We start from the raw sequence: 71,856 nt of genomic DNA on the forward strand, positions 1-71,856 counted from the left end.
CAAAAAACAACAACAAACAAATGAGGGAGAGGACAGTTAAAAGCAAAGGGCTTCCTCCAAAGTCCAATGTCATCACTCAGAACCGCTTTGCAGTTCTACAGGGAGCTAGCGGTTGCACCATTTGGTGCAATGCCCATTGCACCAAATGAACTGATGCACCAGTCAAGAGCATCACTACTGGTGCCTGCAGGAAAAAGTGGGTAGTCATAGCAATAGGTGACTCTACTTCAAAGGGCACAGAGGCACCCATCTGTCAGCTTGACCTGATCTCAAGGAAGGTGTTGCCTGCCAGGGTCTTCAATCAGGGCTGTTGCAGAAGAGGCTGCCTACTCTACTAAAGTCCTGCTGACTATTACCCACTTCTAGTGGTCCGTGTGGGTGACATAGGCAGCAGTAGGATGGAGAACATTTTAGAAGGGCTACAGAGACCTGTGAAAGGCAGTTAGTTCTGGGGCTCAGATAGGGTTTTCATTGATCCTCCAGGTCAAAGGGGAGGACTTTGAAAAGGCCAGGTGGATTTGGCAGGTTAATGGTTAGAACAGTGATGCTATAGTCAGGGGTTTGGTTATTTAGAACATGGGACTCAGTTTGGGAAGCCAGGTCTGCTGGGGGTTGGTGGAGCTGGTCTAAGGGGAATTTCTGCTTTGGTAGGAGGCTTGCCAGGCTGGTCAAGGCAGCTTTAAACTGGATGTGTTGGAGGAGGGGGGCATCAATCCATGCCAACACTCCCAGTCAGTTGCTGGCACCTGTAATAAATGCTTGGAATGATGCAGAGATTTCAGCTGCTCCAGCCAATGAGTTGGCTTCATTTGGAGCTCAGTTCAGATGCCTCTATACAAATGTCCGTAGTGTGGGGAAGAAACAAGAGGAATTAGAGATGTGTGCACTACTACAGGGATATGATATCATTGGCATCACAGAAACATGGTGGAATGGCTCTTACGACTGGAGTGTTGGAATGGAAGGTTACAGGCTCTTCAGGAAGGACAGGCCAGGCAGACAGGGAGGGGGAGTTGCTATTTATGTCAGGGATAGGATGGAGAGTATGGGGGCAGATGATGAGTCAACAGAGAGCTTGTGGGTCGGGGTCAAAGGGAGAACAGCAATGGGGACATGACTGTGGGGATCTGTTACAGGCCACCTGATCAGGAGGACTCTGTGGATGAAGCACTGTACAGACAGATAGGAGCAGCCTCACGCTTGCAGGCCCTTGTCCTCTTGTGGGACTTCAACCACCCTGATTTCTGTTGGAGGGACAGTACAGCCCGGCACAAGCAATCCAGGAGGTTCATCAGTTGTGTGGAAGACAACTTCCTCTTGCAGGTAATAGAGAAACGGACAAGGAGAGGTGCCGTGCTTGACCTCATGCTCACCAACAGGGAAGGGCTCGTTGGAAATGTGACGCTCCAGGGCAGCCTTGGTTGCAGCAATCATTGGATGGTCGAGTTCGAGATCCTCGGGACAGTGAGAAGAGCATGCAGCAAGCTCACTGCCCTGGACTTCAAGAGAGCACACTTTGGCCTCTTTATAGGAAGGCGCCATGGGATAAAGCCCTAGAGGGCAGGGGTCCCACAACTGTTGGTTGATACTCAAGGATCGTCTCCTCCAAGCTCAGGAGTGTTGCATCCCAGCAAGAAGAAAATGGGGCAAGAAGGCCAGGAGGTCTCCGTGGATGGATAAGGAGCTGCTGAGAAAACTTAGAGGGGAAAAAAGCAGCTTATGTAAGGTGGAAGCGGGGACAGGCGGCCTCAGAAGAATACAGGGACGTTGTCTGGAAGCTAGGGCCCAGAAAGCCAGCCGTATCCTGGGCCACATCAAAAGAAGTGTGACCAGCAGGTCAAAGGAAGTTATCCGGCCCCTCTACTCTGCTTTGGTGAAATCCCACTTGGAGCACTATGTGCAGTTGTGGTGTCCTCAACATAAGAAGGACATGGAGCTGCTGGAACAAGTCCAGAGGAGGGGCTCAAGCACCTCCCATATGAAGACAGGCTGAGAAAGCTGGGGCTGTTCATCCTGGAAAAGAGAAGGCTGCATGGAGACCTCATAGCAGCCTTCCAGTATCTGAAGGGAGCCTACAAGAATGCTGCAGAAAGACTCTTCATTAGGGACTGTAGTAATAGGACAAGGGGTAACGGGTCCAAACTTAAAAAGGGGAAGTTTATGTTACATGTAAGGAAGAAGTTCTTTACTGTGAGGGTGGTGAGGCACTGGAATGGGTTGCCCAAGGAAGTTGTGAATGCTCCATCCCTGGTGGTGTTCAAGGCCAGATTGGACAGAGCCTTGTGTGACATGGTTGAGTGTGAAGCATCCTTGCCCATGGCAGGGGGGTTGGAACTTGATATTCTTAAGGTCCTTTCCAGCCCTAACTATTTGATAATTCTGTTATGTGATTCTAAAATGGGTGATGCTTTCCATGGTGCTTAGCTGCTGCAGATGGTGAGAGCACTGGGCAGGTGCTGGTGTGCTGTGCAAAACTGTGTGTTTTGCCTCCATCCAGACACAGAGGCCCCTGTGGAACCTGGCTGACATCAGGACCAGGGCGTATGGAGTATTGCTCATGCTGCCAATGGAGCAAGGCTGTTGTGAAGCCCTCTTTCTTTGGTTTGGCTGAAGCCCACCAGGTTTGGAAAGTATGGTGTAGGAGATCATGCTTTCCCAGGGCAATCACAATTCAGAAACTCATTGGAAATGAAGCATCAGTTGTCCTGTGTTCACCAAACAGCTTGGTTTTGCATGAGCTTCTTTTCATACTGCAGCCTCCAAGCCTGTCAGGGGGTCAGTGCCTTGTGCCATGATCCCTTGATGTTGCTGACAGTGTGAAGGCAGGACTAGACTTTTGGACTGATCATGCAGTTGCCTTGCCCTGCTGCACTCGGAAGGTGGCCCAGCAGGATTTCCTGACATTTCTTCAGACCTGTCCCAGTTCGGGGCTGGATACCACCATTCTGATCCACTGGGAAACAGGTTTTTTCCAGTCCTCTCCTGCATAGAGGTCCAGAACATTGAAGGAGCTTGTCCTCACCCTCAACTGATGACAGGAAAAACAAGACCTGAAGAGAGAAGGACAATGTGGATTGATTTTGTTTCAGTCTGGGCTGCTCAAACACACTGATGGATCTTTGGAGCAGTCTGAAAACCCCACTTGATTAAAGAATTAAGAACTTAAATTTGATTAAAGAATACAGAAACAGTTAAGCACTTACTGCGCTTTACTTTTGCAGTAGGAGCAATTGATCCTTCTTCCTTCTGGCTTCCACCTGTAACCCTAAGTCCTCGCTCTGCATACAGCTAAGCATAGTTCAGATGGGGGAAACAGGAGAGATTAAGATTCTGGACTTCAGTTAAAAACATAAATCAGCTTTGAAATAGTCACATTTTTTGGCCTAACTAAAGGAAGTCATCTGTACAGATCATGTACAGGCTATGGACACTTTTTTGTTATAACTAGAAAAATGCCAGCTTCCTGGCTGCTGGAAATTTACACTTTTTTTTTTTTTTTTTTCCCCGTGACAGTGGGATCATATAGCTGATAATGTTTGAAGAGAAGTGTAGAGCAGGGTCAAAAAAGAGGAAACAGAAAGGGACTGCTGTGACAGTGGCTGATGGCATGGTCAGGCACAGCATCTCTTGGTGACATCTGAGAAAGAAACTCAGTGAAGGATATTGCACAGGGTCCAAGGCTGTAAATGGAGCATATTGAAAGGAGCCAGGAGGAGCTGTGGGACTCTGTGATGCCACTGCTCCTTTGGGGCATTTATTTTCATGACTTTATTTTTTTATTAATTTTGCCACGCTGTTGGTGACACATTTCACAACACTTCATTGCCGGTGGGATTCCTGGTGCTGATGGCCTCCAAACCCATCCCTCATTAGCTGGCATCTGCATCCCAGCATGTCTTGGGACATTAACTCATGTATTTGGAGCAAAGGAGCAACCTACCACGTCAGCACAACCAGCCCCCATCGTAAGAACTTCCCAGGGGTCCTGGTAGCTTCCAGCATGGAGCTCCCATTCCCAGGGACTGCACAGTTGCTGGCCACAGCTAGCCCAGCATCTTGCCTTGCTTGCCAGCAGACAGTTACTTCACTTGTACAAAAAGTAGACTGTTTGTTTTGCTTGAATGTATATTAATCAGACACAGCTTTTCCCCCTTTGGCTTGCTGTTTCTTCACCCAAATCATTTCACTGACATAGTTTGTGCTACAGCCCAAAAGAGCGATTGTGTTGGCACAGCTGAAGTGGACAGGAGGAATGACCACAGTCTCGGCTGGCAGAAAAAAATTCAGCACCAAGTTTCCATCTCACGCATGACAAAGACCAAGAGAAAGCCAAGAGCAGCCTTTGGGATAATAACTCCTTGTGAAAGGCAGATAGGAGAGAGAGTAGAGGGTGAATGAAGGGAGACAAATAATCTATTTTCTTTTTCCACTTCTATGAAATGAAGTTTTAATTTAAATGTTTCAACACTATAGCAATGGGATGGGAAGTATATTGGGGTATAAAACATATGAAACGTCTCATGGCAAAGAATAGCTGAGAAATGCCCAGCAATAACAGAACTTCAGCTTCACATCTGTTCTTAAATACATAAAACGGCTAAAACTCCACTGGGTGGTTTCCACTGCCAAATCTGAATGCACTGGACCTTATACTAAAACTGTTTTCTCTCTGTAATCAGCTACTGAAGTTTCAAAGCAAAATGTGCTTTTAGTTTGGTTTCACCACTGTCCTTTTGCTGCTCAGTGTCTCACATGGCACTGACAGTAGATGAGCAGCTATTTTACTAAAAGCTTTCCTTAAGAGCATCTCCTGCAAACACAATGCCTATACAGTTTGGTGTCTTTGAAGATGGGAAAATGGCTTCCTTTTTTTTTGAAGCCTGGAGTACAACCGCTTTCCCGCTGGCTATGTCAGTGTGGCTGCCACTGACTGAGACCAAGGCTTTTGTAAACGAAGCCCAAAGACTTCTGGAAACTGCCTTTCTGCTGCCAGCACTGACATTGCCTGTGGTAGATTACCTCAGCCCAAATACCACTGTCCTGATGGCACTGCTTGGACACCTTCGTTCACCTTGCAGCAGCATGTGCCTGGTCTCCAGCCAGCTCTCTGGCAGCAGGCACATGCACAGGCACACCGGTGTGCCCACAGCATCTTAAACAGACCCTTCAGACATGTGCCTGATACTGCAGCTGTTCGCAGGCTTCTATGCTTTAATTGCATTTCTGAATGGTTTGTGAATGGTGTATGATTATGGGTGTGGTAATGATTTGTGCTGTACTTAGATAGTGAAAGGGATTGCACAGATAGAAGATCTGGGAGGGCAGAGCTGGGGGAATGTGAGTTACCCTGAGGCAGTTTGGCTGTGGTGACATTTGGAGGGTGATACGGGTCTGAAGAGAAAGCAATCACAGAGCAAACGCATCATTAGTTGGCTCCTGGTGCAGCCAAGTGAAGTGTCTGCTCTGACCCTTCCTCCACCTCCCCAAAGCAAGCAACCAGTCTGTAACATCTTCTTGGAGAAAGATGAATCAAAACACTAATACATGCATCTATGGATCCACAAAAATATTCTGCTTTTCCAGGCACCTTCCAATGCGATTCTTATTTTCCTTACATTGTAGCAAGGATGTTTCGGGCCAAAAGCCTCCCAGAACCGGACTGCAAGAAGCAGCGCATACTGCCACATCCCTGTCCTTACATCTCGGATATCCACCATGGAAAAGGACAGCAGTTGTGTAACTGTCACTGCTCATCAGTGTCCCAACACCAGGGAGAGCCAAAAGAGCACCGGAATTTACTGTAATTGTCTCTATCCATTGCGTGTGGTTGCAGAAAGTCAGACGTGATCAACCTCAGAGCACAGGGGATTGCTGCGGTGCTTATTGTTCGTCATGTCAGAGGCAAAACAGAGGCTGTATGTGGATCCGGCCCATTCCTCTGAAAGCAGTGCCAGAGAGCATCCTGGCTCACCATGGTAGGGCTTTCCTGCCTACAGGTCTTCAAGGAGCACACACTTGCATAGTCAGTTTGGTTTCCACCTCACCAGTGTCCTCCACAACAGTTTCTGGCACCCCACTGGGCAGTCTGCACAGCGGGGTAGGCCTTGGCAGAGGGATTAACCCACTGGGTTTTGTAGAAATGACTCTTTGATCATAATCAGATTAATAGAGAATGACACCATGTAAGTAATTTTCTGTTACATGCAGAAAAAAACCCCAAAACCTTATGGAATGCATCTCATTTTCTAGCTAAACCTATAGGTAGAACATTCTCTCTCTCCAAGTTAAAACTATGCTCCACAATATGGAATTTAATTTAAATCTTTTAAGAAGGATCTCAGACTGGCAGAGGCATGGGCTAGAAATGAGACAGGCACTGCCTGTTTAGGGGATTCGATATGCCCATCCTGCTGACTGTGTACTTGGCTTTAGACATCCCGTTTATGCCAAATGCAACCTGCTCTGTGCTTGCAAACATGGGCTGGGTGTGTAGGAACAAGGTGGAGACGAAGCCTGGCTCTCTATGCTCTCTGTTAATGGGTCTTCTGGTGGGGGGGTATAAGTAAGTTGCTAAATTTGTTTTTTAGTTGTTTTGTTTGTTTGTTTTTGTTTTTGTTTTTTTTTCTCCTGGAGCAGTGGGTAATGCTTTCTTGGACAGAAAATCTTTTCAGCTAGCAATGTCCAAAATCCAACTGTCACATCATGGCTGAAACTACGGAAGGATCTGGTTTCACTGAAAGAGCTGAGAAGGAAGAAAGTGTCAGCATGGGACAGAGAGACAGCTTTTGGCATCCAGACCAGACAGGAAGATGAGCAGCAGTCTGGGGCCAAGGTGGGTTGCTGGGGTGATGTGAGCACATGCAAAGAGAAATGAGGAAGGGAGCTCATCCCTTCCACCAGCCCAGCTCTGCAGAAGGCCAGGCCAATATTTCTGAAAAAGCTGCGGTGGTGTATTAATGCAGAGACCTTTCTTCTGCTTGAGGAGGCAAACATAAAAGACAGACAAGCACTCTGGAGAAAACCTGTCATTTCAGAGTTTGCCTGCTCTGCGGAAGTGTGAGGACCGGCACGCTTGACAGCAACGGCTGGGAACTCTTCCCAAAGCCTGCTTGAGGCTTGTCAGGAGCATGATCAATGCATGCCAGGCTCGCCGTGGTGGGGCAGGTGAGCTCTCGTGCCGTGCTGTGCCACCCCAAGCATGAGGCTGCCAGGGCAAGGGTCCCCATCCCCAGCGGGGAGCAGCTTGGCAGCCTGTGTGACCTCTGACAGCCCTACGGCTAAAAGCTGCTCTTGCCTGCCATTAGCGCTTTTTAACATCATTAATCTTTCAGGAAAATCCTGCAGGATTCCAAAGCACACCCTGGGTAGCAAGTTAAATTTGTCTGTTTAAGCAGAATCATTTCACCTTTTCAGTGCAAATGTGCAGCAATGGAACCCCTTGCAGGGCGTCTGGGATGAGGTTAATGGAAAACCTTCGCCAGAGCTCTGAAATGAATGAAATGAAGCTGGAATTTTCAAGTAAACACCGCAGGGACTTAAGCGTGCTACTCTTGTGCCCCTCCGAGTGGGAAATGTGAGTCCACAGACCTGCTGCAGAGCCTGTCTCCTCCCGCAGGCACTGAGGAAGGAGGAGGATTTAGAAATAAGGTGCTGGAGGTGAGTGGGAGGAAAAGGGATGGAAGGAGGGTAGAGATATAGAAGTTATAATTACAATGAAACACTGTTGTTGAGCTAAGTTTTTTCTGGAGACTACTGTAGAACTGAATGGAGAAAAAAACGAAATGTGCTGTGAGTACTTCAGAGAATTAACAGAACATTGCGTCTTTGCTAAACAATGCTCTAGACTCCACTGGGACCAGGGCGAAAATCTGGAGCAAGACCTACCCTCAGTGGAAGTAGTCAGGTTAGGGAACATTTAAACAAATTGTACATGTGCAGGCCCATTGCAAGGCCACTCTCTATAATGTTTGAAAGGTCATAGGGATCAGGAGAGATTCCTGAAGACTGGAAGAAAGCAAATGTTCCTTCTTCCTTAGGAAGGGCAATAAAAAAAATGGGGAAACTTTGGCAAAGATCAGTGGTGTCCTGGGCTGCATTAGACAAGGCATTGCCATCAGGTTTAAGGAGGTGATCCTTCTCTTCTACTCAGCACCTGGAGCGCTGTTTCTAGTTCTGAGCTCCCCAGTACAAGAGAAACATGGACTTACTGGAGTGAGTCCAGTGATGGCCTATGAAAATGATTAAGGGACTGGAGCATCTCTTAAAGAGGGGGAAGCTGGGAGTGCTGGGACTGTTCAGCCTGGAAAAGAGAAGACTCAGGGAGGATCTCACCATTATGTATAAATACCTGATAGGAGAGCTTAAGGGAGGTAGAGCCAGTGGTGCCCAGTGGCAAGACAAGAGGAAATGGGCAATGCAGGAAATTCTGTTTAAACAAGAAGAACCTGCTTTACTGAGAGGGTGGTCAAACACTGGAGCAGGTTGTCCAGAGAGGTAGTGAAGGCTTCATCCGTGGAGACATTCAACATAAACTGGCCACAGTTTACCACTGGGCAACCAGGTCTCGCTGGCCATGTTTTGAACAGGAGGTTGGACTGCCTGATCTCCAGATATTCCTGCCAACTTTATCCAGCCTTATCAGTCTGTGATTCCAATATTGCCCCGCTTCAGATTGGTACGATTTTAGTCTCTTCATTCAGTTGCCAATGGAAGGATTTTTTAGTAAATGACAGATAAGTTTTTTGTTTGTAAGAAGCATCTGACATACCGGACTTTATCAGCTCTCATCCCTAACAGAAAAATCTATAGATCTTCACAAGGATTAAACAATGCAGCTACAACATGTACGTAACAGGGCTTGAAAGAATTACTCTGGAATAATGAGAATTTTGCAGGGAAATGCCACGGAACATATGATATCATTATTCTGGTTCATGCTTGTAAGAGTATGGAAAACCTCCTGGGAAGACCCTTTTTCAAATACTATTTTAGAAAAATTGGTGCAGGGATGGGAATGTTTTCCCAGCTCACATGGGACTTGAGCAAGGCCATTTCTAATCAATGGCCTCATGCTCTAGCCTAGGAACAGAAGACCAGGCAGGTTGGTTCAGAGTTTGGAAGGAGTATTTTGGTGCCTTTGACGTGTACCTCTGCAGAAGCAGCTCTTCCATGTTAAAAATACGTATTTTTTACACAGCAGCTTGCAGCCTCACACTGAAAGAAGCTGAGCCGAGGGAGGGAGGGCCGATGCTGCGAGGTCTGTGGCAGGCAGAACGGATGCATAATTTCATGCTGAAAGAAATCACCTCTTTATATAAGCTGCCTCTGTTATCCCTTCCACCACTTTTGGTGGCATTTGTCTTTCTGGAAAGTGAGCCTACCACACAGAAAAAGTAGTTTATCTTCTCCTTTTAGGAGATGTTTTTGCTGGCAGAGCCAGACACCTTTGCTTTTCAGACTCTTCCAAGCACTGTGGTGGAACGTTTCTAAACACCCTTCAGTAAAGCCCATCAGCACAGTCGTTGCTTGGCTGGAAGTGCACACCACGGCAGGGAGATGTGCTTGGCTTCATCAGCAGCTTGCACCTCAGCTGGTGCACTGCCGTGTACTCTGACAGCAGGACAACCTGCACCCCGTGGCACCACATGTAACTTCACGGAGCAGCAATGAGGAGGCTTGGCTGTGGTTCAGCTAAGCAGTAAATGTTTTTTGACAACGAACAGCAGTGTGAAGTTTTAGTCCTCTGCGTTGCACTGAAGTCATCCAAAATTATGATCTGCAGTGTCTTCCCACCGAGTTGCTGCTTCTGGGAGTAGACCACCCAATCTGTCTTTCTCAGCATATTACAGGCTACTGCAAGGCCAAGTCCACATGTTGTCCCTACACACTACAGGATGGAGAGCTTTTAAGCCATCATCAAGGACTGATTATGATTAAAGTCCATGGAGATAAAAGGTTTTTTCTATTAATGCTGGGGATAAACTCAAGGCCATGACAGGAGGTGGCGTTCTGCTGCCTTCTGGCTGTCAGGGTCTGCCCTTCTTCCAGCTGCTGAATGTGCAGAAGATCGAAAATATTTATCCAGGACATGGACGTAATACCAGCAGGGTGTAAGTGATGTAGCAGTCCAGTCTGTCAGGTGAGAGAGAAAATAGACAGAGAGCAGGATTTATCTATATCAATAAAGAACCTACCCAGGGCTTTTCCCAGCACAAGAAGAGAAGACAGGTTCAGAGGAAGGTGTGAGCAGGACAGAGAAGAGGGGGAGGGTACACAGCCCAGACCCTGATTGTGAACTTGTGGCATCATGAAAAGTGTGAAGTAAAAAGCAGAGACATCAGGGTACCTGAGTTCCCAGGAGGTACCTTCTGCTGCACGGCTCAGAGCAGGATGCTCTGCCCCCGACCGCAGAGGAAGCCACAGGTGCATCCAACCATCTGGCACATTCCTACCTCCCTGCCAGGCTCCTGTAAAATGAGCACCGATACACGCACATAGGGCAGAACAGTAAGAGTGGAAAGGGATCAAACTGCTGAGGACCTCAACCCAGAGGGCAGCTGGGCTCTAGCTCATAAAGCACTGGTGTTTCTGATGGGTGATGGATAAATGGACTGTGTTTATCCAGTGTGAAGTTAATAACTTACAAAGATTAAGCTTTATGTTTGCACTCTGCAGTCTCGCAAACTGCCTCTTCAGGTCCCACTAGATCAAAAGAAGAGCCTCTCTGAAAGGCAGAGGGGGGTTCTCTTGCAGCCTTGCAGAGAAGATGGGCAAAGGAGGGAATCAGGCCCTTATTCACTTATTAGACTTTACTCACTTTCCTGGGCCAGAATTTCCATTTGCAGGGAGAAATGGAGCACTTTGCCCAGGGTTTTGGAATTCAAGGAAAATGCAGGAGCATCACAGCAATTAGCATTTCCTCTTTCCCTTACTGGAAAGTTGGGGGTGATTTTCTCTGCCAACAGAAAGCAGAGCAGCCAGCTCCCCCATTCCTAGGGATTTGGATGGTTAGGGGAATGCTGCTGCCCAGGGTGCCCCAGAGTAGGGGCAGTGGGGAAGGATGCTGAGGTGGTCTCTGTGAGAAACAGTATGTACCCTAAAACTTCCTGATAGAGCACAAGACATTTTTAAACTCCCCAAGCAGGGCTGCAGCTTGTTTGTGCATTGAAGCACAATTGCTCCCAGCTCCGAAGTCACACTGGATGAGGACAGAGCTTTCACATTTCCTCTTCTGCAGCTAGAAAAGCGAAAGCCACCGGGTCCATGCTATTGCACAAGGGGGGGGGGGAAACTGCCTTACGCAGGGGGATTTCCCAACAAGGAGCGCAGCTTTCTGCGTCACGGGATGCTGTGTGGGCATCAGGCATGGTACAGCGGTAGTGGGGGCGGTTGCCTTGGGAATAAAGCCCACGTCAGCCTTTTTCCGATTGAAAAGTAAAGAGGACATAAGTTATTAGAAACTGGTCCGGTATTTACTACTGACAGGCTGCAAGAGAACATAAAAGCAAAAGAAAACCGAGCTTGTAGCTTCCTGTGCTCATTAAACTGAGAAAAGAGCAGGGGGACCGCGGGTTTTGGCTGTGGCCCCTCTTCTAGGGGTAATCGCTGCCGGGCTGTGCAATGCCCATGCCCACACAAGAGGGCAATGCCGGAGCAGGAATAAGGGGAGGGCAGCCCCCACTGAAAGGGTGTGCAAATCTCAGCTAAAAGGCATGCAAAGGTGCTGCCTTTGAACGCTACAGCCAGAACTCGCTCCGGATGGCACTGCACAAGTTTCTGTCCAAGGGCACGGGGAAATCTGACAGTCTTCAGTGTTTTGTTGTCTTAACCTGTGCTGAGCACAAACGTATTTTGCTGTTGACAGTTTTCACTAGAGGATGCAGACAGTCACTCCCTGGTATCACTAGAATTGCAGGAGGCTAGACTACAGCAGGATTTAATCCAAATGTTTTTGCGTTTACTGATTATGGGTAAATTCCCCTACTCTACCTTCATTAATTATGTATGCCAAAGAAATTTTCACATAGATATACATAAAATGACTTAGAACTGTGAGGGAGGAATGAGAAAAATTCCACAACCAACCAAGAAAATCAGCCTTGAACTTTTTTCTGGGGGGGGGAAGTTGAGAATCTTCTCAGCTGAATCCTTAGTGTCAATGAGAAAATCAAGGTGAAAACGCATTTATCTTAATTTTCATAGGAATCAGACCAAATACAATGTTTTTTTTTTTAAGTAACTTTGTTTGAATTAGTACATGAAATAGATGCATATAAAACCAGCCTAATCTAACAGTAATTATTACACCATCCAAATATAAATACAGTCTTTAAGCCTGCAATCAAAGTGTGTATGGTAAGTCTTATCAAAAGATGTTTTTTCATCCTATGATGCTACTCCTTATTTTGGCATTACAGTTATTTAAATGGAAGGATTAGAGTGTAGCTCATGATTTCTACTACTTTTTTCCTACTTCTTTTAGCAATAAACAGCAATGGCTTAATATTTTGTTTAATTAAATGTATTACCATTATTTGAACATTTGAAATAATCAGCTATCCTTTTATTACAGCATTGACTGAGCTATTTGTTGGATCAACTGGATCAAGTTTCCAGACAACTTCCCATTCTTCCAGATATACACTGGCTCATTTACAGAAACAAAGACTGGACTGGAACGGATGACTGGCTCACCAGACCTACTGGCCATTCATCTCAGTGTGATGCTTCCACAGAAGACACGCTCAATTCTTCTTCCCAACATAAGCTGCTGTGTAATTGATTTTTCAGTGATTTTTCAAAGATGCCGAAAGGATTTGGGATTCAACACTGAAGCCCTTTGAAAATTCAAGTTTTGTTTACATCAGATGCTTCTCTGTGTCAGAACATGGTGTTCTGCTCTGTTTGCATGCATTTCACGTAACAGTGCAGTAGCAGAAACCAAAGTCCCTTCCATTATTATTATTCATTATGCCTTTATTCATAATCAGGAACAATCAAGATCCTCAGCTCGTGTCTTCTGTTGAAAACCATTAAGCTACAGATATTTACACAAACACTGGCTAGGGCTTTAGCCTTAGTAGACGAAAAATCTGACCTTTGGCCAGGTAGGCAGAATTTTCCCCGTTGGGATTTTTTTGTTTTTTTAATTAAGCACCACCAGCAATAAAAAAAAAAAAAAAAAAATCAATAAAATTCTCATGATGAGGCTGAAATAAACATACCAGAGTTACCACCCACTTCCCTTCTGAACTGTACTGTAACTTAAAATCTTTGGTTGCACATGTTGTTACTTCAGATTTATTATCAGCTAACTTGGTAACTTTCCTGAATGAGACAGATTTTCGTAAAGTAATTAACTGAACCCTGGAGAAAAGAATTGCTATAAATGGTTAGGACTGATAGAGGGAGGAGAACAGTCTCATAAGAGTCCACAATGTGCTAATAAACATGCCAAGAAAAAGTATGATCATTAGACAACATTGTGTCCAGCCATCAGGATTTACCTCCTTCTTTCCAGAGGAAATTAAAAAAAAAGGATACATGATCTGACCTTGGAACACTGCCTCCAGCTGCCTCAAAAATCTTGTCAGCTTTCAAGATATGGGACAAATTTTATTCTTGAACGTGTGTGGTGTGGAAGCTAAAAAAAGTACAGTTTGGGCTGTAATGTTTGCTGTAACATTATGCTGTAAGGCATCACACTTTTCTCCCACTGGTACAGAAGAAACTGACATCAGTATCAAGGAAGTGCATCATTTGGGAAAGAGTTATTCTCGCCAAAATAGGAAAGCACAATGTGTGCCTCTGCTTCTCCCAGCTATAGAGCAGTATTAGCTGTAGTGTTACTGTTTATGTATATAATGGTAATGGAGGACGAGAGGGACAAACCTGGAAACTAGAGCCTGAGGTGCTCACATGGGCACATGCAGAGCCACACCGTGCTCTGAAGAGCACATGGTATCTTCCAAAGCTACCAAACAAAAGCAGTCCCCAGTCCCCCCCTTGGAGCACTCACGTAAGGAAAGAAATAAACTTCATCTTCAATAAGCAGAGGTTTTCCTGGAAAAAACACATAAGGAGAGAGCTGGTAGACTCTCAGAAGAAGACATGTCATCATGATGTGCACTGGGGTGTCCAAAAATATGTTGTAATGCATTAGACAAAATTGTGTTCCCAACAACTTCATCTTATGCCAATCTCAAAGCCCATGTTGACTGAATAGGCAAAACCCAGACTGACTGGTGAACAAGTTTCTAAAGCCCTATTACAGACATTAAAAGACAGGGCTGCAAGAATAGTCCTGAGCTAACCAAGTTACCTGCTGATTTCCCCTAACTCTTAAGTACACTAAATACCTACATGAACATAAATTGCTGTCAGGAACTCATGCTAGCAGATCATGACTGAGTATTTCTAAGGGACTCCTCCTTGACAAAGACCCAGCCTTTATTCACAGAGCTTGACTAAAGAGTAAATGAGTTGTTTAATCTGAAAAATTAAACCTCATATTCAGACAGTGTCCAGCTATGACAGCTAGACAGCAAGTATTTGACAGCAAGCTTGTTCATAGCCTACCTCTGCCAGCAGAACAATTTAAGCAGTATCAGGATAGGGTTTTTCCTGTCATGCTTTCCATTCCCAGACTTCTTTGTAAAGTCTGCAAACAGAGATGCCAACATACCCCATTCTGACCTACATAGCAAACAATCAGACTCGGGTTCCTGCTGTGTTATCACCGAAATGGATCATTGTCGTGCCTCCTTAATGGCTTGGCAAGACAGCTTTCTGCTGGGAAGCATCAGTTGAATCCTGCACCTACTGTTCTCATGACACCAACTGCATATTTTGTGTTTAGTGCAGAAAAGAAAAACACCAGCAGAAAAAGGCTCAGCTTTAAATTTTGTTCTTTGCCAGGACAAACATGGGAGCAAGTGAAGCACAGCTCTGAGAGCTCTAGCTTATCAAACTCGGGGAAGGGGGGGGGGAGATAATTATTTCATCAGCCTTTTTTGAAAAAAGAAATAAAGATGCTAAACAAAAACCCGCTCCCCCCTCCCAACAACATAAATTGCACAAATCTGAGTAATAGAAATGACCATTCTTATAACATCACTGTCCACTCTTCTCGTGTCAGAGAAGAATTTTAGAGTTGTGTCCTGCTGTTATTGCAGGAGAATAAAAACTTGACAGGAATGGGACATGTGGGTGAAAAACAGCTCTTTGACTTCTCAGACTTCAGAAGTCCCTGGGTCAGCTTGGTAACAAAAGGTCCCCCCTGAAACAGAAAGATTAACTCCAGGGAGAGGCATACCTACTGAGAGCGAGCAGCTGGCAGTAGTTAATATTTATAGTCCTCTGCTGCAATGGTGGGAGGGGTCTAAAAAAGTGGAGGAGATTTGGGCTAGGTGTCTTTGAATCAAACCTGCATTAACCTATGTGATCTGAAGCTTCTCTCTTACCAGCATTTGGAGCATAAAATCCTATCACTTATGCCTAACTGCCACATACCTGTAACCCTATACGTGTGGGATAAAATTAAATCAAGACAAACTGAGATGCCCATATTCCCCCTTTATAATTTATAAGGATAAAGGCAAGTTTTTGGCAAGGCAGGGTTCAGAAACTTTAGATATCCTGCTAGAAAATATTTCTTCTCTCCCCATAAAGAGATAGCTTTCAGAGTTTGTCAGACATCCAGAATATTATTTCTGCTCTCTTCATTAGCATCCATGTTTTGTAAGTGAGAGAGACATACTCTTCCGAGACTACCACTGACTTAAACAAATTATTAATCATAAAGGGATGCTGGAATGCAAGAAATGCTACTTCTCCAGCCATGACTCAACAGCATTTGGTCTGACCTTTGTTTGTTTGGAAAATCCCCAAAGTCACAAGCCTCTGTTGGGTGAATTGAAGCTGGCTGACATCAGGTTGGCTTTCTCAGGGTTTGGTTTTCCTTCCTTTTTTTTGGTGATCTCTTTGGACATAGTTCCCTGGACACTGAGAATTCAGAGATCAACAATTCAAAACCATTGCTCTACAAAATCCATCCCCATTTCATTATGCTACAAACCTCTGCCCAGGGAAAATGACAGGTACTCTATTCTTTATCTCGTCAATGACTTCAACAGCACAATGGAACAGTGACTTACTAAACAAATACAGAAGAGGTTTTTTACTTCATTTATCTCCTAGAAGAAATACAAAATTAATCGCTGCAAAAGGTTTCAAAGATTGAAAAAACTGTCTACAGTAAAAAGGGGAACAGAAATCATACAGCCTAAGTGGGAGCAGTGTGAAAGTCTGTTGCTATCTGTAAGCATTTGCATTTTTAGGATAACTGAAAATGATAATATTCCACATTCCTCAGCCAACTGCAATGCAAACCCTCTTAAACATGGATTTTAGTGCAGAACTGTAATAGCAGAGATCTTTAGTGTCTCATCAAAACAGATCATGGGCATTTCAAATGAGACATTACTTTGCAAGTTCAGATATCAAGGCATTATAGCAAACCCTCGTTTGATAGGTGTCCAAAGATAATTTTCAAAAGGAAGAAGTATGAACCACCTAAAGATCCACAGAGCAATTCTCTATATTATATTTTTGGAGTCACAAAATCCCTGAATCTCATTTCATGACAGAGTCACTAAAGCTTCATATTTATTTACTGCAGTGGCTAAACACTCACCCTCCCATGTACTCGATATTGTGATTTCCATTGAGTATGCTCTTCCAAATCCCATCATTTTACAGAATAGTGCACCATTGGGAGGACTACAGAAAATGAGGGGAGGAAAACCATTTCAAAGAGAGACAGTGCAGTGTTCCTTGTTATTGCTGCATTGTTAGATGTATTACTTTCCACTGTATCATTATTTTTTATAAGTAATGTACTAGTAATTACTATTTATCGAATTACTTTAAATATGAAGCTTTTGTGTATGCTTCTAGTACTTTCTTCTCATCTTGAGAAGCTCTAGCAATAGCTCCTAGAGAAGGATTTTAGAAAACCAAACTTCAGATGTAAATACTCAAGAAGAATTTAACTAATCCTGTTTTTCAACCTAACAATCCAACTTCTAACATATGTACCTTTTCTCTGCAGGAAAGCAGATTTTTTGCTGTGTCCAACACGAGAAAAAGCAATACAGAATTATGGGAATTGTTCCATCCTGTGGAATCAGCAACTCAAATAGGAGGCTGTAACTTTGTAATTCATGGGGCTCTTACCTCCCCCGTCAGGCTATGAGGATAATACCTAGAAGACATATCCTGGGAGTTGTTCCATACAAGATTCCTTTACAGGTCTGCAATGTTTACACTGACTACAAATCTGTATGCACAAGAGAGCTCAGCATGGGAACAAAACCCTATCTATCTCTGAAGTCTCTCTGTGAAACAAATTGAACATAGTTTTCACCATAACAACAGGAGAAACAAATTATTTTGAAGGGTAAAGCATCTCAAAAAAATTTCAGGGAACTGCTACTTTCTAGTGCTACAGACTGTGTTAAAGATGTCTCTGATGAACAGACTTCCTAAAGATACATGCTCAGTATAGGTGAGGCCCATCAAGCTGAGCTAATTGATCCCTCTACAAGCCATGGAAAAGGCAGTATGGAGACTCAATCTACACAAGAAATGAAGCAGTTGAAAAAAGTTACATTGCAGTGCGAGAGCCACATTTTTAAAACTACCCATTTCTTGAATGCAGCTGCATTCACTGTTGCTCCACAAAATACTATGGGCTGAATTTTACAGAGCAGATGAGGGATGGTTAAAAGACAATGGGGAGGGGGAAAACCTTTTGCATGAAGGTCGTGCAAAAGAAAGCAAAACAACCCTTTACTTAAAGAAAGTAATAGAAACAGGTCTGCAAAAGCAGTAAATCAAGACTTTCAACTAAGAGGATTTATGGAGAAAGAGATTTTATCTCCAGGCACAGGTTGGCCTTGTATAAATCCTAACCCTTGTTTTAAACAAACTGACCCCAAATTATCTGTGACATGTAAAAGAATTTTCTACTAGAATAGAACCTTGGTGGTAATTTTCCAAAAAGCAAGACAAAGCATGCATTTGGAATAGAGAACTTTCCAGTGCACAGGATGATTTCACTTTGAAAAACTTCCTAATTGTTGTTTCGTTAGATCTCCAAAGCAGCCAAGGCTGGAAATCCTAAACTTGCTTCAGCTGAACTTGGCATGGACCTTTAACTAGTTTGCTGGCAAAATTATTTAAATAAAGGTTTTGTCTAACTTTCTTTTTTTCCAAAGGTACAAATACAAAAAGCAGCCCACATCCCCACAGAGTATAAATGAAATTGAACTTTGAAATAAATCTGCAAGAACAAAGACATGCTGTTGGAAGAACATGTTTCCTTGATGACCACAGACCCAGCACAAGGATGGAGTACAACTACATTGCAGCTGAGAGCCCAACTGCTCTGGACCCAGAAGTAACACAGTACTAGCAACGTGCCAGATCCAAGCTGACACGCTCTGCTAGGTAGCAGAGTCCTGTTCCACACTAGTGCCCTTGGGGTGCAGTGCTGTGTCTCCAGGACCTTGTTGCTTCCACACCTGCACAGGTATCTCTGCATTGTGCTGTGTGCTTCAGCAGAGGATAGCGCAGACGTTTCCACTGTACTCCCCTGCAGTGCCACAAATACATTTCCTGCTGCTTTTCTGCAGTGCCAATCTGGAACTCGCAACCTCGTATTTTCCTTCAGATCCTTTTAGAAATTTTTAGGCCAGATCTGAATGTCATGGGGAATTTGTCAGCTGGGTAAGGGCAGTGGCCATATCAAAGTTTTCAGTTAGGACCAATATGAGAGAACAGTTATAACTCACGGTTAAGTGAGGCAACAGTGGACATTGGTTGAGAGCAAAAGATACAGGTTGATAGAAACAAAAGGTACCTCAAGAACAGTAGAAAAGGATGAACAGGTACCCACCTCAGAGTAATAGACATGAATGTATGGCAGCCTGGAACAAACAGGAGGAACTAGAGCTCTTTCATGCTGTTACCGCAGCACTGTTGGAACAACAGATGTGGTGGGATAGCTCACGTATGGTGGGAGCACTGTGATGGATAGATATAGGCTCCATAGGAGAGACAGGGAAGGAAGACAGGAAGACTTGGGGGTCTCTTCACATTAAGAAGCAGCTTGAACATTTGTGATGGATGGCAGTCTGACTGAGAGTGTGGGTTAGGATCAGAAAAGAAGCCACCAAGAGTGACAAGTATGTGGCAGTGTATAACAGAGCAGCCCATTGGGGTGGTGAGGGCAGCCAAGCACTGGAACAGGTTACCCAAAGAGGCTGTGCAGTCTCTATACGTGGAGATTTTCAAGCATTGAATAGAGAAAGCCCTGAAGAATCTGGTCTAGTCTCGCAGCTGATTCTCTAGAGATCTCTGGACTAAGTCCAAAGGTCTTTTTGAACCTGAATTATCCAAAGTCTAAAGGACAGAATCTCATGCAGGATCCGTAGATTTGAAATTGAGGCAGAAGAATAGAGCATCTGCTACCAACCAAGAAGTCTGCTTTATGACTGTGTCTTATCCATGAGCATCACACACAGATGCTAACCCAACAGCCAAGTGTAGACAAAGGCTGCAGATTCCCAGGAAGCTAGAGCAGAAAGATGGAGCACTGGCAGTTGCAGCAGAATTCATTCCTGCAACTCTTATGAGTATCATGCATGTGGGACAAAAAAAAACAACAAAAAAAACAACAACAAAAAAAAAACAAAACAAAAAAAACCATCACTGGCAACAAATGTTAACTTGAAGTCATGGTCCCAAAGAGCATTTTCTCAGGGCAAGGAACTTCTAAATGTTTTCACTTTCCCTAACCACTTAAGCGCCAGGGAATGTGAGACTGCACTAAAAAACATTCCCAGCAAGGGGAAGGGGCAGAGAGACAAAAATGTGTGATTCACTGATGTTACTTACATGCAGCCTCCCCAGCAGCCTACCCTGCATTTGGGAAGCAACTAAAACTTACTGACTCTTGCTGAGACATTTTTAAGGTTTTGGACCATGTGAATGAGTTCTTAAGTCCAAACCGCAAGACCACAGGCCTTTCTTGACAAATACCCAAACCTTGTTTTTACTGACAGACCCATATTGATTGTTTCTAGCCATCCTCAGTATAATAAGGCTGCTGCCCTCAGGATATTATAATCACACCATCTCTTTTGATTTGCTGAATACACCCCCGCAAATCTTGGTCCTCCTCAGGCCAGTTCTCTTGCCATAAATGGCTTCAGTTCCACCAGTGTCACACAGCTCTTTTCCCAGACATAGCTCATGTTCTAGGGGAGCTTAGGGTCGGCTCCCCACTCCTGGTAGCAGCCTCCTCTATGAAAACTGCCCACTGGGCTTATTTATACCAATGACACCTCCTCCTCAAAGTCTCTAGGCTTCACTAAGCAGCTAGTCTCCAGCTCCCTGGACCTGCAGACATCTGAACCATTCACCCATGCATTTCCATTGCTACAACACTGCTTTTGGCTTTTTTCATTTTCCTTTTCAGAAATTGGCCTGCGGCCTTAACAAGGGTTCAGAACTATTCCCAAAAGGGACAGTCAGTCTAAACAGAAAAGTGATGCTGAAAGGCGATGCACACAGAGTAACCATGTTCTGCCCTGCCTTTCAAGGAATACTAAGCAGCTTTAACACCTATACATATTTACAAGTGAAGCAAGTGCTTCACTGCGGCTCAGCTGTGTAACCAAAATACAAAGTTTACTGGTATTTGACTACAAGCATCTTGTGTCTAGTTGTCAAATTTCTTACAAAAATCTCAATTAGGGTGAACCACCATGAATATACTGCAAGTAGATGTACACTGCCACAGCTCTGCTGTATGCTTCTGTCCCCAGTAACTCATTGTCTTATTATTGCACTGTAGTATTATCCATTTTGTTTAGTTGGAAAAAAGAAAACTCACCAGTATTCGAGTACTGCCCTAGCCTTTGAAAAACTTCAAAAAGCTTCAGAGCCCTTTGCCCTGGGAGACAGCAAAAATGTCTATCTCTAGGTTCTGTAAAGATTAAGGTAGCAACAGGCTCTTTACAGCATGTGGCAAGCTTCCCATTAAAAGCTTTGGGTTAGCACCAGTAACAAGTTATCACACCAGCCACCAAAAAGAAGTTCACACACTAGCACCAGGATTTAGGTAGAAAACTAAGCCTGAAATTCAAAGCTCAATCTTGAAGATATTAATACAAGAATTAATTCCTGTGACCAAGATAATGACCAAGTCACTCATCATTCAAGAAAACACTTCTGAATCAGAAATGAACACATGAATATTAGTTTAAACTCCAAACAAACTAGTATGAAATTGATCTCCAAGCCTAACACTTTAGTCTGCCAACTGCTGGGAAGTACTTTTCCTTGCCCAGTTTTTACAAGTACTTTTCCAGTACGCGTTACTGCCCACAGTATTTCCAACAAATAACACCTCAGGGAAAAGAGAAAACACGCTTCTAAACTCTCCAGACTACACCATTAGAAAGAAAGTCTACACAGTATCATATACTACTGCAACATAAAAGAATCTGAACACACTGAAAATGAAAGTGCTCATAAACATCCATGTTGCATCTGTATGATAATCTGCAAGTTACAGCTATTTCTTGTACAGAATTTCTGTTAAGAATAAAGACAATCATCTGTAGAGTTATCATTATTGCCATTTAGTTTCAATGCATGAGTGGCTCTCAAACTGGACAGGTAGAATACTCACAAATGTACCTGGAAAATCTATGTGACATTTGCTTACCATCACATCTGCTCTCCACTTACCTGACTTTCTTCCCTTCCCTCTCCCCCTTCCTCCTAAAACACTTCTGTGGCAGATGGACAGAGAACTCAATGCTTTAAGTCAATGAGAAGGACTGACTCCCACTGGACCAACTGATCTAGAGGGCAGACAACTGTCATTTAGCTGAGTATCTGAAAAATACAGCAAGCCTGGGAACAGGACTCCAGCATGATACCTGATTCCCTATAAATCTCTGCAGGGAATAAATCCTTCTGCAAAGTATAGTGAGAGGAAGATTTTGGTGTTGGCTAATAGGCAGCAACTTTTGAGGACAGTGATGAGGCAAGAAGGACATGCAAAAGCCCCTGCCTGAACCTGAAAGATAGGTTTAAAGTGAAGCTGAAGGCAAGATGAGAAACATGAGTGTATATACAAGTGTGGGTGGGAACCAGTCCTGTGGTATAGACAACAAAAGAGCTGACTGAAGAAATTTGAAATCCAGTGGTAAATACAAGAACAAAACCACTTTTCTACCACAGAACAGTTGCACTACCCTTGAAGAGCAATGTTTTAAGAAACAGCTAACCCTACTATCTAATTCCATTCTCTTTATTTTGTTCTGGCACTATCTACATGAATGGAAAACAACTGCAAAAACAGATACATGTGCTTCGGGTTTACTGATTTCCAAAACATGACTGGATTGGAAGCAATGGTTTTAGCACATTAATCTTTCACACTGAGGTTTTAATGAAAGGTGGTTGTTTCTTGAGCTTTTATTTAGCAAATCATTTGTATGTTAGCCAACAGAATTCCCAAAGGCTTCTTCCCATGCTGTTCCTCTCAGTCTTTTTTTAAACAGGGCCCAACTGAAGACTACTTCCAAAATGTATCTGTAAAACTTTCATTTGAATGCTCTTCATTCATAAAACAGATGGAAAAGTGAACAGCAAGGAGAAAAATGTACAGAAAGCAAGCAGACCTGTACAAAAAGCATCACAATGGAAAACAGAGGTAATTTTACTCTCCATTTCACCATAATAGAAATATTAAAAGTAATGTTCTTCAGACTGTGTGTCACCTTCAATTCCTAAAACAGAATATTAGCTGCTGTGTTTCTGTGCTGAAAGTCACTTTCCCACTGCTTTTTGTAGATTGTTTGGATTATTTAACCTTAAAGAGTCCAAGAGGCTTCTGATTGTTTCACTTCCTATTCCTTTCATCCTATCCTTCGTCTTGTTGGAATTACTTTTTCCAAAGGGTATCAGTAGGGCTGCCAGTCCCCAAGGCTCTTTATTGATCAGTTGCTGAGCTTTCTCTTCCTTCCGTAAAATCCAGGCACTTTCTCTGGCCATAGCTATAAATTTCTCCAGCTGTGGCTGATTAACATTCTTGCTAATATTAAGGTCTTGTTCAAAGGGATTCCAGATATAAAGAGGAGATGATTCAGGTTTATTTACTTCCTTTCCCTGCAGACAGTGTAAAGAAAAAGCCAAAGTTGCTGAGCAAAAAACAAATCACTTATTACGTTAGCATTACAAGTATTTTGACCTAGTAGAGAACTTTTTGCAAAAAAATCCCAGTTATTAATCAAGTTAAATTTCCTGTCAACCTGACTGTATGACTCCTGTTCTCCGAATCCTCTTAGTGGTGGTTTTCCTTGCCGCATTCAGCTTAGATTTCCTTCAAGGTAAAGAACACACAACTACAGCTTAGCCTTTTTGGCTGTTCTCCTGTTTGCTTTTCCACAAAGCTCAGACCTCACTCACTGCAGTTTCCTACTCCTAGCTCCATTTGTGTATGAGCAGCATGAGTGTGTCATATTAACCTGCATAGCCCAGTGTAGTAAACTACTACAAGCACTTAAACTGTTCAAACCACTCCTCTTTCAGTACTCATTAGGAGCTAGTATAACAAAACAGGATTCTTACTTTGGCTGAAATTCCTCCCCATTTAGTTTGTCTTTTAAGTACAGAGGTATTCAGGTCATGAGCACTTTTGGGCAAGTCGCTGACAACTATGTAGTTTGCTATTTAAACACACTTCCATCTCAGTGCTTATCAGTACTCCGTATTACGGAATCTCTTCAGACCTTCCACCACAAGCTGTAGCAGGAATCTATGAGCTACTGCTAGTCCAGGAAGTGACCACGTACATGCTAGATACACTAGCCTAGGGCCAAGAGGACTGACTAGTTAAACAGAAAAACATCAGCAGCACAGACATTTGCCCTGAGAAGCTCAGGCTTCAACATGTATATATTTTTTGCTTGCCTTTTTTTAAGGCTTAATGGCAAAAAAAAGTTCCCCAGCTTAATAAATCAGTTTCTAAGATCAAGCACCAGCAGCAAAAAGATCTCTTAATGCCAGTAATCCATAGTGCCCATTTAGGAAACAGAACACAAATGACCACACAGCAACACAAAACTGAAACTCTTGTAACACCAGCAGGAACAGGTGGAAGGAAGTTAAGGCAGCTAGTTATATATGCAGCAAAATAGCTTCTATTTTTAAAACTGCCAATTTTATTACAGGGTTTTCATGAAAAACCATACAGGCTTTTTCATGAAAAACCAAACATCAGAGTTTGTGCTTTCCAACATACCCAAGTAATGAGACTGCAAATGTCCTTAACGGTGCTATAAGTGATAAGGCTTTGAGAGGAAAACCTTCCTCCTTCACATGAAGGACTCTGGTTTTGGATACAACCAATGTAAATGGACTTTGTACATGCAATTAAAAATGACAGAAACTCCTGCTTAGCATATGTAGTTTGTCAAATGGCAAGCAAAGAAATTCAGATGATACTGATGAGAAATTAAAATTCATTCACCTTTCGAAGATTTATGGAATTCCTTCTGAAATCAAAGTTTCCATAATATTCAAAAAAGTCACCCAACAATACATCTAAGGGAAAGAAAAACAACAGCCATCAGTAACATGAAAAGTTTATTTTCAACATACTCATAAAAAACAATTTTAAAATGTTGATGACAATTTACCTACCAAGTGTTTCTGTATTATTTGTACATTTAATCTTGCTTAAGTCACTAACAAATGAGCAATCATATCCTCCAATTACAAGCTTGTCTTTTTGATCTGAAACAAAAATCATGGGCATAATTGTAAGTGATAAATAATAAAATGCCATTGTGTTTAATAAAATTCAGGTAACAGACATGACTGAATTTGATGAATGCTATTGTATTAAATACATCAAATTAGGAGTTCACGAGTGAACTTTCAGGTTAAAATTCCATCTAAGTGGTTAAAGATTTAAAAGAAAAAAGTACATGGACAGGCAAAAGAAAAGAAGCATGAGTAAATGCCATATTTTTAAAAGCCTACAGGAATGAGGTATAGGATATCTTTGTATCTCTTAAGTTACTTAACAAGCCTGATATCTCTGCATACAGAGCTTTAACACGCACTAAACAGCACAAATCTCTGAGGCTAATAACTGTAAAGGTTTAAAAAAAATCAGTCCCAAAGTGTCCATTGTCTTTTTTTTGAAAAATTTAAAAGATTTAGGAATATTCTTGTAAAATTTCAGGGCAAGTGCTTTGGCTTATGTATTAAAAAGAAAAAAAAAAAATCTATAGAATTCTAATGGAATGTTTAAACTGATTTTAAAGCAACTGGACACAGACCTTTTTCTCCACTCAGAGCACTCAAAGCTTCCAGAGAAGCATGTCAACAACCAGAAGGCATGAGTGAGGAATCAAGAACTTGAAATATCATTTTCTATGCTTTTCTAAGATTTACTGAACATAATATGCCCTGAAAGCTATGTATGAAATAGCTGGAACAGCTTGTTTGGGAAGATAAAAAAAATTATTTGCAGACAACCTAGACAGTCTCAAGGATATTCTAAATTGTGAGGAAAAAATATAGACTTTCTTTTAAACATTTGGCATCTATAAAACAATATACATCAGTCTGCACAAAATTCTTAACAACTGCAGAGACATCTGAGACACTACAAGTCTTATAAAACAAGCAAAATAGAAAATAAAAAAAGAGCTAGCATGGAAGCACTGAGCAAATAAATGAGCTCTTAATTATCTGAGGCACAGAACAAGCCTAACCCCTCTAAACAGAATTTAGTAGTGTATTGAAAATGGATTTTTTGCCTTTAAAATGTATTATTTTCACAAAAAAATACATCTAAAACTTGTATATTCTCTTAAACATAAGGCACACATAGTATGCATTAGTATTTGAGGACATAAAGAAATTGCTTGAGTTTATTCATCACTTTAGAGAAAATAAACGTGAAAGTCACTGCAATAAACACATAAACAGCTGTCCTTACCTGCCAGTTCTTTAAGTTGATCTAGTGTTGGAATGATAGGTGGTGATCTCCTTTGCAGAAAAAACATGACCATCATGGTCAGAGAGAAGTTTGTAATCCAGGTGCCAGGAATACTATTTGTAAGTCCATGAACACGAGCCCAACATCGTACACTGAACACTAGTGCTCTTACACGGGAATCCAGACAGCCATAGATGTACAAGAGTTCTGAACTTTTTATAGCGATGCTGAAGAAGGAATGAAGAGTAAGAGACATGTAAATAAGGAGAGAACTGTGAAGTACCAAATGCAGTATTCATTGTTCAGCCCTACAGCATCAGTAGGGTTTCCATAAGAAAACACATTTAACTTTTATGCATTTAAAAAATAGAGGAGAATGCCTGAAATTGTCCAGGATGAAATATTGGGTAATTTTCCATAGTAGTAAGTATACAGTTGTATACTTGTTGTATATCGTAAATAACAATACTGCATTTGCACTGTTTCCTTGTTCCACATCACAATGTGAGTTAAACAAATAAACAAAAACCAAACCAAACAAGAAAAAAGAAAGAAAGAAACAAGAAAGTTCCATCAAGTACTCAGGAATGAAACTATACATAATGAAGGCAAAAACCACAATTTAGCCACAATTGCCTTTGAGGTACATTAGACGCTACCTCTACCCTAACAATGTATTGAAAAATACGTGAAGTGCAGAGATACAATGAAATCTGCAAAACAAGCCAATTTTCAAATTACTCATATTTGGTCCTGCTAGAAAGCCCTATGAATCTGGAAGAATAAAGGTCTTCAGATGGATCAGATTTTTATTTGCTTCATCATATGGTCATATAGACATTCATGTGGTGTAGAAACGGGAGGGCAAGAAAAAGTAGAAGAAAAATGGAAGCACAAGTGAGAGCAAAACTTATTTTGAGTTCAGTTTAAAGTACTTGTTGAACTACAGCTGCAGGAGTTTTTACTCCTAATCTTGCACTGAATTATTCTAAAAATCCACCATGGCATTTTGGGGAAATTTACCATGTCAAAGTTTTACAGCACCTGAACTTCTAAAACTTCAACTCTGAAAATGCTTCCTTGTGTCCAGAGGTTTGGTATTACTCCAAATGATAACAGGACAACACATGCGGTCCCAACCAGCCAAACTGTCAGCAGAGAATTACAAGTAAATGCTGACTTTCACTCTGGCTGCCTATACAAAAGTAATTTTATTGCAAGACATTTGTTCAGTACTGCCTTAACAACTCCTGCATATTCTGAAACGGAACTTTGGGTAATTCAGAAAATTCAGGCTAGGATCTGACTGTATCTCATGTAGACAGATCACAAAATCTGCACTAAAATTCTCATGAAATGTATTCTGGAAGATAATCACTCACATTCTACTATTCCCTAACAACAACGAAAAAGTTAGTTACTCATTTTTTATTATGGTACACTTAAACCAGTGTTATGGATGTATTCTGGATTGTGGTGGCTACTTCTTAATAAATAAGTGACAACAAACCAAATAATATGTTTTACTATCAACCAAACGAGGGCAAGCTGTAAGAGGAAAAACAGATGCAAAGAGAGATATTTCTAAGAAGCCTGCTCCCTCTATTGGGCATTGTGGTGAAAGGTCCGAAACGACAGCCACACTTGAGATTCTCCTTTCAGACGTTCAGCAAGTTAATTTAGCATTCAAGATACCTTGCCAGCAAACAGGTGTATGCAGACCCTTAAGAAAAAAAGGACACCAAAATAACTAGAAGCCAAACAACTGAAAACTAACACAACAGAGCTGCTTAATCTGAAAACTAATCAAAAGAAGACAGTGCATATGCCCATATGAATGAAGGGAAGTAATAACTAACAAGTACTGCCTTCTTTCAATTCCTTATTAGTCAACTTTACTGTATAGAGTGGTTTTCAAGTCTTCAGTTTCAGCCAGCAAGTATTTCCTATGCTAGAGAAAGATACCTTAACTACATCAAAACCTAAGCTCTATGAAGTCAAATATATCCTTTTTACTTTCAGAGCCAACATTCACTTCTGTTAACAACACAGAAATGAGCAGACAAAACAATTTTCATTACAGGTTTTCAGAACATTAGTATTCTTTCTAAACTTTTTAAAATTGTCTCACCTGTTGCTCACTGACAGATCACACTGGAATCCTGTCGGTTGATGGGAAAATTTCACCAGTGGGCAGCGAGCATTGAGTATCTTCTGTACACTCACACATCCAGGACCAAAATTATCAAGGCAATCACCAATCACGGAGAGAATTTTCTGGGTTGCTAATCTTTCAGACGGTAATCTTTTCATTTGATACTCCATGTCAAAGGGACCTTTTTTCTAACACAGAATTTTAAAAGTAAAGTGTTAGTCCTGGAACCAGAGACATTTAAGAATACTTGTGATAGACTACAACTGTTTGCAAAAGAGTTTCAATTAAAGATAGATAGACAAGAATTATTCAAGGCAACGTGCAGAACTTTGAAAAAGGTAAAAACACATTGCATTATTTTTTATATTCTTTTTCAGTGATTCAATTTTTCCAGATTAATAGTAATCAATTTGCCCTCATCTGAACAAGTAACTTTACAGTATAATACTACTACATATCACTATTGCCTACAACAAGTAATTCTGGAATTCCTGAGAGCATATGCAATCTGATTGAAAAGAGGAGCATACAGTGAAATTAGAGAGGCAAACAACAACCAGAACACCCTTAATTTCAAACCACCAGTAATTCCATTTCAAATCCTCAAAGAACAATGCATTATTAGTGAATCAAATATCAGTGTAAAGGACAGTATCTTCTTCATTTAAAAAAAATGATTAAAAAAAACCCAAACATACAAATAACTTAATCCTTCAAAATGAAGATAAGCTTCTGTAAGACCTAAACCAATCACTTCACTACACATACAGTTTTTATGACAAACAAAAACACCTGTAAAGATGTATTCTGATAACATCCTGTAGGTCTTTGTATTTTGAACTGTCATATTTGTAGTGTGTATCTCAGTAAAATAACTTCATACCTGTGAAATCTCTCTTCTCTTTATAGTCCCTCTATGTTTGTAAGATGCCTCAGCTAATTTTGCTTGCTAATTCAATAGCTGACACTGATTTATTACCTGCCTTAAGACACATCATGAGTGAAATGTACCCTCTACAAACAGCATTACACAAAGACCTAACTAGTCCTCTGAGACACAGGGGAGGTTACTTTTGTTGTCACCAGGTTAGTGCAAAAGAAACATGGGCTCACAGACAGGAGAAATAATTAAGAAGTTAAGGATCTTGGCACCTTTCCCATAAAGTCAATTTAGGTGCTGAATTTCTGAATTGCTCCAGCAGCCACTGAGGTGGACTGCTCTTGCCAACAGTTCCCCAGACAGCCTATGTGTTTGACCATACCAGGACAGAGGTACCTCATCCATATAGCTGCGTATGCATGCTACAGCAGGGCTGGCTCAAAGTGAAAAAAGCCTGTAATTATTAGCATTGAGGCAGGTAACAAGAAAGGAAAAGACGAGAACTCTGACAACATGTAGGTGTGCTGGTTTTTGGACCTTTTTGTTTGTGACAAAAATCACAACGTACCTTCCAAACAGCAGCTCAATATCTCTCAGAAGCTGAATAAAGACTTCTTTTTTTTTTTTTTTGTAATGATAAAATAGGTACTCTTAATCATTGACAGGACCTTCTCACATAGCTTTGGTGTCAGCTGGGCAGGATGAAGTACTGATACACTTGCCCCAATAGGTTCTCCACCTATTCTTGCCATGTCACCCAGAACAGCAAATGTACATAAACTATTACTTGGGGGTAAATTGATACAGTACCTTAAGCAAGAAGCATAACTGTTTTAACACAGAAATTGTTACTTTAAAAATATCACAGAACTCTTGTTTTGCCATTCACTAATATCCCAAACTGCCCACATGTTCAAAATGCCATACCCACGGTCAAACATTGCATTGATAATCTTGGTAAAGAATGCTCCCACTTTTGCTGCTTTTTAAATTCACGATTAGAAATCAGTTTACCATAAGACTAAAAATAATGTTACTTAATGTAAATAGGCACTGAAATGCCTGGTACCATTGCTGATACCTCCTAAAAGGCCGCAGTAAAGCAAAAATCAGAGGATACCCATTTCGCTGCTGCTCTATCATCTTATAACTAAAGCCACCTCCCCTTGTCTTCACTTGTTCTAAGACTGTCAAGTTACATATACTAGTCACACAATTTGCCAGGGAGAATATTGCTCTCCCTACAAATCACACTGCCAACTATATGAGACTTTTGCCTTCTTCTGAAATATTGTCTGTTGCCCATCACAGGCTATGGGATCAATGTTAGTACCAGGTTTACATGGCAAGGTTTTGGTAGTAGGGTAACTGCTGGGTTGGCTTCTTCAAGAAGCCACCAGAAGCTGCTCCTAGTGTTGGACAGGGATAGTTCTAGCCAGCTCCAGCCGCTGGCCAAAGCTGAGGCCGTCAGTGATGCTCTAATGTTCCTTATTTTACATACTTTCACATTGATGCAGCAGATGTATCCATGTTTTAACACTCTAAAATGTCAACAAAACCAATAAGATCATCATCTTCAGTGCATATAGTCTGTGCCTGCACACAAGACAAAAGCTTTGCTGCACCACACGGAGTATCAGTGTGCCACACAGCCTATTAACCTACCATGTAATCTGAAAGCACACACTCAGCTAGTATCCCTGCTGGCTTCTTGCTGCAGCATCCCCGTAGTAATGAGCCTGTGAACTATCCGCAAGTAATCACAACTGCTAGTAAACTTGTCCATCATCAAGTAACAATAAAGTTCGCAACAGAACTTCTATTTCAACAGGGGATGAATACAAAAGAAAACAGCTAGTTACAAAATATGCTTTGAAAGCATAGGCTGAGAAAGTTGGGGCTCTTCAGCCTGGAGAAGAGAAGGCTGCATGGAGACCTCATAGCAGCCTTCCAGTATCTGAAGGGGGCCTATAGGGATGCTGGAGAGGGACTCCTCATTAGAGACTGTAGTGATAGGACAAGGGGTAACGGGTTAAAACTTAAACAGGGGAAGTTTAGATTGGATATAAGGAAGAAATTCTTTACTGTTAGGATGGTGAGGCACTGGAATGGGTTGCCCAGGGAGGTTGTGAATGCTCCATCCCTGGCGGTGTTCAGTGCCAGGTTGGATGAAGCCTTGGGTGGCATGGTTTAATGTGAGGTGTCCCTGCCCATGGTAGAGGGGTTGGAACTAGATGATCTTAAGGTCCTTTCCAACCCTAACTATTCTATGGTTCTATGAAAATGGTAATTTTATACTCTTAAGATTTTTCCTGCAAAATTTAAGAGGCAACTTTACTGTTTAAATGTAAAGGGTTCCTAGATTTTAACAATTCACACACAATGTGTGTGTGAACTCTTCAGCTGACATTTTGCTTTCACTGTGTCTGATCACTGTAATAGCATTAAATACTATGTATGTTTGAAGGGGTGTTTCTTTAAAAGTAACATATGTAGCAATATACAAGTTGTACAGAAAAGCTGAGTGAATTTTTAATCTTCGAAAGCTTAAGCCTATTGTGATTTTTTTTTTTTAAGAAAAACAAAGCTAGTTTTTCCCCAACTATCTATCATCATACAAATAAAAAGTTTTCAAAATGCCAGAATCACTTAGTTAATTACCCATTCAGCACCCGTGAAAACCCTAAAAATCAAAGCCAAGCTTTAAAAGAGCATGGATGAAGCCCATCACCTTCATCCATGAGGATGAAACCACAACAGTAGAATGGAAGGTCTGACACTGCATTTGTTTCAGATAATGAGGGCCTTTTTCACAGGGAAATACACCCTACCAGTACAGTCTACGTAAACACCAAATCATTTTCTTCCTATTGCAAGGAAGATGTCTTTCATGTCACATCCAGCTTTTGAAAGTCTTCAAATCCAAACATTCAAATAAACTTGTTCACAGTTTATAGTATGAAGTCATGTAAAATCTAACTATAAACAAACTGATTTCTGTGTGTGAAACGGCAAATGAGCTGCTCTGTTGAAGAAATCCAATAGGTTGAAGATGCACAGCATAATCTTACCATTTCTGCAGCATGCTTTTGTGTATCACGGAAGTCCAGAAACATGTCCACATCACATCCCAATTTGCCAAAGGTGTTGACTGAAGAGCCAAATGGCTTTACTGTGCTGTCTGGAAAATACGCACGTGCAAAATCCTGAACCAGGGAACAGACTAGATATCGGAGCTTGATATTTTCATCTGTAAGCTGATACTCATTCAGTAGGATGTACATCTGACTGCTTATCTAGGTGAGAAAATAAATACTTTAAATATAAAATCACCCATCTTCTGTCTACTACCATACATTTACATCTACTTAACATCACTGCAACTGGAAGATTTTTTTTAATCTCAAATGTGCTTATTTCATACAGAAAAAAATATTTTCGCAATTCCTAATTTCATCCACATATTTCAATGAAAGAGAACCACTCACACAAAATCCTAAGAGGGGTTGCTTTTTTTTTTTGTTTTTTTACAAAATAGAAATAAATTGTTTTGTAAGTAGCACATGACTGCTTGCAAATCTGAATTAAGCATGGTTCATTTCTCATTGAAAGAGATCGAGAAACCTCTACTTACACTGTCTGCATGACAAAGCTTCTCAATAAGCTCTTTCACTGGAATGTGAGACTGAGGAGAGAGGTGAAGCGGTGTCTCTTCAGCAGCTTGACTAACTGGGTTTTTCAGCATGAAAGTAAAAAGTCTAGATTTAAATGGAACAACGTGATACTCTGCAGCATTTGGGACTCCAATGGCATCCTGCAACGAGGCTATACTGTTCTTTTCCGAAAATTCTATTAAAGCATGGATACCCTAAAACATGACAAATGGAAACAGACAGGGTTAGATAAATGCATACAAGACCTGAACTGATATTATTTAGATGTTTCTGGGAGTATTGAGACAGTTTTATGACAGTCCTGAAGTTGAATGAGAGGCCTTGTACCTCAACAATTTTTAGGCACTTCTTCACAAGAGGTCAGAAATATTTTAGATATGCTATTCTTGGCAGTAAGCACTAAACATAAAAGTTCTAATATCTATTTATCTTCACAACTGCAACACTTAGGAAGCACATAAAAGAGAGTTATCTCTGTAGTCAGAACAACGCACAGTGCAGTGCTATGTGAAAGTTTCAAAGGTTTAGTGTAAAACAGGTTGCTAACTATGCCTTAAGTGTTGCTTAGCTGATTTATGACTAAAAATCTGTTGCCCAGCAACATTAAGAAACATAAAAAATTAATTTAGTATATTAATTATAGATCATTTTCTTAACTTGCATGTATGAAGCCTTGACTAAATGCTGGCATTTGTTTTTGTCTAAGTCTAAATTTTACTTTACTTTATTACTTACCCGATTTTCAAAAAAGAAATGACTTTTAATGTTTCCATGACTGGATAAATACTGCAATAATTTTTTTTCATTCAGTTTTGGTGGGCACTTAATTAAAACAGTCCGTTCTGCTTGCTCCAATCGTTCTCTTTGGACCTCAGCAAATGTCTTCTTTCTGGTACTGACTTCAGCATCTATGAGAAGAAATGAGCATCAAGAGTCTTGTATATAAAGAGAAAGATTTAAAACTGATTTTAGTACACTTAGTCTCTTTCTCTGGATTGAACAACTGGCCAAAGGTTTGTCCTGGCTCTCTGAGAGGGTCACAGCAAAAGAAAAAGCAACCAAGAATGAGCGAAAAATACAAACATTAGTGTATGTCTGTCACAAATGTATACATTTGTAAGAACAAGGAATAGCAAATACAAGAAGAAAACAATACTGACTTCCCTTAATGCCACAGGAAGCTTGATCATACAAGGAATATTTTCTCTCCTTTGATTTGCTGTTCACCATCAAAAGTTGGCATGCAGAGTCAGACTCTACATACGAGTCTAGAAATACCAGCTAGCATATGAGGCAGAGCTAGACCTTTGGCAAGCTATGCTGGAAAGATAATCTCTCTCGGCTACCACAAAACCAGCACTTTCACCTTCAGAACAATTCAACATTGGCTTATTTCTACAACTCGTCACCTTCTTTTACAGTAAACTCCTACTCAAAGTTTTCATTTAATACTATACTTTCATCTGCTCTACTACAATAAACCCACAGATCAGTCATATCTTGCCACACTACTGGGAATCTACATTGCTGCTGACAGCCCACAGAATTGACATGGAAATGAGACATGCGGAACACAGACACTTTTTTCTTGACTGCATACATGAAAAGGGGACATATCCTGAAATTTGAGATAATAATCACTTGCCTGCATAACTCTCAAACTAATCTACTGACCACAGCACATTACTACAGCCTGTAAAGCTGCTGTGTGTTAAAATTGCCATTTGTAAGTCAGACTGGAGAACAAGCAGTTACTTCCCTGCAGCTACTGTCTGATACAGGAGGACTCAGCAGACCACTCTATTCTATGGTCTTGATTTTGAGGAACCCATGGGATATGTGACCTCACAAAAAACTTAACTATCACCTAATGACATTTGTTGGTATTTATTATTATTAAAAAAAAATAAAAATCAAACTTAAATGGGAGATTTAGGTTAAAGACAAAATTCTTTACTGAGAGTGGTAAGACACTGCCACAGGTTGCCCAGAGAAGTTGTGGCTGCCCCATCCTGGCAGTATTCAAGGCCAGGTTGGACAGGGCTTTGAGCAACGTGGAAGGTGTCCCTGCCCATGGCAGGGGAGTTGGAGCTGGGTGATCTTAAGGTCCTTTCCAACCCTAACCATTCTATGAGTTTATTTTACAAATGTATTGAGCTCTTACATAGTCTTGTAAATACGAACCAACATAGCTGTTTTGATAGCTTAGTTGTATATAGCATTTTTCATTAGAAAACCAAAAAAGCACTTTATGAAGATGCTAAATATCCTATTTTCCTCAGGGGCAAAGCACTATGAAGTGACTCTTATGCAGAAAGGACAAATTACGTGGATGAGTACCACTATCAGGAGATGAACCTGGATCTTCTCACTCCCACACCTCTCTGCATTATGCCAGATTGCCCATGTGATTCCTGCCTGATTTATTGCCTGTACGTGCTTAGTTACTATGGCAGATGATGTCCTCTCACATCTTTTCCTGGCTCCGCTGTCATCTGCACAGTCTAAGCACAGCACAGGTACAGATGATCACATCCAAAAGGTGGTTGTAAGCATTTTAAATGCAAGAGAGATGGTCCATTTCGCTTTCTTCCTCTGTTCCATACAACATTTCCAGTTAGTGCCAAAGTTTTACAGTCATTTTAAACAGGTATACACCAGCACTCCTGCTGCAAGAAACGACACCCTTCTCCACATGGTGCTCGTAGATACTCTAACGCTGCTCTCTGCATGATGATGCTAATGCAAGTATACACATAGTCATGTAGCAAACCAGGTCCAAAAAAACAATATTAACCAAAATTTGGACACACTCCAACAGGTCCACGTGCCTTTTATGTTGGGGGCCCACAGCGGAACGTAGTACTCAGCGTCTCACAAGAGTGAAGTAGACGAGGAAATTCATTCACCTCTAGCGCATTTCTACGTTTAATAAACCAAGTCCCAGTCAACGCTAGCAGGTTCTGGCCCTCCAGGCTGCACCCTGGCGCTACGGCCGGGAAAGCACAGGCCAACACAGCTCCCGCGGGATGCCCCTGTCACTGCAGGGACTCCGGGGCCCTGAGAAAGTACTGAAGCCTGGGACGCCGGCACTACCCAGGCGCCTCTCCCGAGGCCGAACTGCCCGCCGCAGACACGATAGGCAGACAGTCCGCTCCCTGCGCCCTCTCCTGACCTCATCGCCCCCCGGGAGGCACAGCCGTACCGGCGACACCCTGAGGGGAACGTGCTACGGCCCGGCGACCCCTACCTTCACCCGCCTCCTCGGGGCCGGCCGCCTGCGGCGCCTTCTGCACCGCAGCGCCGGAGGAGCCGGGCCGGGCCTGCCCGCATCCCGCACAGCCGCCAGTCGCCGCCGGGCTGGGGAGGCGCAGGTGGCTCAGAAGCACGGACAGCGCCCGCCTGCCCGCGCGGTGCGCCATTATCGGGCCGGCCGCAGCCTCTGCGCAGGCGCTCGCTCTGCCTTGGACGGCGGTCGGTGAGGCTCAACCTTCCTTCGTCTGGAGCGGAGCGGCTCCCGGACTCCCGGGCTGCCCCTGGGCTACCGGCACGACGTTTGTGGCTGTTGTCACCACCAAGGCGTGTAAAAGCAGGCAGCTGCCTGCTTTGGCATGAGGGAGCAAACTAACCGGCCAGCCCAGCCCAGCCCGGGCCCAAGGCGTGTGGGTACGGGCAGCTGCTCTGCCCCACAGAGCGGGGTACGCCTCCTGAGTGCTCATCTGACGGGGCCTGCGGTCGCCCCTCGCAGGACCCCCGCCAGCCAAGGGGGGCATCGAGGTGAACCTGAAGGGGCCGATGGCCGAAGTGATAGGGGCTGAATGCAGGTTTCAGCTGACTGGCTGTTGAAGGAGGGGAAACACTAGTGATAGCTACTGGGGATAGCTCTAAGTGCAGTCAAGAAATGTATTAGGGCTTAATTATTGAAATGGACCAAATAAAGAGTTTGTTTCTTAATAATAAATACATAATTATCTGCCCCATCCCTGGCAGTGATCAAGGCCAGGATGGGGCTTTGAGCAATCTGTGTCCCTGCCCATGGCAGGTGGTTGGAACTGGATGATCTAGAAGGTCTGTTCCAACCCAAACCATTTTGTGATTTGTCCGGTCCCATGGCAGGGGTGAGAAAAGGGAGTTACTATAGAGAAGGCAGTATGCATGTTCTGCAGGATCAGAAATGCAGTGGTTAGGTCACAGAGCTGCAGGGCACCCAGGAAGTAGCCTACAGTATGGTTCCCAGGTATGGACTGATGAAAATGTCATTTTTGTTAGTATTTAAAAATAGTGATTTCTTAAAAAACTTAGGGTTATATGTGTATTGTATGTTAGGCTGGGCTGTGTGGCTCTTTTGTGTGTTAGCACGTCTTCACTGCAGAGCTGTACCCTTGGGAGCCTCCTAGTAAGTCAGGGTCTGTAAGTAATTGCTATGACCTACCTCGGGTTTGTATCCTAGGATGATCCTGAATCTGAGTAGATTGCTTTTTAAATACTGCATTTCAGTTTATACCCTACATACACATGCCATGGAGCAGAAACCTGTGTTTCCTCCATCTTTCCATGGTGAGTTTCCTCTGGAATCCTATGACTTGCCCTTTGTAAATGCAGTGATGTGGAGAGAAACTCCTCCTCTTTTTCCCTTTGAAGCTGGTCTAAAAAAAGGAAAATGGATTCATTAAAATTAATTGTGGGTTTAGGAACACTAATAACCCAAGCAAATTCCTCAAAGAGGATACCGAAGGTTTCCTAGCTTGAGAGGTGCTGTGTGTAAGAATGTGTTTGCTCAGCTTTAACCTTCCACATTCAAGGTGCTTCCAATTCTGCCTTCTTCTAGGCCTGGCCTCTCTCCTTTTTACCTCTCCTGTAGCCTGCCTGCTTCCTTAGTCGCCTTCAATTTCCTTCCTCTGGTTTTATTTCAATGATCTTCAGCTTGCTTGCATTTTTTCACAGGTGTTTCTTAGTAAATGTACAGAGTAGTTAGTGCAACTGGGCAAGGTCCAACTCAACATAGATATGTATTTCTTTATGGAGGTTTGCCGATGTGTTTATCATCTGTGTATTTTGGAGAAGAAACCTTGTGTGAACAGATCTTAACACTGCTAGCAGTATTCCACATGCTAAGTTGTGATGCTAAGGGAAACAAAATCAGCTAGTGAGCCTGTCTAGTTCCCTACACATTTCAGAATGTCATTTGTGCCATACTTTGGGCAGTTTTGAACAGCACAAGACACGTAGCAAATGTGCAACCTTTAAACAAGGGAATCGGTGTGTCTAGGTAATGGAAACAGAAAAGGAGTTGTATGTACTGATAATAAACACTGGAGCCTAAGGAGAGTGTTCTGAAGCTTTAAAATGAAAGTTTTGCCACCAACTTCAGTAAGCAAATACTCATTATAGTGCAGATAATAAACAGAAAATACAGCTTCTGTCTCATGAGACCTTGAGGCAGGTTCACATCATCTGCTCCTAGTGCTGCGGCAACTGGGTTTGGTGATCCAGAGGTGTCACTTCTCTCCTTAAAAGCTAATTCGGTGAAGAGGAACAGCTGGGCAGTGCAGTCCTTGCAGGAGTTACTACCTTTTGGATGAGAAATAAAATATAATCCTGCCCAATTTTAGCAATTACCAAGTTTACACTGCTGTCCCCAGAGCATTTCAATCCCACCGCCGCTAACAAATCCTTCACGTTGTTGTCCTGTATTCCACCAGTTTCAGCTGAATTTTTATTCCTGTAACCATAGAATCAGCTATGTTGGAAAAGACCTTAAAGGTCATCAAGCCAGTCGTTAATAATGCTTGAACTCGGTGTGCGTAGGGAGCTGGCAGGATCCCCCTAGATGCGCCCGTGACAGGGGAGACCGAGGGGCTCACGGATGGCACCGGGGCTCTGGTAGCGTCGTGGCGGCGCCCAGAGCAGGGCGGTGCAGCTCCTCCCTTCCAGGAAGCCGAAATAGAAACCTCGGCCGGGGCCGTCCCGGTCCCCCGCCCTCGACGTGGAGCGGGCGGTGCCACCTGCGCCCTCCCCGTCTCCGGGAGTTCCCCGCCTCCGGGAGTTCCCCGCGGGATCCGGCCGAGAGCGCCCGGCGCTCACGGCGTGCGGACGGACGGACGGACGGACGGACGGAGCGGCTTCTGGCGTCCCGCGGGTAAGCCGGAACGGGCTTGGGGCAGTGGGGCCTCGGGTCAGGCGGGAGAAGCCCTGGGACAGCGCCGGCAGGATGGGAAGGGACGGAACTGCGGTGCCGGTGAGGAGACAGCTGGGCTACTTCCCCGCTCGGCCGGCTGGCAGCAGGGATGGAAGTGCGGGAATAGGGCTGGGGAGGCTCCTGGATGTCCTCCGCTCGCAGTGCACCGTGTTTGCGCTGTAGCCGTTTGATCCGCAGCACCTGTGCTGCTGTTCCCGGGGTCTGCGCAGGCAGCGGACGGGGAGGGAGCGCACGAACACTTTTCTGTAGCACTGTAGTGTTTCTGTAGTGAAAAACTGCGATGATGTAGAAGTTGAAATTGTTGATAATTCTTGTTTCTTAATAGCAGAGCTTTTTCTTCCCCCCCCCCCCCCTTTTTTTTTTTTCCGAAGGGACTGTGGTTCTTAAGGTCTGTCGGTAGCTTTTAGTAAAAGCGAATAGTAACTTGTTTTCATCGCTTATGGACAATTATTTGCCATTCATTTTTTTTTTAAATTATCCCCTAAAAGCAGCCCAAGAAATCTTTATTATGGGTGTAGGATCGTATTAAGCCAGTCGGTGCAGCTTTTGATCAGTTGGATTTGTGGTTTTTGGTGCTTTGATGTTTTAGTTTTTTGGGTTTGGTTTTTTTTTTGGGGGGGGGAGGCAAAGGATGAGGAGGGTATTTTTTTTTGAGGGGAGGGTGGTGTTTGGTTGATTTTATTGTAGGTTTTGTTTGTTTTTTTTTGCCTTGTTGATTCTTGACACACAAAAATCCCCCAGGATCTCAGAAGGCTGGTGTCCAGTTACTGTTCATTCGATATGGTGGATGTAAGGATGCTGTCAAGCAACACACTTCTCAGAAGGAAAAAAAAAAAAAAAAAAAGAAAAAATAGGGTTTAAGGAAAAGCTACTTGTGATAAATAGAGAAGTAAACCTTTGGCTTGCAAATTACTCATGTGGCAATGTTGAAATAATGGCAGAACTGGAGCAAGAGTCTTGTGCTTTAGAAACTGACTTAAGTGCTTACATTTAGTTTTATTTTTCCACTGCAGGTAAGAACAGTTTTTTTAACTGAGAACCTAAGTAAAGCATACTTAGTGATATAATTTCTGTATGTACCTGTATTGTAATTTAGAATATTACTTGGGTCCTCAGTACAGGTTTTAGTACAGGATTTTAGGGATGAAAATGAAGGATGGCCCTGTTAGCAAATGGACACCTTTTTTTTGCTGGTGGTGAAAATTTAATGCATAAATTGCTGCATAATTTAAAAAATCAGCTTTGCAAAGTCTAGTCACTGCTCTTGTGTCAACATTTAGTGTTTAAAATTTGCTATATACAGGGAAAATGTAGAATCGTTAAGGTTGGAAAAGATCCTTAAGATCATAGAGTCCAACCGTTAACCTAACACTGCCAAGTCTAGCACTAAACTGTGCCACATGTACACATCTTTGTGACTCAACCACTTCACTGGACAGCCTGTTCCAGTGCTTGACAAGCCTCTTAGTGAAGAAATCTTTCCTAATATCCAGTCTAAACTTCTCCTCGTGCAACTTGACCATTTCCTCTTGCCCTGTATTACTTCGGAGAACAGACTGATGTGCACCTTGCTACAATCTCCTTTCAGGTAGTTGCAGATGTGAATGAGGGTTCTGCAGCTTTTCTTAAGCACTAAAAGCACAGAACTAAGAATGCATGGGTTGTAATCACTTTTTCTTGTTATTCAGAGCTTTTGGGGTAATAGTGACACTATCAAGAGTATTGTTAGTATCGTGATGTAGTTTTGGAACACTTTGAGGAACAGAGAAGAGCTGGCATTTACAGAAAGTTGCATTTGGTTTAAACTGTACAGATGCCTCATGCATGAAAAGGTTATCAGAGAGTGAATTAGTTTAATTGTGGTACATGCTTGTCTTTATTCACAAAAGACCCAAGCATCTAGGGGGTCGTGTTTTTCTCTAGAAAGTCCCTTGGGACTAGTTTCTAACTTTACCTGACTTCACACTTGCAGTCTCTCAGTTCCTTTTATGACTGTACTGTTTCTTTTCTCTCGACCCCCAATAATTCAGCACCTTAAAAAAAAAAAGGGGGGGGGGGGGGTGGGTAATGAATAAAAGTACTGCTGTGGGGAAACCCAGAAATCTCCTTTACAATGAAGAGTAAACACTCTGAAATGACTTGTCAACAGCTTTTAGACTGGGTATAGAGCAGGAAGGTTGGATGCTAGAGGTTAGAAAACACCCCAAGTATCTATTTCCTCTTGTGTAGGTTGGAAAAAACTGACCTCTCTCAGCATCCCAGGTATAAAACCTGAGTCTCCCTGCTTGAGTAGTGCTAGTGACCACAAGGTTTCCCACCGGGCTGCTGTCAAGTTGACAGGAGGCTTGGGTGAGCTGGTGGAGTGCTGATGAAAGTCGCTGTGTCTCTCTTGGGGGGACAGGGAGGGGCACAGTGCTGCTCTGCCACTGTCACCTCTGGGGGTTTGGAAAGGAGCGTGTTGCATCACAGGCACTCCACTTGCCTTTTCCTGTGCTGCATCTGCTGAGCTGTCCTGTCCTGCCTTTCGAACTCGCAGCACATGGTCTGAGTTTCTTTTCCAAGTCCGATGCGTCATTTTACTTGGTTTTCTTCAACGTTAGAGCTGACGTAAATACTCTAACCCATGAGAAATACGTGCCACAAAGCTTCCACATCCTTGTGGGGAGGGTTAGAAAGATAATAATCGTAACCAGAAACTGTACCTGGGTAACCGGCATTGCTTCATGGCCTCAGGGGACCGAGTTTGCCGTTTGTCCTTGAGATAAATAGGCTATGATTGCTGCTTTTCTTTTCTGTTTTCTTTTTGGTTTCTTTTTGGTTTTGGGTTTGTTTCTTGTTTGGTTGGTTTTGTTTTTGTTTTTTTTTTAATTAGCTTTTTGTATGGTTGTTATCTTTAACCCAAAATAGATGGTTGCAGTGGATTATGAAAAAGGGAAGTGAGAGCTCTCTAAATAGGGCATGATCTGCTTGGCTCTGCTAGAGGAAGAAGAGATCCTTCTCTTCTTTACTGTTAGCAAGCATGAGGCAGGGAGACTAAAACTCAAGACCTAGCCGTGGAAAAAATATTTTTCACTACTACTTGGAAATCTGGATGATGATTCTTTTTTGAGGTGTCATCTTTTTCTGCAGAAAAATCCCCTGTTATCTCAGCCTTGTGATTACTAGTTTTTCTTTCCATGAAGCCTGTGAAGCAAATGATTGTATGAGTGTAAACCAGTCCTTCTGCTTGAACTAGTATGCCATGGTTTTATTTGTTTTGCTTTTTTTAATAGACTGCTACAGAACGCTGTGAAATTGTCATCAGTGGTAAACACAGGTTCAAGAAACATGACAACTTTAGGGATTATATTGAGGTGGTTTTGATGGTTTTGTGTGATGTAACCAGGATAAATACAAGGTAAGTGCTCTAGACATTTACGTGTTGAAAACTATTTATGTAAGTATTTTAATTACTGACCATGCATATGTTTTTAACTTGAATAGAGTAACTCTCTCTGACTTAAAGTAGGAACCTGGGATGGGAAGGGACTTTTTGGGATGTTGAACCCAGTTTCTTGTAGTGAAAATCGACTGCAGCAAAATGGTCAAGATTTATCTTAAGAAGTTATTTTTAGGACTATTAAGGCGGGACAAACTGCTGAAAACTGTTTCAAAAAGTCGTTGCTGTTATAACTCAGTTTCTGACTTTCTTCTGAAACTGGTGAAAGTTTCAGTTCCAGTCTAGTTCTAGATCAGTTTTTGTGAAAAAGATGGATTGCGTATGTCAGGTGGTGATTTACTTGTGCTTTAAGCAATGATATTAACAGCCGCTTGTTACTAGTGGAGTGTTTTTACTCCATGACCTTCTCCCCATTCTGGACACATTACATAAATTGCTCATAAAAACTTGGGGATAAACTAATTGAGTATGTTTGTGTCTCTTTCTGTCATTCATTTCCAAATAATAAATTCATTCATTTGTATTGAGGATGCTACTTCATTTTTGCATATCCAGCAAAATATAACCAGTTTGTGCTCTTTACTGTCCAGTTCCACTAACAAAAAGCTTTATCAACGTAAATTCCAAGAATGAATGACAGGATAGGTTCCCTAATAAATTCTAAATAAGATTTCACTGCCAAAGACTTTTTTTTCCTCCATTTCCTCTTCACGCAGGCTACTAATTACAGGTTTGGGTTTTTTTTAATAATAATTTTAAACCTAACTGTATAATGCTGAATTATCACTTATCACCCTGATCACTTCTTTTCACTCTTACTTTACTAAAACAAATTTAGGTGAAAAGTGTTTTCAGGTTTGTTTCTTTCCTTTTTTTTCAGGAGTGGTTTTGCAAAGTGAACAGTAATGGAGTATATGAGCACGGGTAGTGATAGCAAAGAGGAGATTGACTTGTTGCTAACTAATTTAAATATGTCTGAGGTGATAGACATCATGGAAAACCTTTATCCAGCTGGAGACCTTGCAGTCTATGAAGACAGCTTAATTGCAATGTGTGAAGAAGCAAATCAGAATGAAGAAAGTGCAGAATCTTTACTGTTTTGTGAAAGGGAGGTTTCTTTGATGTCATCTGTCAAATACGGGACTGTGGAAGACCTGCTTGCATTTGCAAATCAGGTGTCTAACACTGCAAAACAATTTAAAGGATGCAGACAGCAAGAATCTGGAATCCTCTTGAATATGGTATGTCTCTTTTCTTTTTATATGAAAATTAGTAGACCTTAGAAGTTTTTAATGAATCTAAACAAAGTTCATCTTCAGTCCTGGGAGTAACAGTCAGGCTGTGGTTCTGTGGGCAGCCCTGGGACTGGAGGGGTTCTCTGAGGACATCAAGTCTAGCCCCTACAGTCTCAGGCAGCTATGAAGAAAGGTCTGTTGTTCAGCAAGTGCCACTCTATGTTGCCTCTTTATATCCCTAGAGAATAGAAAAAATTTCCCAACATGCAGTAAAAAAGCAAAAACCACAACTATGATGGCTTGCAGGTTTGGGAGATGGTAAGGATTTTCCAATGCCTTATGCAGTAAAAAGAGTTGACTATGCAAAACTTCCAAATAAAGTTCTAGGATCTATTTTGGTATACTTACTGAGTTCATTCTAATTGCACAAAATGTAAAATACAACAAAGTAAGGAGAAAAAGCATATAGTATCAACAGTGACTTTCGGAATTACAATATTGCATAATATCACACACTGCGAAATTAAAGTATGAGTGCAATAGTTTGAGAGATGTTAATTTTCCCCCTAAAATGATTTGTGTTCTACAAGCATCTGTAGACATTAGCATCATTGGACTTCTATTTAGAAACAGTTGTGCTGGAAATAATCAGTTATGAAATGGAAGTTTATTCATATATGCTTCTGCTGCTGCTTTATTTTCTTAAGATATTCTGCATCTATAATCTTAAATATCTTGCATGTAATATGTTTTATATGTGAACATTGGTTGCTTGAGGCATACTGATTACTTGGGTGTGAAGTAGCACAGGGTACTGCTTTGTCCCTCTTTGAAGAAAGCATTGCAGTATTGCAAAACCGTCACTTTTAAACTCTGTAACATTGAAAGGACACTTAGTAATATTAAATGTTTCCTATACATAGGATAGACACTGTTCTACGTACTCATGGTTGTTTTTTTTGCATGTTGTTTCTACATGCAATTGGTATGAACCAAGTACAATTAGGTGCACATGATCCCATTAAGCAACTGAGGATTGGAGGCAGGGCATTACCCGTACATGGTTTCCAGCAGGTGCATCTACATTGTAAATATCTACAGCATTTTAGTTAGGATCAGGAGTGTTTCTGTTTGCTTGGTGACCCCCACTGACCCATGGCTCGTGTCGCGAAGTCTTGGAGTGCACAAGCTGGATTTCTTTCAGTTAAAACTAAACTGGTGGATACACTACAGCCACAGATGAGCACTCAATCTGTGAGACCAGGCTAGGGACTAGTCCTAAAAGCCTCCAGGAAATGTGAATGGTGTGCTGGTCACTGCTTTCTTGTTCTGCGAATCCAATCCACTCCATCTGTGTTACTTTCCAGGATAGGTGTAACCCATGTGGATTAGCTGGTCTCAACCCCTTGAAATGCAGAAGCAAGCAGGTGGGATGTACGGATTGCTAGCATCTTTCCCTTGGTTCTGATAAGTAGAGGGGAGGCTCATTCTGTATATCCTAAGCAAAATACTTTTTCTTAAATATACCCCTCTGGCCCAACAGTTAAGAACTTACCCTCCACAAAATTATGAACTTCAAAGAATTAACTCAGTTCATGTAGATACTAGTTACAACTGACAGTTTTGGTAGTCAAGAAGATACTTTCTCAACTGAAAATCGTGAAGATTAAATTGTGTTAAAGCGCAGAAATATTGTGTTACATCTTAAAAAGAAATCTAAACCAAATAATCTACTAATATGCTGTTATCTTAAAAAGAGTAGTTGAAGAGCTGAGTATGTGAGGCCATGTGACAGATGTGAAGTGATAAATATCTTTGATGTGCTTCTACATGTCTTCAAGAATCTTGATAAAGTAGCAGTAAATAGGTTAATCATATTCCCAGATACTGACAATACTCCCTAAATAAATAATCCCTAAATAAATTAGAAGTGTTTTCATAGGAAACGTTACTAGTTCTTTACCTTAGAGAATATTAAGAGGTTGAAGAAATAACATCAAACATAAGGCAGTACTCACATGGCTGTAGTTAGGGAGTTTGGTCTCTCTGTCATGTGCGGAGGGAGGGAGCTGTTTCAGAGGAAGATTTAGAGCAAGATACTGGCTTAGATGCTGTGAGTTGCTCTTGGACCAGCCCTCCTTCCCTTGTTGACAGTACAGAGAACCAAAGCTCCCAACACTACCTACCAAAAGCAGACAGTATGACTCATGCTCCTTTTATTTCAACAACAGTATAAAACTAGGAGAAGGTGGTTGATAAAACTCTGGCAGACTTCTTTACAGACTTCTTTTACTAAACAGTAGAAACTCTGATACAAGATGGAAAATGAAAATGTGCTCCCCTAGCAGTACATGTGATATTAGGAAATGCTGAAACTCTTGCTCACATTGTATAAGATAGCCTGTGAGTAACAGGTATGTGGCATAACAAGTTAGCAGATTACAGGAAGGGCAAACATGTGCAGGTAAATCTAATAACAAGAGGTGGGTAATTTCATTAACCCAGCAGCTGTTGTTGTTGTTTCAAGACAATTAATTGCAACTTACACTTTGTAAGTTAGTCACTGGAGAGAAACATGGATGCTTGGGCTGTGAATGAATGCCACACCTCACATGCTGTTCCCATTTGGTGTTTCTAAATAAAGACTGCTGAACAGATCACATGCATCATGCACATATATGTGTTATATTGTTTTCTTTTCCACTACATGTATAAAATTAATTAGGCTTGAAGTAGTTTTAATTTCATTGTGGGGTTTTTTGTTGTTTTTAATTTAACTCACAGATCACACCCAAGAACGGGCGCTACCAAATTGACTCAGATGTGCTCCTGTTTCCATGGAAGCTAACTTACAGGAACATTGGCTCTGATTTTATTCCTCGGGGAGCTTTTGGGAAGGTGTACTTAGCCCAAGATAGAGAAACCAAGAAACGAATGGCATGCAAACTGGTATGTTAGTTCAGTAGTTTTATCTCTGAGCAAATATTGTATGACATAGTACATACACTATATTTTCAAGCATGTCTGCATCAAATTCCACTGTTAGGCTGATAATCAATTTGGTTTTGTTCCCCTACACAAGGTAGGAAAAATTAATGTTTTAATTTTCTGGCTCTGAGGCTGCAAAAGTTTCTGCATTTTGAAAGTATCTGGAAGTATGTGTAACTGCCACATGGGCTGCAGTGTGGGGGTAGAAGAATTTCTACTAGTCCTACTATACTCACAGTGGTAAAATACCAGCATGAGATCACGTCTCTGCTGAAGGTGATAGCAAAACCCCGTGGCTGCAGAAAGTTTTAGGATCTTGTACTTTAACTGAGGTCCTTAGGCTTAAGTTTCCTTTACTCCAGTGCCATTAATGTCTCTAAGACCTCAGCTTACATGCAGTTCTCATTGTGTTTTGGGTCCTGACTGAGCTTAAGGTTGAGAGATATCTCAAGAAAACTGCTGAGCACCCCCCAATTTTTAAGCAAGCCAGTGTTTTCTTTCAACTTTACCTTTGAACATAGTATTCTGAATTGAGCAGTAAATATTTAGGGCCAGTACGAGTTCATCTGGGACATTACTCTGTATCCCCCAGCATGTGCCTAAACACCTGTATTACTTTTGTGTGTGAAAGAGTTGAGGAGGCAGTTGTGTATGTACTTCCCTTGCAGCCAATGCATCCATATGGGGGCAGATTTAGTTTGCTGCTCCTGTATAACCAACTGCAGAATTAAAGCACCCTAATGTTCCTGAATATACAAAGAGTATTTCTCATTGCAATTAAAAATATTAGCATTCTATTTGGTTCACAACCACAGGGTTGAGGGAAAGAAAATAAAAAGAGCGGTAGCAGCCCTTCTGCTTATAAGTAAACACGGCTTTTATTGTGTTAGCAATCTGCTGTTGGTAAAGAAATATTGTGCTGCTGGGTGCTTGCTTTCAAGCAGGTTTCATAAAGCCATAAATCAGTGCTGATAAGGATTGAATCAAGGTCAGGAAAGTCCTGAGTATGGTTAGTCTGTAGACTGTGCTGGATGCTGCAAGCACTGATTCACGGGTCACATATATAGCTCTGGTAAAGCAGATGAGACAGCACAAAGCTAATGGAAAAAGCAGAGGGATTTTTTATCTCTTTCACCAGGAAGTTTGCATAGAGCTTTTGCATAACCACCAGATTTTGACGGGAATAACTCTTGCTACACTGCTTTTTCTGGAAGATTGCACTTTTTATTTGGGCGTGATTCCAAAAAACTCTCTCAACTTTAAACAGGATGTATCTCAAGTGGAAAGGAAGAACAGGTCACAGGATCAAAATAAAGTTCTGTATTTTAGCAAATGGATGGAAGTGCTTTGCTTCCTTCTTCCATTTTAATCTGTAGGATAACTAGTGTTAAGTATGGATAACGTGCTTATTGAGTTCGTTTTGTCTGGCTTTGTTTCAATGTCCTAGGTCCCAGTGGAACAGTTCAAACCCTCGGATGTTGAAATACAGGCATGTTTCCGTCATGAAAACATTGCTGAATTATACGGTGCTATTTTGTGGGATGAGACGATCCATCTCTTTATGGAAGCTGGAGAGGGAGGATCTGTCATGGAAAAGCTGGAGAGTTGTGGTCCTATGAGAGAATTTGAAATCATTTGGGTGACAAAGCATATTCTGAAAGGACTTGACTTTCTCCACTCCAAGAGGATTATCCACCATGATATCAAACGTATGTGTGTTCTTTGGGGTGCTTTCTGGTCTAGGCTGGGCTCGGACTGTGGTGGAGAGCCTGGGACTGAGCTGGAGCACGTATCCTTGTATCTCTGGGAGGATTCTGGACATAATTGTTTTTTACACTATTTATTAATTCAGTGCAGGGGAGAGCATGGCTCGAAAGTCATAGTTCCTTTGCCTTTCTTTTCTGAAACTCAATTTGAAATAAAAACCTAATGAAAATGAACAAAATTATTAACCTGTATTAAGCCAGAAGTTTCCCTCTTTTCATGTAAATTCATCCTGACTGTTTCCATGCATGCCTTCCACTTGCACCATTTTTTAGGTTTTATGTTTCTGCATGAAACATAACTTTTCTTCAGTTTGAGGCACTTTGGAGCTAAATACATAATTTGTACTGTCATTGTCTTTTGACAGTTGCTGCAAATTTTAGTACATTTACTTTTAAAAAGCTCTGGGTATTACCAATTGATATTGATACTAAACCTAAATTAAATACATTAATTGCTTTAAAATTTTAATGTATTACATTTGATATGACATACTTTTTCTCCCAGCTCCACCTCCCCCTGCACACAGATAAATTCTGCCTTTTTAGTAACAGTGTTTCTAACGAAGATTTATCTCTTCTGAGTTAATTTTTGCTAAACTTGAGGGTTTAAAATAGAAATACTCAAACTGAACTGTTACAATAAATAGTTGTCAGAACATGATTATCAGGAATTGCTAAATTTTTGGCTCCGTTTTGTTGTTTGGTTTTTTTAATTAATGTAGGTCAGTTCTTTTGATGTAAGTCTTTGAGATTCTGACAACTATAAAATTGCTTAATTTTTCCATTAGTTGTGCTTGCTTTCTTGTAGTAAGAGTCTTTTTTATGGGTGTATTGTAATTGTCAGTAACAATGACATTAATTAAAAGGTTTAAAAAACAAACCAGCAAAACCCCAACCCACTACATCTAAATAGTGTAGAGGAGAACCAGCCTGTTCTTAAACATGGTGGATGTGTGTTCCACTTTTTTTCAGCCTTTTTCTTCTTTACTATCTGGTGAGATGTCCTCTGCTCAAGGGTTTTCCCTCAACATGCAAAATCAATAGGAAAGGCTGTTTCCCAAACATCTCTTATCTATTCCTTACTTCATCAGCTGCTACTATGGAGTCTCTGTCCTGCTGACGCAGGAGGAGGTAGGGATTTTACTGAGAGAAAGATTGCGCTGAAGGAAGGGGAGGATAATTTTCTGTTGGCTCTTAGTGGCAGTTCAGTGCTGACACTTATGTTAACCCTTGGCTGGAAAACACTTAAATCACGAGGGTGTTTGATGGGGAAAACTTCAGTCCAAAACCAGCCAAAGCTTGGGCTGGGAACAGTGCCAAACAGGCAGCAGAGTTTGCTGTGCTGTGGCAGTGTGGCCCTCTGTCTTATCCTTTATGTGGTGTTTAAAATCCTTATCTTCAAAGGTATCCCTAAAATTACATATTTATTTATGCAGTTTTGTAGCACTGGTAACGAGGCAGCTATGTGAAGGATTGCTTCAGGTACTGCTGAAATCAAGCCTGCATCTTTCCACTGGATGGTGTGTGGATGCTGTCAAGGTGGAAAATGACCCACAGCTTCTGGGAGAAAATGTGTTTCTGTTGTTTAACTTGGAGACTTCACTTGTCCACTTCTTCTGAAACAGCAAACAAGAATTTTTCAAGGCTTATGCAGAGCACTACCTTCATAAATATTTGATCAGAAATACAACTTCAAAGAAGGCCTCTGAGTACAAAGTTGTGCCTTAGGCAGAGTTTTATGAAGGAAAGTGAATTAAGCACCTAGATGCTGCAGCAATTCAGTGGGAGTTCGGAACTGTCCCTCTTGTTTTACTCTTGCAGCCATAGTCTGTCCTCTGTCATCACACTGAGCTGCTCTCACTGACTGCAGTGCAAGAGACTGGTGTGGCTGCTGTAGAGGGGCCTTTGTTACTCTCTACTTCTGTCTTCATTTAAATCGTTAGTGTTAGAGAAACGTCTTGGTGATCAACAGTTATGTTGTTTATAGCCAGAGCTGCACAGCATGCTCTCTACCTTGAAGAACATTAAACATCTTCAGAGCAAGTCTTGTGCTGAGGGGCCTACCTGTCTTCCACCTTTGTTCTTACCTTAGCCATTTTCTCTCTCTTTCTCTCTCTTTTTAATAGCTAGGAAAATGACCGAACATTGATTATGCTTTTACATAAACCAGTCCAGTTTGTTTTAAAGATACAATTTAAAATTGGACCCAATCACTAACAGACTGGTTTTAGCTAGGAGAAGGACTGTCGGTTATAGAGATAGGTTGTGCTAATCTCTCTTTTCAGGCCAACATCCAAGTGAAACAGGCATATTGTAAAGTAAATGTGGAACATGCTAGAAACTTAAATATTGACTTTTTTTTTTAAATTTTCTTTTAGCAAGCAACATTGTCTTTATGTCAACTAAGGCTGTTTTGGTGGATTTTGGCCTAAGTGTTCAAATGACTGAAGACATTTACTATCCCAAAGACCTCAGAGGAACAGAGGTAAGGAGCTGGTGGAACAAAAGCCGTTCTGCTGTATTACTCCCACTGTTGTGATGCTTGGGCTCAAATTTGGAGCTTGGGCAAAATAGTTTTATAATAAATTTACCAAAAAGTTACAAACAAACACTAATGTAATCCTAATTATATTTTTATTTTCAACTTGCTGAATGGAGAATCTGGTGTTACACTTGAAAAGCCATGTCACCTTCACTGCAGTCCCATTCGTTAGTGATTATTAAATCAAGTCAAATTGAGACTGGGGGTCACTGAAGTCAAAAGAACAGTACCCTGAGGAGAGTTGCTTGTAGTGGATCAGCTGCTGGTCAGAGACACTTCAAACAGGAATTTATTCTTTCCTCTAGCAAGGATTTCTTTGGAGATATGGACTGGGGTGGCCTGCTCAACACAGTATTATGACTCCTTCTTTGAAACCACAGAAACTACAGACCTCTGGATTTCATCCCTTAGCATTTCTAAGCTCCGTTCCCTATCTAAATGTAACCCTCTTGTTCTTCAGGGGTTATGTATGGCATGGCTGATGATTATCTGGTAAACTTGCTTAGGCATTACATTGATGAAGGTGGGGCAATTTTAAATGTTCTCAATGACTTTGATGCTGAACATGCACAGAGGTCCCTCATGCTACTTGAGCTGCAGTCATGTCAAGGTGTTCCCAGGGTTGAAGCTTTAAGCAAACAACCAAGCAGCAACAATTAACTTGGATAGCTGTTGCAGATGTGGCTTTGCATGCTCTCCCTTGCCTGAGGAGTTTGTTTACATGAAATGTTGGTGCCTACCACTCAGATAGTCTTCCACAGCATAGGCATGTGTTTAGAGGAGATACTTGTATAACTGATGAAGCACATTTCACTCCTTGGAAGGGTGGGATAAACCAGGATTTCACAGAATGTCAGGCTTATTTTTTTCAATATTTGGGAAAATACTTGAACATTTGTTTTCACTGTTTTTCTGTCCAGGGGAGTTAAGAGCTTAAAATGCTTACTGTACTGGAGGCAACATACTTTCAGGCATTTAATATATGTGCTTCATGGGGTTTTATTTTGGTTTGGGTGGGGTTTTTTGTTTGTTTAAGGGGGTTTTGTGTGCTGTTAAGAATAAGAAAAACGGTGGAAATGAGTTGGAAGCCCTGGTAGGGTATTTCCCAAGGACAGAGATGTATATAAACAGGAAATATCCAGGTTTGTGGAGTGGGCTGCTGATGATCCACTCCTGTCTGTTGGAGGACAGGCCAAGTTCACGTTGGTAAGAACAGCTGTGAAAAACACTTAGTTCTTCATTTAGTAGGAAGAAAATTATTCTGTATTGTTGAGCACATGCACTCATGCCTTCAGAACTGAGCAGGTAATCCTCACGACCCTGAAACATAGTGGTGCTTGGTGTTTGCTGTCTCAGGGGAGAGGTGTTCATTCCTCAGAGCCAGCAATCCTGCCAGCTGCTGCAGCATCACAGGCCAGAGTAAGGTTTCAGAAAGAGTGATGGGAAAGGAGTATTTCAAATACCACAGGCTCACAGGAATGTGAAGAATGCTAATCTAAAGGTTTTCACAGGCTTCCTCCTAGGCATCTTCCTCTCCCCATTGCCTGTGTTCAGCTTAGTGGAGTGCCTAATCCAGTCACCTACAAACATCCTCTTTGTAGTCTGATAACACTGATTTTTTTCAAAGTAAGATCTTGACTCTCCAAAGTCTTCTTGAGTTTTTCACCCTCTGTTATGCAGCCTTAAGAAGTGTTGCAGTTGTCCAGGAGTGCTGTGCCTGCATGTAGTTGTGCAACCCCTTGCTAGGGCTCCATTACTGCCATGCAGCATCATGCCCATGAACTGGCTGGTTTCACTTAGGTCTGGTACCGGCAGGGACTTGTGTCCACAAAGGAAGTGGCAGTTGGAGTTATCTTTCTCCTGTGCATATTTTCCTCTGGGGGTTTAGGATTTTTATTTGCTTCTATATAGCATGGAAGGTCTGAATGTAGTGAATCTTCTTTGTGTTTATTAAAATGAATTGTTGAAATTCTGGACAGAATGACTGAAAGATATTTTGTTTGGTTGGTCTAGAGTGACAAACCTGGGCTTCATGAACAGTGTGTGTACAAGGCATGCAGCACAATGTACCATGGTTGTGATGAAATTGCTCTGCAGGAAATAGTTTTTCTAGGCATTTGCTACACTTTCTGCTATGCTTCTGTTTCTTTGTTTAAATATCACATAAGCTTATGTTAAAACATAAGCTTCAGTTACAACTATTTGAGGGGACGAAAAAGTTGCCTGCTAAGCTTTGTTGAATGTGGAAGGTGTGGTTCATTTGCAGGAATGCTAAACTAGCGTGAAGTGGAGGGCTGGTTTTTAGCTGGGTTGTGTCTCTGGTCTGACTGGCAAACAAGTGCCAGCCCAGCAGTAGGAAGGAGTTAGAATGGGAAGGTATCCAGAGCTTGGGCTGCCTACCTTGGTTGACAACAGTCTTAGGCCAGCTTAAATCAGTCTGAAATCACAGCTTTGGTGCACATCTCATTTTTGCTTTTTGTCCCTGTGCAATCAAGGTGCATCTTGAGCATTTTTACACTGACTGTAACTGCAGACAGGTTCTTGTTTCAGCATCCTCTTTTCTTCAAGAAAGCAGCTGCTTTTTGTTTATATAGATTTCACTCAAGTAGCACTTTATTTGCTGATGGCTGTACAAGAAGAGAAATTCTGTTATTTGCTCCTTATGAGACTTAAAGGTGGCAAGTGCAGATATACTTATTCTGTTTTAGGCCTGAGGAAAGCAATGGATAGGAATAAGTAGCAGCTGTAGGTCCCTGCTGAACCTTTGCACACACTTTCAGTCAGAAGCTCTCTTTGCAGATAATGGTACGTGATTTACTGGGAAATATTCCTTGGAATTTGCATGAGCCCTACAGCCATCCTCTGTAGTAATAAGTAGTCGAACCGTGTGGTGGTGACTTAACTTCCTGCTCTTATGTCAGTTAATGGCTTTTAACCTGATTCTTTGTGCCATGATGACTTGAACTAATTAAAAGTTCTGTTTGGCTCCTTTAGAGGGAAACTGGGTGAGGGAAAAGTAGAAACCAGAAGCAAATAGGACGGCTTGCTAACCTAGTGTGTTGTGGGCTGTGCCCATGTTGCATTGAAACCTACTTACTCCCTCGGTGGTGGCAGAGTGGTGTGGGCAGCTCCTGCCAGCCAAGGGGTGTGCCTTCTGCATCCTGCCTGTCTGGTTCTAATCCAGCTACACTCTGAGCTTTCTGGAGCTGGCAGGAGCTTCCCAACAGATCCTTCTACAGGGTCTTGACAAATCCTAACATTTCAGTGCAATGTTTGGATGGAAACTGTATTTTGGTTTAGACAAGATCAGAATTTTTGGTTTGAAAAAAAGAAAAAAAAGGATGGAAGAGGGATGCTTGCTTTAATAGCTGCTCTGGGAGTCACCTGGTGGAAAGGGCATGCAGCAGGACTTAACAGACCTAGCTTTTCATTTTAATGTGTAGCCTTAGACCTGGCTTTTTTCTCACCATCCCATTTCTTAGGGTAATGGCCCAACATGCAGGTTATTGGCTAAGGGGTGGAGAGGAGAAGAGAAGACTAAGGAAGAAAGAAAGGTATACATCTGTCAGTTCTGCTCAGACGTGCTGTGTAGTACCCAGTGTAACAGGGATTTGAGATGTGGACTTCTGCGCCCAGCTAGGTGGCTAGCAGTGGGGGTCACCCTTCCTTTTTAGCCTAGTACATATCCATGTTGTTCAAGCAGAATGGAGCAGTCCCAGCAGAGACCCACAAAACAAAACTGACAATTCAGGCACCTCCTTTTGCTGTGGAGTGATGAGGTTCCTGCTACTCCACTGAATGAAGCAGAGCCATGGCTTGAATCTCAATCTCTCACAGCTCAGCTAAGCCCCATAGCCACTGAGCTGTGGCCTGTCTGGGGAGGGCAAACCAGGGAGTTTGTCCAGGTGCCAGACCACAAAATCTCTGTGGTTGTAGTAATGTGCAGAGCAGAAAACTCTTACTCCTCAGATGGTGCTTCATCTTTAGGCTGCAGGCACTACTGGGATGCACCCCTTCAGGGGGGAGTTTCCTGGATCACAAAATATCACGGTTTGTCTTTGCTTGTTGTTTTACCCTATCAATTAATCTTTTCTTTTGACTGTTCTTCACAGATCTACATGAGCCCTGAAGTTATCCTTTGCAGAGGCCACACAACAAAAGCGGACATCTACAGCATGGGAGCTACCATTATTCATATGCAAACTGGCATCCCACCCTGGGTGAACAGATATCCTCGTTCTGCATATCCATCTTACCTCTATATTGTAAGTGTCCTTAGCGAAGCCATAGCTTGGTTTCAGTTTTCTGTACTCTTGTTGGTAAAGCTCCAGTCATATAAAAACTGTCAGAGAGATGATATCATCCTTTTTTTGCTTCATGGGAGGGAGTGAAGAAATGGGTTTTGATCATTTAGGGGAAGACAGAGGCTGAGTTGGTTTGAATCACAACATACAGCTTTGGGTTTACTGCAAGAACAGGGTTAGTGCAACCCTTGATTGAAACAAGCCCACTGTGTTCTACTTGCTTAGAAGGTGCAGATAAAAACTGACAGATTTGCTTCTCTGGTTCTTCCAGTGTGGTACAGAAACCTGGTGAATTTGCCTTGCATGGGATTTTAGGCTTGCTTGGAGTTGCTTTGAGTTTTTAGATTTATGATAAAATCTGATTTTGAAAAAGTGGATTTTGTGCACTTCCATGTTCTGTTCTAATTGATCAGTGCAACTTAGGGAGGTGATGAGTAGCTGTAAGCAGGGAATTCCCAGGCTGCTCATGTGGTTATCTGTGACTTCCTCTTTCATTGTTTTTGGAATAACTGTTTCAGTGGTCTTCTTTTTTTTTTGCCCCAACAGATACACAAGCAAGCCCCCCCTTTAGAGGACATTGCTGAAGACTGCAGCACTGCCATGAGGTTGATGCTAGAAGCAGCTCTAGAAAGGAATCCTAATCACAGGCTGTCTGCAGCAGACTTACTGAAGCACGAAGCTTTACACCCACCCCCAGAAGAACAGCCGCGGTGCCAGAGTCTGGACTCGGCATTGTTTGAACGAAAAAGACTACTTGCAAGGAAGGAGCTGCAGTTGCCAGAAAACATTACAGGTAATGATATTGGGCTTACTTAGCTTGTGCTTTGTAGATTTTGTGTCAAAACTTGATTTGAGTGAATGTTTAGAAACAAACGAAACTCCAAAAGCTTCTGGAAAGAGACAAATAAAAATCCCAATCAGATGAGATCAGATCCAGAGCTTATTAAGTGTTATGTAAAACACCCATTGACTTCAACAGAGGAAGAACTTAGCCTGAATTCTGCAGCTCCGGAAGGGCTGGCTCATTAAAAACCCTGGCAGTCATTCAGGGCACTTCGGGAATTGAAGGTTGTTGTGCCAAATTGCCTTAATTTGCCACAGTACTAGAGATGTTTTATTGATAATAGCGATTTGTTAACAACAACAAAAGGTCCAACAACCACCATCAGGACCAAATCCAACACTTTTTACCTCCTTACAGAAAAAGGCACATGTAAAACCCTAACTGTAATGTTGCTGAGTGTCAGTAGTACAAGCTCTTTGTTTTAAAAGACAAAAATGACTGTAGGCTAGAACATGGTTCGCCTTATGCATTAATAAGTGCTTTATGAAGGATAAGACATGAGTCAGTTAAGAAACTCAGTGTGTCCTTAGATAATATCAAGCCCAAGGGATATTTAGTGCCAGTAACCTGCTAACAGACTTCAAAAATGCTTTTCTTGCTTATAAATACACTAGGAGGGTCCTGACAAAAGGCATTTAAAAACTGACCCCAGACAAGTGGTTTATTTGATTGTGATTTGATTTGAAAAGATACTTGTGTGAAGTTTCGAGTGCCATAATGCATAAGTGTTGCAACAAATCCACTTAACATTTAAATCGATCACAGCCTTTGCATCTAGAATGGCATTGCTCCTTCTGAATTTTGCCTTGTGGGTGCATAATCCTTTGACTGTCTCAGGCCATCTGAATTAATTCTTTTGAAGATGAAAGAATATTTGACCATTAAACTGGAACTTTAGATGCCTGAGATTCCAGAACACTCATTATACGAGTATTTAGGGGAGTTCTGCTGTTGCAAACCAGGTCTGGTTTCTTCAGACCTTGATTTAAAAGAAAAAGAAAATAATCCGAGACTGATGGGTCCTATATTCTGTATCATCACATGCAGAGAGGATGTCATCTGTTTAGAGGAAAATTGCCCTGTAGTGAAGGGGAATTCTCAGCTGGCAGAAAGTTAGCAGTTTTTTCCCTCCACCAAGCTCTTCTTTAGAACTATTGCTCAGAGGAGAAGGAAGCTCTGAATAGCTGTCCCAGCTGATGGAGTTGGTTTTTTAAATAGTTGAACACACTTGCTCTCTTCAGTAGCAAACTGCTTACCTTTCTTTGGCCTAGAGCTGTGGGTTGATTTGTTATCTTTTATTTTATTTTATATGAGGTTTATGCCATGTTGTCCTTAAAATGAAGCTTTTTAAGCCAATGTAATATCTACAGCCATGAAATTGAACTAATGTAGCTTATTTGTGCAATAATAGCATCCTTCATCTCTTTTGTTTTCAGATTCCTCGTTGTGTACCGGGAGCATGGAAGAGTCGGACCTGCTAAAGAGGCAAAGATCACTCTACATAGATCTTGGAGCTCTAGCTGGTTACTTCAATATTGTTAGGGGACCACCAGCCTTGGAATACGACTGACCCAGGAACATTTTATATTGGCAGGTCAGAAATGGACCTCTACCTCTTAAAACTTGATTTTAAGACTTGATTTTCAAATTTGTACATAAAAATATTGCCATTGTAGGCTGTCAAATGTGAATAGTGTTTAATTGCACAGATTATTAAGCTAAACCCTTAGGGGCTCTGATAAGCTGATCCCAAGCATTTATGCATCTGCTGGTTGACCAACAAGAAGATGGCAAAAAGAACACTGCTGGGAACATCTTCGTCTGGGATATCTTCTTGTGCTGTGACTCGCACTTTCATAAAACTTACAATATATGCTTGCAAATACTGCCATGGAAAGATAGTAACAATTGAGCACGTGGGATGTAAGATTCAGTCTCTCTGAGCTGTCCTTAGAGAACCTTCCAAAAGAAAAAAAAAGTCCATGATGTAACCAGTCAAAGAGTGGTTCAGTCTTGTTCTGTCTTTGAGACTGGGCCGGTCTCTGGTCATGCTTAGTGGAAATCAGGGCCTCCTTTATGCTGAACTAATTTCTGTCATATATCTCTGGAGCCAAAATGTCACTTGGTTACTGATGTGTTTTGACTTTGCATCTTCCCTGGGCTGTTGGAGCTAAACAGGGTGTTGTCCCCCTCTTTATGGGTGGAGGGAATTCTGTAGTGGTTAGTTTTGGGAATAGCACAGCAAGCTTGCCCTGACAAAGCACAACAGCGACTCAACCCAATTTCTATGTTACAGGTACTGCAAGGATATCCTGGGTAGTTCTCAAAGGTAGATCGAATGTTATTCCATATTGGTAACAGTGGGCAGGCTCCGGACTCTTGCTTTTTAATACTTTAAAATTGTACACGTGTATAACTGCTGAGTGCTATGGTTTGGAAAGCATGTCACTAGTGACAGGCTGTGTTCATGTTCCTATGGAAATGGAATTATATTGTTGTTGCTGTGCCTCGTGCATTTGAAACACGATGTTTTGGATAATAGTAAAACTATGTAAACTGCATAGTTCTGTACATCCCATGGGATGAGAACGTAAACTTTTATAAAACTCTCTTTGATGCTTAGGATGACTCTTTATAAGCATTTGTGTTAAAATGGCATACTATGTATGTTGTACACTGAATCTTTTCTGAAGCACAGTCTCTTTTTCGTATGTTTATTATTTAATGCGGCTCCTTTCTAACACATGATCTTAAAGAGATAATTTCTAGTTTGATACTGATATGGTCAAAGGAATAAATCTAGCCTAGTGCCTTGAGAAGTGGTGACTCTTCTTTCATCTATGAAAACAGCATGGGGCTGTGACTGTTTATTCCAGCCTCCCCTTCTGTGGCTCAGGTACACTGCATGCATTGTTCCACATACTGAGGAGTTACATGAAGGTCAGTGTTGATGGATTTTGGACTTTGGTGACAGGTAAGTGTTTCTGAGGTCTCTTTCTCAGACCTCAACACTCCTTCTGGACCACCTGGATGTTGACCAGTGGTTGTGTGCATGCAGCACTTCAGTGCTGATGTTAATTGCTGCAAAAAAATCCTGCTGGGAATAACCTACGTGCTCCAGTACTTTGTACAAAATCTCTAGATAACTAGCTACTCTGAGGAGAGCTGTGTAGGGAACCCTCTTTGTACTGGCTGTAGTGATCAGGATATTTGGGGATCAGACTTTTAGTGTAGCTGACTGAAAGAAAACATGACCAAATGGTATGGATGCTCACCTTTGCCCTGAGAGATCTGGGTTCAATCTTCTGATGTTTTGCTGATGGCTTTTGATCTTTAATGAGATTGTAGAATTAGTGAGATGCAGCATTTCAGGTAACTGGAGATGGGTTTAAAATCTCTTCCCCAGTTTCCCTTCTATAAAATGAAGTTGATAATCCCCACCATATAGTGGCTGGATGTTATCCAGATACTTATCAAGTGCCTAAATACTCCCAATGAGATCCATGTCGAAACTACAGGCTGCTATGGGGCTTTGACCATTGAAAAATATTACACTAATTTTTCTTCTTTTATTTTTTTGTGCTTTAATGCCATGTTGCTCTCCCCCACCCAGTGAAATGATTCAGCATGGGAACCTGCATATAGGGACAGGCTTGCTGTTTAATACTCGTTCTCAGTATATGGCTGTTATATATCTTCACACTATGCAATAAGTGACCAGGTTATCTACGTAATTGCAGTTTATGTATTGCCAGATATGGGTGATAAGTTTCGGCTGAGTGAACCAGCCAAGTCTAGCTCTTCCTAGGTATATCCACAGGCCTAAACAGTATGAGGCTTTATGTTAATACCACTTCAGAGGACTGGTACACAATCAACAAGTAGCTGTTCAGGTACACTGAACACCAAGCATTGCTGCCAGCTCTGTGAGCTTTCTAACAGCTGAGGGCTATTTTTCAGGTGAGCCTCAGGCTGCAGCTAAGCAAGGATTTCTCTCTGGAGCAATAAATCGTATGTGAGAATATCACATCCCTCAAGTGTGTCCTACAGTACTTAATCCCTGCATTGTGTAAATTCACCTGTTTGTGCCACTGCTTGGGGAACAAGGTCAGGGCAATGAACTGGGTTAGAAATAACCTGGATGGGGGAAGATTGTTTTTCTGATCTGGTCGCCTGAGCAGCTGTGTAATTGGGGCAATTGAGGCTGGAGAGGTGGGAGGAATGAAAAGGGATGGGGGGAAAACCCTGCCAGCACAAGCCCCAGGGAAATGGCTGATCTGTGCTAAACTGTGGGATTTTGCAAGTGGTTTGTCTCTGGTGGTTTCTGGTGTGTAGTTTCGTTTTCTCTTGGGGAAATACTGTGAGTCGCGCTAACGGCAAAGGAAAATACAAGTGTGTGGAGAAACCCATTGCTTGCAGTAACTGATGTAATGGGGGAGCTAGAGGTGCCTTTCCTCCCCATGGGCTGGGCTTAGCAGGTTTCCTGTCCTCAGATCACCCTGTGACCCTGACACTAAGCCCACCACCATGCTTCTCTGCAGGGCTTCCTGGTGTAAGCAGCCTACAGAGGGTCTGGAGATTGAAGACGTGCTGAGCTCCCCACTCTGTTCATGAAGGAAGGTCCAGTTTAGGTCGTGCCTTTGAAAACACATGGGGGCAGACAGGGAAGTCAAAGTCTCTTTATTTCATGTTTTCTTGTAGCTGCTGCTTCTTTGTCCCCCTGCTACCATCCTCCCTCATGCCTCCTGCAAGAGAGAGGGTTTCACTCGCTGCCTGGTCCCTGGAGGGTTCTTAGCTCCTAAACTCAGGCCCTTGTTTTTCTAATCCTGCAAAAATGTCATTGGACAGAAGAGACTGGGAAGAGCAACCAGAAGAAGTTTCATTGCCTGGAGGTTAAATGAGCTTCCCTGTAAACCCAAATGGAAGTTTGAGAGGAGCTGCAGTAGAAGTACAGAGCAGTCTGTCAGACCTTCCCTGCGTGTGGTGCTGGTGAGGATGGGGAGGGAGGCCCTTGGCCAAGCTGTAGTCCCTTTGTTGGGACCTTGGGGAAAATGTTGTGTTGCTCTTCTGGCTAAATGGCAGAATCAAAGAAGCAACTGGGGAATGGATGCTAGAGGTGTGACCTCTGCAGCAGCTGGGAAGACCAAGCAGTTTGGTTGGGAAGGGCTGGGGTGAAGACTTTGCTTTCTACACTTTGCTTTGCATGCCATGCCCAGGAAGGAAGGACTTCCCAGTAAACCACCACCAAAGCGCTATTTGGATCCCAAACATCCTTTTATTTTCCTTACAGAAAAGGCCGAGCAAGGCCCATTCCTAAAACTGTCACCATCCAAAGCTAATTATTTGGGCAAAGGGAAAACAAGTCCTTCATAAACGCTGCGTGCTGACCAACTCAGCAACGCCCAAAAAATCCAGCCAGACCTTGGGAGTGGCTCATTATGGTCCCATGGGTGCACTCATGCTGGTGCACTGGTTGGCCACCAGACATAGCCCTGCTGACCGATACTGGGGCACGGTGACTCACTGGGGTGGCACAGACGCAGGGTCCATCTGAGCGTGCCTAGGACAAGGTGGGTTTGTCACGAGGGAGGCTGACACACGGAGGAGGGCTGGCGATGCTCCACAGTGAGGTGTGCAAGAGAAAATGGGTGTGTGTAGCTTATCCTGGTCAAAGCTACATGCAAGAGCAGGGCCATGTTCGCACATAAATCTGGTGTCAGGTGAACCTTGTTCCAGTAGGAGTCAGTTTCAGATGGAGGATGTCCATGCACAGAGGGACCGTGCCCCACTTGCACGCTATGACACCAACTATAGTTTTGCCAACATGAAGAAGTCAAACAAATGGAGGTTTGAAAAGTTTAAAATCCCTCCTGGTGATGATGACAGCAAGTCACGTGCTGAAGTGGTACACACCCAAATAAGGGTGAGGGATGGATATGAAAGACAGTCAGGGAGGGACTTGGCAAGATGAGTGCAGAGACTCAGAGGAGGGGCTGGCAGGAAGGTGTCCGTCAACCCTCTATAGTCCAAGTGCCAGGGAACCAGTGTGCAGCCTGGGAGCTTATCAAATGCAAGGGGCTGCCTTCTCGACTCATGCTCACAGTAAGCCAAGGTCAACATTTCTTCTTGCCCCCCACCCCCCAGAAAAAGAAAAAGGAAAAAAAAAAGAAGGAGAGGAAAGGCAAAAAAAGAAAATAAAAGGAGAAAAGAAACAAAAAAAGAAAATACAAAGAAAAAAGGAGAAAAGAGAAAGGAAAAGGGAAAAAAGAAAAGAAGAAAAAAGAGAAAATGAAAGGAAAAAAAGATAAGAAAAAAGAAAAAAGAAGAAGGGAAGAGAAAGGGAACCCACAGTTTTTCCAAAGAGGAAGTCTTCAAAACTGGTGTATAAATTCCCAGGATAGGTCTTTTCCCTTTGACAGCTCCCCCCTTGCTTGTCTTTTCCCTTTGACAGCTCCCCCCTTGCTTGTCTAAGCTGCAGCTGAGGAGGAGCTGCTGTGTATGGTCCTGGTACATGTACGCTTACGGGAGAGCTAACCCTGAGAAAAGCCTGTACCACACCATCACTACAGGTGCTGCTTCAGGATCCTTTATCCACCATTGCTGTAAACACTCCCTCAACCACTGAGCGGTTGTGCATTATTTTTGCCCATACTGGTAGTAGTTTCCAAGCCAAACTTGGTGTCCTCATCACCCATGCCGGCCTCCCACCTATCCCATAAGCTTTCGCTCTCCCTATGCAATGTTGTCTGGTCCCTGCAAGTCACCATGTGCACAACACACCCTGCTGCAGGGCCAGGAGCATGGCCACACTGCAGGGATGCAAGCAGCCCAGTGGTGCTGTGCTCCCATTCACCTGGTGACCCAGAGACAACCTGGACACCTGGAGCATCCACCAGGTGAGCCCTGTAAGGACTATGGCTGTGCCTTCTGGCATGCAGAGATGGCAATACCAGGGCACCAGGGATGCCAGTAAAGGCTCCCACTAAGGGATGTGCATGAAAAATAGCCCGAAAATGCTGTGCAATAATTTCTGGTATAACGGGCTCCCTGCTCAACCTGCAGATCTGTAGTGGAGGGACACGTATGCTGCATCCATGTGGCTTTGAATGTACGTGGTTTTGAAAGAACAGAGACCCAAGTTTCACTGTCTCAGGCAGTTAGCCAATCGGCGTTTTCATGTGCACACTGTGTTATTTTCAGGGAAAACTGAACCATTTCCTGCATAAGAAAAGATCTTTTCAGGCAATCAAGGAGTATCATTTGAAGTTAGGTTGACTCCTCCCCAGAAATATGAGAACGTATTTGGCTGCAACACATCAATAGCTCATCTTGCCAAAAGAGCAAAATTTCACGGAAGGGAAGTGGCCCAAATAATGATAAAAATGTTCAGGAAGACCTGGCTCCCTTTCTGCATTCTTATGCAGCTACTACACCAGTTAGTTGTGTTTTCCAGCCTTGCAGCAAGGCTCCAGTATTAACTGTGGCATCTTCTCTCATCCTCCCCTGTAGCACACATGAATAAGTGCAGATTTTACAAGAATTCAGAAATGACCTGGAAGGAGGAGGCTCCAAGGTGTGTCTCTGGGCGTGCACATCTCACAGAGAGGCGTGGTGTTTCCTCCTGCACCCTGTGGAGTCAGTAAGCGGGGCCAGAAGCATTCCTTCGCCCGTGATGAAGCGGCGGGTGACTTCCAGCGCTAATTTAACAGGCAGGCGCTTGGGTAGCAATGCACATTCAGACACCTGAAGCCAGAATTAGCTCATGTGCCTGTCAGCAGGCATTCCAGCACACCTTGTGCTCCGGCATGCCAGAGGACAGGAGGGACCACCCACCAAACCCCTCCATAAGCAGCTCTTGGGCAAGAGCCACTTTCTATGCATGCCTCCAGACCACTTGTTAGGACATGTAGGAGATGAAACCAGCATGGTAAGTATGCCTGCTGGAGACAATCAGCAATAGAGACCTTGCATCCCCCAGCTGCCTGGGGAATGGAGGAAAATTCTAGATTTAGGCAAGGAAATGTAGTGCTCCTTGCAAACTTCAGCTCCTTACAAACTTCAGCTAACTCCAGCTGTTTTAAGCTGGAATTTGCCTTCTCTTAGATTTTAATGGCTTGCATGCCCAGCCTTCATATTTCAGTAGATACTGTTCTTCAAGATATTGCAGTAATGATGATTACAGTACTTCATTGTGCCTTTTTAATCAGAAAAGGTCTTATTTATATTTAAGAAGTAGTTTTAGTGAACTGCATAGTGCTGGTAGGTGAAAAGTCATCATGGGAGAGTCACGCTTCTTGCAGAAGCAATTAGTACCAGAAGCCATGAAGACAGATCATCTTCTCCAGACTGGTATTGTCTGTGTTCTATTTGCAAACGTCATCTCAGGGAACATCACCTCTCCCCCTGAAAGATTATGAAATAAGGCAGAGGTTAGACACCAGGGAAACATGTCCAGCTATTAAACATTGGCCTGTTGAGGCTGACTCATCTTTGTAACACTCCAGGCTGGGTGCTCTTTTTCCAAGTCTTGTGAGGCTGTGATTATTCTGAAGTCATGCACTTGCAGTGACATAACAGTTTTAGACCAGAGTTTTGAAAACACAATCAAACCAACTGGGTGCATAAGATTGCATGCATGATTTCAAGTGATTTATAAGGTCAGTTGCCTTTTTAAGTTGGTATTTTTACAGATAGAGGGACATGTTTTTAAAGTTTGAGTGGGACAACACAAATAACTGAGTAAGGCTTTTCAGTCCACCCTGCAATTAGAGATACCTCCTGCTCCATGTGGAATTGAACCTTGAGGGGTGGCGGGCGGCAGGAGAAGGCTGAGCCACCCCTGCATCCTGTTTCCCACTGACACACGTTTTGGATGAAAGAGCAGAGGCCGGTGCATGAAAAGGCAGTCACGAAAAGGTAAACCTTATTTCGCTTCCGTATCTGCCTGCACCCTCACCTCTACCTGGAGTCCCTGAGCAATGGGACCCTTCCTCTTCCTCTCCTTGCTTTCCTCACCTCTCTTCCCAGGCTTGCAAGGTCTTGGGAATGGCTCTTATAATTTCCACCTTCTCATGACACAGTATCTTTTACTCTCTGTCCCTGCAGCTCTTCCAGGTTATTCCTTGTGCCTGGGAGAAACTATGGAATGAAGTTTCCCCTATCCAAGCAACTTCTGATGTGCTGTGAAGCACTGGCCCCCCATGCTTCCCCCCTCCTGGTCATTTTCTGGCCCCTCTCCTCTAAGGTCAGTGGGAGAAGGACTACCAGGACCTTAGTGGCTTTCTGAGCAGAAAAGTCAACCTAAGCACCAGTGCTGTCATATGAGGGTTATTCTCCTCTCTCCTGCCAGCCCAAGAGGGAAAATTTTCTGGGAAAGGAGCCAGGCAGGAAGCCTGGAAGGGTACAAGTGTTTAGCAGAGGACAATACTTGGCATAGCTGCACTGTCACCAAAACGTGCTGAAGAGCCGAGGTGGCTTGTACACTGTGCTTGCCCTGAGCCAGTGTGCTGGCAGTGCTGGTCTGGCTCAGGTGTCGGGCACTAGGAGAAGCTGATCCTTGTGCGAATGGGTCCTGTGCTACCCACAGGCTGTTGCTGAGCATGGCACCCAGTGTATCTCCTGCAGGAGCCCTGTGGTATTGCTGTAATACAGAGCAGAGTCAAGTTTATTTCCACCCGTCTCCTCTCAGGACATGAGACAGTAAATCCAGAGCATTTCTCCTGCCAACTCATGAGTCAAAGCCGTAGGATGATGCATGCACCAAAAGGACACTGGGGATGCAGAAGCTGACCAGAAACACGGGATGTAGTCTGACCGTATTCATTTGACTAGCGCATTTATCCATAATATGCACACAGATTTCTTTCTTCTTTGAAATAAGTCTCTTCCAGGCCTTTATTGAGCACACTCTTGTCTGTTTTGCAGGACACTAGCTAGCAGCTCTCTTGCTGCACCTTGCTGAGCAGGCTGGTGCTTCTGAGTTCAAACCCCTCCTGTCCTCTATGTAAAGGAACTAGTCTGGTTTGTGCCACCCTGCTCTCAGCTTTGCTAGGTTGATGCTTTCATACCCCTAGCCTTGCATCTGCCCAAATCCCACGCAGCCTACAGGGAGATATCTAGCCAGCAAAACAGGAAAGCTGCCTGCATTCAGTGAGCCTGCTCCTGCTCCAGCCCCAGCCACGGCAGCTGAGCTGCCTCCTGTCACTCAGACACTTGAGCTCAGAGCTACTCATTTACAACAAGGTCCTTACAATTATCTCCACCTCCTCCTCAGCAGCTGGTAGTGTAGTGCCAGGCATGCACTTCAGAAACCCCATACGGAGCACGTCTGTCCCTCATCTGCTGGGACAACAGGCATTCCCCATCTTTATTTAAGGAGCTATGTTGCTGTTAGTGATGAGCTTCACGTAGCTTTCCATCCCGGGGTGGTGCACGCGGGATTATTCACAACCTCCACAACTCCCACAGACTCACTCCTGGCGCATAGCTGACTCCCGGTGTCACGCCACTGACTGCACGGGCGTGCTGCCAGGGACAGCATATCTTCCCTGTTGGTGGGTGGTTTCTCAGCCATGTGTGCTGGAGCCCTCAGTCTATTTCCTTGCTGTTGAGAGCCAAGCACGGTATGATGTTTATTTATTTGTGGCTGAAGCCCGTCTCACCTTTCACAGGGCGTGGGAAGGAAGAGCTCATGTCTGCAGAGCAGCGCGTCCACATGCGAGGCAGAGCCGGCAGCCTGCCTCACTCATGGCGAGGGAAGCTGTGGCCCCTGGGGCTGCGGGAGGGAATGCGGCTCCCCGCCGGCTGGGGCTGGGCATTTTGGCAACAGCATTCAGTCTGTATTGTGCCTTTCTCTGCTGTGGTTCCCCAGCCTTTGAGGTGCTTACCACAGCGAGGCTTTGTGGAGCCCCTGCAGGGTTGGTGGAGATGCCCCAGGGATCAGACCTTGCTGCAGACCAGCTCTGCAGAGGGGAAAGCTCTAGTGTGAGGCAAAAGTTACAGAGCAGATGTGTGAGATAGACAGGAAAACCTTAAACTCTTAAAGAGAACAAAAAAACCCAACCAAAAACCAACACAAAAACAACACCCAAAACCAACCAACCCTTAAAAGTTCAGAACCTTAGAAAACCTTAAAAGTGAAAGGGATAATTTATCATCTTGTCTAACTTTCTGCATAACACAAGCTAAAGGACTCCTCACAGAAACTCCCCCAGTTCTTCTGCCCCTCCCTACTCCCTGGAGCAGGAGGAACGGGAGTGGTGGATGAAGAAACATGAGAAGGCCTGAATGTCACGGCTGAGTGATACCAGCTGTGAAAACTGGCCGCAGGGACATGAGCTACGTGGACTTCTGCGGCAAGCAGGAGTGCAATAGGACCGCAGAGAGCAGGGCTGTGCATTGTAGGCACAGTGAGCACCCCGGGACTGGGGCACCGGCAGCAGAGGGTCCTTTCCTGTCCCTGCTGGTAGCCCTGGGAAGTGCTCCGTCGGAAGGGCACAGGAGCTGGCCGCTGCCTCGGCTCCATCCCATGCCCCCATGGTGGTAGCCACCCTCGGAGCATCATCCCTGCCTATGACTTCATCTGGCTCATCCAGTGTCTTTACGTCACTGCAGTCTCTCTCAGCCTTCTCCTGTACAGACCAGTGAGACCCAGGCTTTGTCCCTTTCCCTCCCTGCTGCTGGTTGTTGCCCTCCTGGTAGCTGGAGCGAGCACCCTTGGGCACCAAGGTGTTGGTGTTCTGCCTGCCTTCCCCGTGACTCAGCCATCCTGCGCTCCAACCCTCCTCAGGCACCATGAACCCATGTCAAGGCAGGGAAAAGGAGGTGACCCCCACTGCAAGTGGCTGCTTCCACATTTCCATTCTGCACCCCCTTGACAACTTTCTTGGAAAAGTCCGTCTCAGGCTGATGTTTCCTCGTGCATGAGATCAGTGTAGGAATGAGCGAGCAGTGGGGACAGTTTACTTTAAAAAACACTTTCAGACTTAACTGAATATAGGGAAAAGCTCTTTTTCTGTTACATTTTCAGGTGCCTTTCTGTACTCTGGTACGGAAGTACCAGAGATAGTTTTATTTTCAGCCCTTCTAGTTTGGGGATTTCCTGAAAGCTTAAAGGAGGAAGGCATCTGGAGCCAGATCCTAAAAAGGACATAGGAACTGAAGTCCAGCACCTCATCAGCTGATGCCAGCCTTGATCATGTCTAAAGGCTCTCTATTTTTACTTTATGCCCAGACTTTCTTAGAAACTGGAGAAAAACTGGAACTAAGGAGAAACTAAGAGGATGCAGTAAAAACACTGTCTTGGAAAATGTCTACAATCCTGCAGGGTTTTGCAACACCCCTGGGCACTGCAGCATCATGCAGCAGACCTTGCACAAAAGAGGAAATGTTCCTGCAGTGAGGTCTTTCACCACTTAATTTAACACATACTTTTTGTGTTTGTTTTGATGTCCTTTTACTGATTTGCCTTGCCTCGTGATGGCTCTTACTTTACCCTGGCATTCTGAGATACAACCTCGGCTGCTCAGTCTCTTTTCCCAGCCTCTATAGGCTCCTGCTTACACCTGAAACCTTCACTCAGCTACTAACATCATCCTATTAGGGATGGAGCCTTTCCACACCTTTTTCTTTCTCTTGAGGGGTGTTTCTCCAAACAGTGTCTGCATCTTCTGCTTGGTGGAGGTTTGCATAACATGTAGCCTGTAACCTTGTCCACACTTTACCTGGTCAGGGAACTGCCCTGTCAGACCATTGCCTGCTGCTCAGGCTGCTAAGGGCTCTGTGTTTTTTCCGTCCTACGTGACCCATGTGCATCTGTCATGCATCCAGAGCTGGCAAATGGCACTGCCCACCCATACACCTGGCCAATGTGGGTACGTGTGCCGCAATCGCATGGCAGGCAGATCTCTGGTTCAGGGGAGAAGGAAGGGGTGTCACACGCTGGCCTGCACCTTAGCTCCTAAGTCTGTGAGGAAAAACCCTGCTGGTCTCCAAAACTGTCATTGTTACCCCCTCTCTGGAGAATGCTATCACAGTGCAAACTTGACCTTAAGGAGTTTATCACAGATTCTTAACACTGCCCTGCTAGAACTTTGTTACAACAGTTCAACAGATTGACTTTTACACAGATAATTGTTTTCTTTGCCGTTCCCAAAGTGAGGCCGGCTTTCCACTCCCTCTCCTGGTGCTATTTTCTTTTCTGCTCGTTATTGACCCTACAAACCCAGATGACATTCCTGCTGCTGTTACCTCTGTACTAGCCGTTTTCATTTCTTTCACTGGAAAATCAAGATGCTCCTCCATTTTATTACCTGGACTGCCTGCAGTTCTATATGATCCGCTTGTTTCTGGAGGGATTTTCTTGCTCATTCCTTCTGTCTGACATCACCATGCTTCTTAGCGGAAACAGGCACAGTTCTCCCATTTACTGCAATGCTTCCTTAATAACTGTCCTTATCAGCACGACTACTTCCTTTCTTCTTGATGCACATTCTCCTGCCCTCTAGACTTCCTGTATCTCCTACGCTATCTTACTTTTCTCTTCCTGTCCAGTAAGACTAGGAACAGCAAAGAAAGCTTTTTCAATAGGTGAAACTTGGAGCTGAATGGGAGGTTACTCTGACAATGGGTCATAGGCTACAAGAACAATTCCCTGCCCAGATCTAAGTTTCATAGTTTTGTCATTTTGTTGTTTGGGGTGTTTTTTAAACTTGAAGCATTGACTAAGATCATCTGAACCAGATCCAGCCCCCAAAGGTTAGTCTTTCAGCCACATAGATTTCATGCTGTGAATGCCTCCCTCAGGTCTCACATCCTCAAATCATCCTTATAGACTTAAAACATCTCTTTGTTTTCACTGTGCAGCCAGGACTTTTCACTCCTCTTCTGTGGCTGGAAAACTCCATTGGACACCACCTGCACTTTAAGCATCTTCCATTGCCTGCTACAGCTGTATTGACCTAGTCCAGTATGAATTGCTGCTCATGGTCATTTTGGTCTAAAAAAGAAAAACCTATAGGTTTTCACTGCTTTCAGATGATCTTTGCAGTTTTGGATCTTCACTTGGTGTCATTGCTACGAAAAAGCAACAATTGCTACCTATATCAAAATATAGCCCTTTGTTGAGGAAAATGTGAAGAAATATCACCTACTTAAGGAAATAAGGTAGTTGGGCTCTATCTCAGAGCACAAGCTTGGGCAAGTAGAGTAAGGCCTTGTGTTCAGAAGATCTGCTGTTTCTCAGCTCTTGCTTTGGCAAAATTAAAGTTTTGCAGTTATTTTGAGCCCTTCAGACAGGAATTCTAACTGAACAGCAAAACGTTATTACCCATTAATATCTTCTGCTTGGCAAAGCTGGAACTGAGCTGTGGATGCTGGCATAAAGTGGGTATTTCAGAAGGAGGAGAAAGTATGTGGCTGGTTCACACAGATATGCAAGCGTCAGAATTTGGGTTTCCTTTAGCTAAGCACAAACCAAATTATCTCATAACACCCCTGTTCTGTTTCCAAAACCTCCTGACTTTGCTTGAACTTGAATTACCCTGAGAACAGCTTTATTTGCTGCTTTTCGCTTCTGCTTTCAGTGGTAACTGGAAACCAGAAGCTCTACACACAAAAACGGTAGTGATGGGAGAAAGAGAATTACACTTACTCCTTTGGACTTCCAATGGAAAAAATGCTGAAACTTCCCAGGTCAGTCTGAGCTTTTGGTGGAGCCTGGAGGGAAGAAGCTGATGTGACTGCAGTTATTTCTGCCAGGGCAAGGAGTGAGGACCAGGTTATCTGCCTCCAGCCTGGCTGCAGGCTGTCCATCCAGATACAGACATGAAATATGAATCCCTGACATTGACTATGAATGGCCAAAACACAGCTTTGGAATCTGTGGGAAATTTCTTTTCCCTTTTTCCAGGTGCACGTGTCCTGCAGGGAGGAATTCCCAGGGAAATCCCCCTTGCAGAGAGCAGAAAGGGGGGCATTTGATCCCAAGCCCTTTGTCTTCACAGAAAACTGCTTGCTACCTCAGCCGGAGTTGTGTCAGGGTAAACAGGGGTTGGTGAGCAGTTTACACTGATAGGAGAAGCAGGTGGTGCAATCCTGACCTTCCTGCCACCATGGGGAGTGCCCCATAACATCCTTGGCCTTGGCAAGAGCCCATCCCAGCTGTTGGGTGAATTTTTGCTACACCATCCCTAGCCTTTAGTGGTAGCCCTTTGCTCTTGCAGCCACTCCAGATGCGCCTCCAGGGCTTTGCCATCTCTCTCCTCCGTGCTTCCCCACCAATGGCTCCTCTTGCACAGCCAGTCCTCACACCACTGGGCTGTGCCTCTTCCTGCTCCCCTCTCATGTTGCTCCTGCCTTTCAGCTCCTGTTACCAGTTCAAGCAGTGTGCTGGGAAGGATGCAACATGGTTTTATTCTCTTTCCAAAACATCACCTTAGAAACACAGGAATGAGCTTTAAATGGCTTCTGTAATATTCTAGGATTTCTAACAATTAACTACATCCCAATTAGATGCTTGGTGAGTGCTAACACACTTGGATTGCCAAGAGAAATGAGAAATGGTACCAGAAAAAAACATAAAACTCTCTCAGTCTGACAGCATGAAAAACACCTGGTTTGTGAACAGTGACAGAGGGTAGAGAGGGTATGTGGTTTGGGTTTCCACTCATGGGGAAAAACAGAGCCACTGTTGGGGCTGTCATCTGTGATCACCAACCTTACCCAAAGCCGTGCTGATAA

General features: G+C 43.0%; 2 protein-coding genes across 2 annotated transcripts; one reads left to right on the forward strand and one right to left on the reverse strand.

Moving 5' to 3' along the window:
* Window positions 1–22,371: 22,371 nt before the first annotated feature.
* On the reverse strand, window positions 22,372–36,238 carry MTPAP (mitochondrial poly(A) polymerase). Its single transcript, XM_061468165.1, is given in 10 exon segments — window positions 22,372–22,932; window positions 22,935–23,247; window positions 24,611–24,684; window positions 24,784–24,876; window positions 26,093–26,319; window positions 28,224–28,435; window positions 32,199–32,423; window positions 32,762–32,995; window positions 33,537–33,709; window positions 36,052–36,238. Coding segments are annotated over 10 exon segments (1,794 nt in total). The 5' UTR covers window positions 36,224–36,238; the 3' UTR covers window positions 22,372–22,861.
* A 5,608-nt stretch (window positions 36,239–41,846) lies between these two features.
* MAP3K8 (mitogen-activated protein kinase kinase kinase 8) lies at window positions 41,847–58,937 on the forward strand. Its single transcript, XM_061468167.1, has 8 exons — window positions 41,847–42,397; window positions 43,320–43,680; window positions 46,459–46,623; window positions 48,110–48,371; window positions 50,807–50,913; window positions 55,083–55,235; window positions 55,821–56,067; window positions 57,555–58,937. Exons 2-8 carry the CDS (start codon window positions 43,345–43,347, stop codon window positions 57,686–57,688), a joined length of 1,404 nt encoding a protein of 467 aa, XP_061324151.1. The 5' UTR covers window positions 41,847–42,397; window positions 43,320–43,344; the 3' UTR covers window positions 57,689–58,937.
* Window positions 58,938–71,856: the final 12,919 nt, after the last annotated feature.

Source organism: Pezoporus flaviventris, unplaced genomic scaffold, assembly GCF_033815535.1.
Source record: "Pezoporus flaviventris isolate CSIRO_AGI_PZ_B2104156 unplaced genomic scaffold, CSIRO_AGI_Pfla_v1 ptg000047l, whole genome shotgun sequence".
Taxonomy (NCBI): Eukaryota; Metazoa; Chordata; class Aves; order Psittaciformes; family Psittacidae; genus Pezoporus; species Pezoporus flaviventris.

Coding starts and splice junctions, on each gene's coding strand:
- MAP3K8 (XM_061468167.1), top strand. CDS start 43,345: ATGGAGTATATGAGCACGGGTAGTGATAGCAAAGAGGAGATTGACTTG. Junction 48,372..50,806: donor TATCCACCATGATATCAAAC/GTATGTGTGTTC, acceptor ATTTTCTTTTAG/CAAGCAACATTGTCTTTATG. Junction 56,068..57,554: donor GTTGCCAGAAAACATTACAG/GTAATGATATTG, acceptor TTTTGTTTTCAG/ATTCCTCGTTGTGTACCGGG.